The 72,089-nt window shown below is 40.3% G+C and overlaps 2 protein-coding genes across 2 annotated transcripts; one reads left to right on the forward strand and one right to left on the reverse strand.

The window, feature by feature from the left end:
- The first annotated feature begins 21,640 nt into the window (after positions 1–21,640).
- On the forward strand, positions 21,641–31,682 carry LOC134541528 (uncharacterized). The gene is made up of 3 exons (XM_063385038.1): positions 21,641–22,786; positions 24,308–24,530; positions 31,521–31,682. Exons 1-2 carry the CDS (start codon positions 21,745–21,747, stop codon positions 24,490–24,492), a joined length of 1,227 nt encoding a protein of 408 aa, XP_063241108.1. The 5' UTR covers positions 21,641–21,744; the 3' UTR covers positions 24,493–24,530; positions 31,521–31,682.
- Positions 31,683–32,864: 1,182 nt separating this feature from the next.
- LOC134541526 (proton-coupled folate transporter-like) lies at positions 32,865–41,163 on the reverse strand. Its single transcript, XM_063385036.1, has 6 exons — positions 39,951–41,163; positions 39,686–39,787; positions 39,432–39,569; positions 37,630–37,713; positions 33,371–33,527; positions 32,865–33,034 (listed from the first exon to the last, which is right to left on the reverse strand). Exons 1-6 carry the CDS (start codon positions 40,858–40,860, stop codon positions 32,887–32,889), a joined length of 1,539 nt encoding a protein of 512 aa, XP_063241106.1. The 5' UTR covers positions 40,861–41,163; the 3' UTR covers positions 32,865–32,886.
- Between the last annotated feature and the right edge of the window lie 30,926 nt (positions 41,164–72,089).

A 72,089-nucleotide genomic window follows, 5' to 3' on the forward strand; every position in this document is an offset into this window, starting at 1 on the left:
AGATCAGGTGTGGAAATTTTTTGGTGCTCCAGCCATGATCACGTGTGATAACGCACGTTATTTCCGCTCTGTACTGTTCAAAGACATGTGTTTTCAATGGGCCATTAAGCCTATTTACAGTAGTCCTTATTGTCCCCAGGGAAACCAATCAGAGCGTGTTAATAAAGTGCTTAAGAGCATTCTCACTGCTTTCTACAGGGAAGATCAGTCGCTATGGGACAGCGATCTTGATTTTATAAACGTGGGCCTTAATTCAGCTGTGCATTCCGCTACCCGGTTCCCACCTTCAATTCCGTTTCTAGGTAGGGAGCTTACCCACCCTCTCCTTAACATGTGGGGACTGCCGCCCCTGGAGGCTGCCTCGGATGACGAGTCACTGGAGGCCGTCCTGGATAGTGTGGCATGCAATCTCACGAAGGCTCGTTAAGCTGTTGCAAATTCATATAATGCTTCCCGGAGGCCTCATGGCTTTGTTGTTGGACAGTTGGTCCTAGTAAAGAATTTTGTGCTGCCAAATTTGGCACAAAAGGTTAATGTTAAATTAATCCCACCTTATGTGGGACCATTTATCATAGACAGGTTTCTTAGGGAGAATACTGTGTTGTTGCACAGTGCGTCTGGATCTAAAAAATTTAGAAAGCCCATGTGTGGCAATTGAAAAAGTTTAATACTTAATTAAAGGGTTTGCTGTTGTTTTGGCGTGCGCGTCTGGTTTTGTGTTTCTTTTTTTTCCAGTGTGGTTTGGTTATCGTTCCTCCCCCCTCCTTCCTCGTCGCGGATGCCGTGCCCTCAGGAGGATCTGCACAGCTACGGACCTGAGGCTCCTCAGCCTGCCCGCTCCGTCGTGGTCACTGGTGCCCGCCCGCTATGCGCTGCGTCTAAGAGGCCGCCCGCCTCTTTCACTGTTCGAGTCCGTGGATGCGTCCATGCGACTCCGTCATTCGGAGTTCCGCATCAGCATGCTGCTGTGCGGCTCCGCCCTGGCTCGCCCTGAGACGCCTAATGAAGTCGCCGCGGTTGATGGATGCTGTCCCTCGGTGAGCGAGCGGCCGGCTGCTCTGCCGTGCTGGTGTGCCGGCGTGTTGGCGTGAGACTTGTCCCGCCAGCCTGAAGCCGTGATGCATGCCGCATGCGAGCCTGCATGATGCACGCGATGACACCTGGAAGCCCTCGTCCCCTGTGAGCATGCAACCCGCTCGACAGGGGAGCGAGGTGAAGAGTCTACCCTGCCAGGCGCCATCGGCATCAGCTGTTGCGGGGACGCATGCTTCGGTTACGTCCGGAATTGCGCCTGTCTGTCGACGTACGAGCTTGCTACAAATTGTAAAAATGAACTTTCCTGGGACGTCCCTCGAGATCAAGAAAAGTCTTCAGCGCTGAAGATGCTCCCTTTTGGTCGTTTTACTAGACCTATGTAATCCTTCAAGAATCTTTGGCCATTATATACGGCGTGTAAACTTTGTATGTTTAGACTTAGACTGACAGTTGAAATTGTGTTCGTCATGAAAATAAACATTATAATTACATTACAGTAACATTATGAAGATGGAGAAGATGGAAAAGGGCGGCGGGTACCGTGGTTTAAGGGCAGGGGAGTTGTAGCGATTTGAAATGCGCGCGTCATCGCGGGCCTCCGGCACTTCGCTCCCCTCATCATTCTCCCTCCTTTTCCCCCCCCTCCTAGTGTTTGTTCAATTTGTACTCGTTTCCCCCACCCTTTCAATATGCGCATGCGCGCGCTGCGGCGCGAGTTTATAAAATCTGCTGCAGACATGTTGAGGGTCTTCTTCTACTGGTAGCCTTTGTGAGGCTTGGTTGTCAGCAGTAGCTGACCAGTTGTTAATTTCACTAGCATGTAGTCCGAGAGCTTCGACTTTGTCTTCGTGCGTGTGCGACCTCAGGGGAGAAATGTAAGTTGAATCGAGTCGTCAGTGAGGCGGTGGCCCTCACCCTAATGTAGAATCAGTATTGTTTAAATTTGTTTTGTCTAAATTCCTTTTCGGCCGCCACCATCAAAAATTGTTTGGATTTCTGCTTTAAATTTAAATTTAACTTAACCTTCGCTTCCGTTTTTCTGTTTCTACCTGTCTCCCCCTGAGACGTCGTCGCACGTATTTGTTTGGTACTGCTTTTTAAAGAATAATGTAACTTCTTTCTTTCGTGTACCTGCACTTTGCAGTAGTTTTGTAAATGTAACTTTTTTTGTAATATAACTGCAGACAAGGAAATTATGTCCCTTTTTGACGATCGTTGATTGGATCGTTCACTGTGTAGCCGGCTTACCCATGCAAATTATAATTGTCAACTAACTCGTTTTGTCAGAAATGTTAACGTAATATGTTATTTTGAATTAATATTGAAATTGAATAAAATGTCTGTGTACCTGAAACCTTTTACCTTGATTACCCAACTGCTCCAATCACGTAATCCGCAGTCCTAGCCAGGCTCTGGTCTTCCTTCAATCCCTAATAGGCCCTCACCTATTTCAATACATACATACATACATACATATACATACCTGGTGGTCCACTATCTATGGCGTCGTAACTTTTATGTTGCTCTGGACGGGGCTAAATCGACTACTCGCGAACTTACAGATGGAGTGCCACAGGGCTCCCCACTCTCTCCTTTCTTATATAATATTCACTCAGAACACATACCGCATGCAAATGCCTATGTACAGATGTATGCGGACGATACAGCCATAATTGAACAATCTGGTAACCTAAAATATGCCATGGTATGCGTCCAATGGCAGCTAACAGCATTAGAGCAATTTTACACTCTGTGGCGAATAAAAATAAATGCAGCAAAATCAACTTGGCTTGTAATATCAAAACGTAGAGCAGACCAGACAGTAAACTAGAAATTTTTCATCAACCTATTCCTAATGTTTCACAGGCAAAATATCTAGGACTCGCGCTAGACAGAACATTACTATGGGGCAAACTCATTGCTCGAGCAACAAACTTTGCAACAGGGCCCCTAAGAAGCCTGTACCCAATGTTAAAAGCGCCTAATTTACCACGCAGGAAAAAACTCCAACTATACACTCAAATTGTACGTCCGCAGTTGCTACATGGTGCGAGGTCTGGGGCTATGCTGCAAACCACCATATAAATCGGCTACAAGTAAAACAGAATAATTCCCTAAGGGCCATAGTAGATTGCACTAGATTTACAAGCAACGAAACTATCCACAACGCACTTAAAATTCCGTACAGCCGCGAAATAATATCAAAGAATAATAATAAAATGTAACTAGATTTCCGAACACCTCGTGCGAGGGCCTGCGGGAGACCGACCAATCACGGGCCTAGGAGCGCGCTGATTGGCCGGGCCACCGAGGGTCACCAAACAAAACTATATTTCTGTCTCCCTAGGACAGTCACACTCCAGCTCCGCGCGTGTCCACACCGCGTGGAGCCTACAGTTTAAAGTTTACACAGACAATACAATTCAAAATGGTCCGAAGCACGCAGGTGCAGTTTCAGCTCCCGGGAGTTCTCTCCCTGTTGTGTTAGGGCTGACTCCCGATGCCTGAAGGGCGCGACCCGCCTGGCAGGCTTCACCTCCAGTGCCGGCCGTGTTTCGGAAAGGCATGGGATTTTGAAGGCGAGGGACTTGTGGCTGAGATATACGGGTGAATGTTGTACAGCGACTACCGCCAGAGAGGAATGCATAGAGAGGGACTTGTGGTTGAATATACGGGTGTATGTTGTACAGCGACGGGTCCGGTTTTGCGGTCTGGTCACTATTGTCCCCAGAACGTCCTGTGGCGTCTGTTTCCACGGCCTGCTTTATCGCCCGTAAACACGTCTCCCATGGGTCGTCCCCGTCCATGCTGACGTGTGATCTGTCACGCAGTCGCGGCAGACTGATCCGGGCGATGGACCAGGACGTCGATGACAGGGTGCGAGCAGTAGGGAGGACCACCTCCCCTCACCACCGAGTCAGTGTCCCGTGCTCGCACGCCTCCTGTCTCGCGGAAGCCCGGTGAAACCGATCCTCGTGTATCCCGTCGCTATCAACCGGCATCGTTTCCAGTCGCTATCTCGCGGCGCCGTATCCCGTGACCTCCTGGCGCGCCGGCTTCCGCTGCCGCCTTGGCGTAAGACTGTCGTGTTGAAGTTATGAAAATAAAATAAAATTTTGTGAAATACAAATGTTCTTTAGTGAATAGTACCGAATTGTTACAAAAGTCACATAAACTGAATGCCACTTGTCGGCCTTAGAGCTAACTCGTGTTTGATTAATTTTGATGCACTTTGAAGTTTGAAAGATTTTCGAAAGTTCGTTTTTCAAAAGCCACACTAGTTGCGCGCCATTTGACACCACTCCCGCTGCCCGTTTAAGGCTTTTAAGCAATTATTAATCTGCAAAGTGATCTCAGGGGCAATAACGGGGGTTCGGTCTCGTGGCTGCAGGCAAGAGCGCGTCACGGTTCGAAATCTACCCGGGGCTGTTCAGGCAACCCAGGACGCCTTATAAATAAATGGTAAACTGATGGACACGACACTGCACTTTATTAAGAACCGTTATACAAAATGGTCCAAGTACTGACCACGTCTGTTGTCTGACCATCACGGCATGCTAGTCTCTATGCGTAGACGATGCGCGCGACCAGGATAGGTGGCAAAATGGTCTGTGCGAACTTATACTGTGGCCGTTATCAACGTGAAAGATGCGGCGGATAGTCGCGGAGCTACTATGCTGCAATAGCTTATGCAGACATTGACGTTAACATGTAAAACAGCACACAAAAATGAATGTTCTAAAGTTATTTGCAATCTAACCTGTTGCCAAACATTAAAGTCCCAAAAAGTACGTATGCCCGGTTAGATGAAAACATACAAGTCACAGTCACTTATTAAAAAGTTATTATGTTACACGTTTAAATAAGATGATAGTTAGATACATAGATTAACGAGTTAGAACTTGACACACGAGGCTGGCTAGGAGCCTTTGACGATAATGATTACTTGGCTTCGAAGCCTGAAAATTGCATAAGACTCATTTACGCTGTCCTTAAACTCTGGACATGAAAATTACGTAATAAATAGAAAACTCCCTGTTGTGATAAAAATGATTAAGTAATGAGTCGCACGAAATGACGTGCGACTGAGTGGGGTCGGCGCAGAGTTGGTAAAAGGATTTGAAGAACTTACACTATTGCTGAGACTTGGATGTGGCACGAAATCTGAAGGCTCTGCATTCGCAGAGCGACCGACCCCTGCGAGCTCCCGACGGTAACTGAGCGCGAGGGCGCCCTGCGACCTCGCGCCGAGACACATGAAGCGCGGGAAAACAGCTCCGACCAGTTTTGGACTGAAATGACATATTTCACATTATATGATTATTGAACAATTGGATATAATTTCCCTTGAATAATTATCTTTTAATTGTTATTAATTTGGTTGTTTTTGATTTAAAAGAATAATTACTTATTTAGTTTAGCGCATTGCCACACCCGGCCGGGCGCTGTAATCTACTTGGTGTTCGTCGAGGTGCACTTTCACTCACTCGGCGGTCATCAAGCTTGGGGCGTGTTCGATGCACTTAAGAGTAAGTGTTGTTGTGACATAACTGCCTTTGCGGACCAGAGGGAGCACCGGCGGTTGATGTCAAATGCCCCCCCCCCCCCCAAGAGGTCTTTATGCTCAACAACACTACTCCTCACACGCATGGAAGTGGTGCACTGGTTCGTCGCACTAAGGGGGTTAGAGCGAGGTGGGGCCCCTGGGCGTGGCATACCTAGTAAATGTGTTTCTATAATTGAATTAATGGTGGTTCTGGCATGACCCATCTGGAGGGCGCAATTAGTGAGTTTTGTGGAATTTGATTTGTACTCGACTGTGAGCCTATTAATGGATCGAAAAATGGGTGTGGGTCCTCCTTTGCCAGATTTGGAGATAGCCCCGTCAACCTTCGGGACTCCGCCGTCGTGATTTGACCCAGAAAGTAGTCCCTTAAATGTGTTGGTACCTGTGGAAGGTGGTGTGATACTCTAATAGGATGCAATATTGGTACTGCCTGCTCATGTAGCCCTCCCTGGTGTGCACTGGTCACCCCCTGGATGCTCGCATTCCCCTGATTCTGTATGTTTTCGGTGACATAATCCTGCAGATGGACCGGAGGTCATCGTGCCCGCCTGGAAGGGATGGTGTTTGCACTAGCATTGATATCTAGAATGGCTTGGTTCTCCCCCTCATCACTGTCCCCGGCATTATCAGCCGCGCGCCCTTCTCAGGGCTTGTCGAGCCGTTAGCTTGCGGCTGTTGCTGCGAGCAGCACGTGCGGGTCATCAGCCGCCGCCTCCTCTGCGGATACCGCCTCTGCGCAACTTCCTCCTCCCCCTCCGACTTAGGTTCGTCAACAGACATTGTGAAAGTGGACTTGCTCAAGCTAACGTCCAATGGTTACCAGGGCTCGTCGACATCGTCCTCTACGCTGATCGAGTCCCCATCGTCCGGCTGCCAGACAAGGTGAGCCGCCTCCTCCTCTGCCTGAGAGGTCGGTGCTAGGTCGGTAATCGGCAAGCTAGTATCCGCTGCAAGAGGAAGGATGCTGGGTAAGGGGCAGTCGGGAACTGGGGAGTCCATGATATTTGTGGACTCGGGTGAAGCCCCTGGTACGGAACAAACAGTATCTGACATTTGGGTAGGTTATGGGGCAGTTGCGTGGCCACCGTGGTGTCCATTCAGGCCAGCCGCGTCCGGTTAGGGCGATCCCGGAGTCGGGCTAGGAGACATGCCTGGTGGCCTATCACCCGGGGGTCCCGCCCCTGTTGAGGTCAGGTCATTGACTGCGAGGCGCAAGTCGTCTCGGTGTATCTTAGCCGTCCGCCCGCTGGGGGTGCGAACGGTGTACGTGGATGGACAGGTTCGCCAAAAAATTTGGCGTGGTTCAGACCACTTAGGGGCCAGCCCCGTGCTGAAGTTATGTTTTCCAGAAGATAAGTGGTGCTGCCGCACATACATCCACTGGCCGGGTTGAAGCTGTGCAGGAGGGCGGGTAGACTGTGGTGTTTAATGTGCCAGGAATTGTTCTTGTTGAACGTGTGCCTGCTCCCTCATGGCTACGATTTCCTTCCTCCATAGGTCCTCGATAGCCGCCGTGTCTTACACTATTGCTGAGACTTGGATGTGGCGCGAAATCTGAAGGTTCTGCGTTCGCAGAGCAACCGACCCCTGCGAGCTCCCGATGGTAACTGAGCGCAAGGGCGCCCTGCGACCTCGCGCCGGGACACGTGAAGCGCGAGAAAACAGCTCCGACCAGTTTTGGACTTAAATGACATATTTCACATTATATGATTATTGAAAAATTGGACATAATTTCCCTTCAATTAATGATCTTTTAATTGTAATTAATTTGGTTGTTTTTGATTTAAAAGAATATTTACTTGTTTAGTTTAGCGCATTGCCACACCCGGCCGGGCGCTGTAATCGACTTGGTGTTCGTCGCGGTGTACTTTCACTCACTCGGCGGTCATCACGTTTGGGGCGTGTTCGATGCACTTAAGAGTAAGTGTTGTTGTGACATAATGGCCTTTGCGGATCAGAGGGAGCACCAGTGGTTGGCGTCAAGGTGTACGAGAATCGCTCACACAATATTGTAAGACAAGATTTAGAAACTCTTAAGTGTTCCAATTGTGACAATAAGAATCTGTGTTTGTTGTGTTGACGAAGCTGCTAAATCCATTGTTGAGCAACATTGTGATGATATGTACAGACAAATACTATCGCGCGAAACAGTTCAACAGTAAACCTTTATGCAGAAAGTTATTGAAACTGTGAATAGTATAGGTAACTATATTTCTCGGGTCTATGAATATTTTTTGTCGGGTAATTGTTGTAATGGTTTAAACTGCAAGAAGGAATTTTCATGGTATTCGTCACATCAACAAGAAAAAAATTGGTGAGCAGAATTTGTAATTTATTATTACGATGCTTATTTTATTATATAGTTTATATGTAATTGTAAAAGTACATACACATTTTTTTAAATGTAAACAGCCAACTAATTTCCGCGCTACTTTGATTTTTATGTTAAAATTTACAAATTTTGAAGATAACTTCCACATACAACAGCGTAAATCTACAGCGTAAAACCCTGCCATATTGCGGCATTTTTGGAACTACAGTTGTATCGATACATTTACATGCGAAAACCGCAGCGATGCGAAGGCCTTCCCAATCTCGTAGGCAACTCGGTAATCTAGAATGGTAATCTCACAAATGAGCATAAAACAACGCACAATTACTTACATGCTAAAGTTCAGCTGCCTAAAAAAAGAGGTTAATTTAATACGGTACTTAAAACTTATGTAAATTTAAAGAGAACTATAATACAATGATATATTACTGTATGTTTGGATTAGCCAAATTGACCGGCCATGTTTACGTTACGAACGCAGAATTAATTACATGCTAAAATTCAACTGCGTAAGAGAGTTTCAGCTGCGCTTCGGTGGAGGACGGACGTGTCACGGAGCTGCTCTACCAGAACTTCCAGATCTACACATCAGCTGTGGCTAGCACCTAGTGCTGCCCAGCGCTCACCACCCAAGCTGCGGATAGCACTTCTTAGTGCTACCCAGCGACAAAGAAAGGTGCCTGTGTGCTAAATGCGCACAGGCGATAAAGGTTGACAATGTAAGTGAAAGTTGACGACCGACGACCTTGGCAACACCCGGGGAGTTAGATCCCCTGTAGCCTAGAATGAACCCGGATAACTAGCCCCGGGGGACGGTCAGTGGGTGGAACCAAGCGGCAGGCGACAAAGAACAAAGAACAGAGAACAATGACCAGTGAAACTGTCGAGATGGCAGTGAGCGAGGCCCCTTCAGGGCCGAGCTCTGACGATACCAGTGGCTGGACAATGGCCACTGGCAAGCGCGTCAAACGCCTGCACACGGAGGTGTCTGGTGCAGGCAGCGATGACGAGGCGGGCCCCTCTCCCCACCCTCAGCAGCCAACCACGACCGAGGCCGCCAAGAGGGCGATGCCCATAAAGCCCCTGTTCGTGTTCCTGGATCAGGGGCACCAGTACCCACGGGTATACACCGCCCTGAAACAGGCCGTGCAAGAAAAGTTCACGTGCCAAAACCGCGGCCGTGACGAGATCCAAGTGAATCTCGCGTCCGTCCCTGACTACCACAGGGCAGTCAAAGCACTGCAGCCTATCGGTGCTCAACACTCCGTCCTCCTTCAGAGGGACGAAGTGCCGAAGAATTTGTGTTGCGCGGAGTGCACCGCCACACTCCATCTGAGTTCCTCCAGGAGGAATTCAGCGCCCAGAATCTGCCGGTCCAGAACCACTGGTTCTTGGAGAACCGGCAGCGACGTGAGAAGTGCGATGCACTTGTCATCGAGGTGCCTCAGAGCTGCGACTCTGAGCGCATCTATGCACTAAAAGAGTTCGCCGGCATGCTTGTGCGTGTTGACGATTACCGTCACCCCTCAGGCCCCTCTCAATGTAGCGTCTGCCAGCGCTACAACCACGTTGGCAAGGCCTGCCACGCGGCCCCTGTGTGCCGGTGATGCAGCGGGCCACACCGAGCACCCGACTGCCGCAATGGGGGCAACCTAGATTTTAAGAAGTGCGCGCACTGCAAGGAGGCACACTGCGCGAACTACAAGGGCTGCCAGGCCTATAAAAAAAGAGACCCGCAGGCACCGCCCGCCCCAGGTGCGCAAGCAGCACGAGCAGCAGTCTCGCCGCGACTTGTGCGACAACAGGCGAGCTGCAATGCAGCCCCAGTCGCAACCGTCACATAGGGCCCCACAAGGCTACCTCGGCCCCCCAAAGCACAACCCCTGGGGAACACCGAGGTACCCCCCTCCTCAGAGCTTCGGCGACTACCTGCAGCAGGCAGGTGGCAACCGATTTGCGCCCCTGGAGCAGCACTGCGAGCCCAGCTACAACAAGCTGGACTACCCAGTGCTGGCGAATAACCCCTGGCAGCGGAAGGGGTTCAAAAAGCATCCGACAGGACACAAAAATGGCCAAGGCAAGCCCCCGCGACCCACCTAGGACAGGCCCCCACAGCCTGGGCCGGACAGGCCGCGACAGCCTGCCCAGGAGAAGCTCGTGGCAGCCAAGGCTGCGCCAGCTCAGGCGAGGCCCACGACCGCGCTCACCCGGCCGCAGGTAGCCCCCGCACCTGAGACTAGCATGGCAGTAGACGCAGCTCCAGTGCTGCCAACTGCACCGCTCGCGCCCCAACAGCAGCCAGCCACGAAACCAGGCTTGGCTGACTTCCAGAAAGTGCTCGAGCAGTCGCGCACTTTCAACACAGATGCAAATCTGGCGGCCACAATTGTCCCCATGTGCCAGCTTATGGTTATATGGTGCGACCCATCTTTTGCCCTAACAGAAAAAGTCCATGCGATGATGGGCTTCGTCCAGTCACTGGCTGCCAAGCTCAATGGCAGCCACTAGACAGGCCCCGAGTTGCGTAACAACCCCGGCCGATAGGTTAAGTTTACACTCCCTCCTCTTCTGGAATGCACGTGGCATTAAACATAAAATACCGGAATTCATCCACCACCTGGAAAAATATAAAATCAAAATAGCTGCGATTAACGAAACACACTTGCAGCCAACCGACCGACTGACAATACTAAACTATACAGTTTATAGGCGCGATAGAGAGCAAAATAGATGGGGAGGAGTAGCTCTAGTAGTTCACTGTAGCATTAAACATACTGTATGCCAACTACCCATTTTTCAAAATTTAGAAGCTGTTAGAATAAGCTTAAACATTAACCAACAAAACATTAAACTCATTTCAATGTATGCTCCACCAGGTAGGTTCCTCAGTGTGGCAGACCTGGATGCCCTGTATGGGGCCGCTCCGAACTTCCTCGGTGTAGGTGACATAAATGCGAAACACCTGGAGTGGAATTGCAGGCGCGCGACGGCAAATGGTGGGCTTCTCTATGCGCATCAGCTTGATAAAAACTATCAAGTTCATGCTCCTACTGAGCCCACATTTGATTCAGGCAGACTGAACCAGCTACCAGACATCCTAGACATCGTGCTTAACAAGCGTGTCACCTCGGGATTCGAACTCGAGGTCGTACACGACATGTCCGACCATTTCCCTGTTCACTTACATTTCGACAATGCGAACACGGAAACCAACCCACCACGTAAAATTCGGGACTACAAACACGCCAACTGGGAAGGATTTAAAACTTAAGTCGCGCAAAATTTGTCAGACATCGCTGACATAAATAATAGCGAAAGTTTAGACACCGCAATAACTAAATTTACTGCGGAGATCCAGGATGGTATAAGCCAGTGCATCCCAGAAAAGGAGTTTAAGTTAGTACACGACGAGCTGCCAGCATACATACGCGACTTGATATCGCGCAAAAACAGACTGTGTCGTGAATACACACGACGACGTACTAGCCAAACAAAATAAAGAATAAACGAATTACAAATAATTATTTCAGACGAAATTTCACTGTGGCGAAGCAGCCAGTGGGAAGCAAAAATCACTCGTTTAAAAATTCAGGACGGAAGTGCCTGGTCTATGACGAAGCGATTTTTGAATAAATCTGAAAAAATTCCGCCCCTTGAAACCAATAATGGCCTAGCCAAGCATTCGCAAATATGCTGGAAACAGCCTTTCAACCAAACATGGTGTCTTGCGATAGGCAATAAACAGCGCAAATTTACCACGAATTACGCGAAAAATTGTGCCAGCCCACAATTTCTGAGCCTCTATTAACTCAGGCACAGGAAACCAAGCGAGCAGTGGCGTCTCGTCAGGGCAAGCAAGGCAAGCAGTGCTTGCCTAGGCAGTTTACAGACAATGTATTTTTTAAATAAATATTTTATTCAGAATAGTATTTTACTTTGGCTCGTGCAGTTAGGTGTATGTATTTTTTACACTATCTTCATGGGACCCAATACTGTGCGCTGTGCGCTATAAGAAAAGAACAACGTCGGTCTAATTAGCAAACCTCGTAACTCCACTTTTTGTCAAAAATTGGTTTTTGGTACTACTATATACTCAGATATGTGTTGTATGACCATTCCAAAGATCATAACAATAAACAATCCCTATGGGCTACAATTATATTTTCAGAAAACCTCTTATCTCTAACTGTCGGATTTCCTGCATATTAGCATACCTCGTAACTCCATTTTGTTAGTAAACAAACACAGTGTTATTGTTGGACTGTCTATTAATTGTTTTTAAAATATTATTCTGGTTGTTTCGATATTGTTTGTACGTATGGAACAGGTAAATTTTATTATTAACTCACACTTTAAGGAATTGTCCATTGGTTATTTATGCATACAAAACACTTATTGCAATAAATTATACTTTTCAAACTTTTGTAATACAGGCCATAATATCAAATGTTTCTGGAGGTAATGTCTAAACTATTTTATACGATTTAGCTATCCATTCTTCATTTCAGAATGTCAAGAGCCAAGAATGATTTCGGCATGGATCTCATGAGTACCCCTTGTAGAACATCATACATTCTTTAAGATATTGGCACTTTCATTGTCAATACAGATAGAAGTTTATCAAATATTTGCAACCCATGTTTATCAACTGACGAAACAATGCAGGTATGTAATCAACATGATACGGAAACTAATGATGAATGTGAGGACTTGGTGACTCATAATGCAATGGACTTTGAACTACCATCGGGGTTTGGCAACATTCAGGATGTAGGAATGTTTATAGAAGCTGGATCAGAAGCCACAAACGATCCAAATAATTCCCCAATCTTAACAACAAATGAAAATGAGGACATGCTACCGAATGAAGTAATGCCAGTGTTTCCAGGTGATGAAGCTAATGACAGTAGGTACTGCAAATGTAGTGAAAGAAAACCCACGAAACTTGTACAATGATCATAGCTATTGCTTGGCTTCAGCTATGATCTCTCAAGTCCCACAAGACAATCTGAAAAATATTTCGCCAACAACATCTCGAGCAGAAAATAATGAATCTCTGTCTTCAAATAGTAAAAGAAGGAAGCGGCATCAAGTAGATGGAAGTTTATGAAATGTCAACAAATGGAAAAATGCACGCAAGTTGGGGAAAGAATACAAAGGAAAGAAATTGACAGAAGGTGGAAAATGGAAGTATGATGTACAGAAGAAAGAACGTAAAATGAAACCCCGTTGCAAGTGTGTAAGAAAAGAAAAAAATGCTCTGAAGTGCTGTTCTATTACAGATGCAGTGAGGGAACAAATTTTTAAAGAATTCTGGTCATTGGAATGGGGAGAGAAGAAACTCTTTGTGAACTTTCTTACTGATAATAGTTCAGTTCAGAGAGCTAGAGATAGAAAGGACGAAAGTAAATCCAGGAGTAAATTCTCCTGTAAGTATTACTTGAAGACATTGGATGGCAAACAACGAGTTTGCAAAACCATGTTTTTAAATACTTTGTGTATTGGGGAATGGACTGCACTGAACTGGCAGTTTGAAGGAACAATGAATGATGATGAAGATAACCCTAATAAAGAGATAACACAAACTGTTGGAGAAGCTGCAAATAGAAGAGATTGTAAAGTAATTCCGAGTGAAAATATGGGCAACAATGCTGAACCAAAACTTCGGAAAGCTCAAGAAAAAATATCTTTGGAAGAATTTCTATTCAGTCTTGCAAAAGTCAAGTCCCATTATTGCAGAGCTTCGCCAAAAAAATTATATTTAGAGCCAAAGTGGACATCCAAAATGCAGTTGTACAGAACATCCAAAGATGAGTGGTGCACAAGTAAAGGAGTTCAACCTCTCTCTTCTTGCATATTCACGCAAGTTTTTGAGGACAACAATTAAAGTCTATTTAAGCCCAAGAAATATCAGTGCAGCATATGTGCAGCCTTTAATACAAGCAATCTTAATGAAAAAAGCCACAAACACCATCTACAAAAGAAGATGGAAGCAAGACTGGAGAAAGAATCTGATAAAGCCAAGGAAGAGCATGTGTATACAATGGACTTGCAATCAGTACTTTTGTGCCCAAAATCAAATGTGTCTAGTTTGTACTATAAAACCAAGTTAGCAGTACACAATTTTACTGTTTTCGATTTGAAAACCAAAGATGGCTTCTGTTATCTGTGGAACGAGACTTGAGGGGGGCCTTGGTTCAAATGAGTTTGCTACAATAATTTGCAACTTCATCTTGTCGCAACTACCTTTGAGGAACGATGCCGACAAATTGATACTGTATAGTGATGGTTGCTGCTATCAGAACAGAAATGTGACTCTCACCAATGCACTCTTACAGATATCAGTGACAAAGTGTGTAACGATAGAGCAAAAGTTTCTGGAGGTCGGACACACACAAATGGAGGCAGACTCCATGCACTCGAAGATAGAAAATAAGCTGAAAAACAAGAAGATTAATGTTCCAGCTGACTACATTGCAACTTGCAGGGAAGCACACAGAAATCCACGTCCATATGAAGTTCATTATTTGACTCAGTTTTTTTTTTTTAAATTTGATCATGCTCAAGTGTATAGCTCTATCAGACCAGGCAGAATAACTGGGGATCTATCTGTTACCGACATCAGAGCCTTGAAGTACACTCAAGATGGGGTTATTTTCTACAAGTTGGGTTTCACAGAAGAGTGGAAGAACTTGCCTATTCGCAAAAAGAACATTATTGCTAAGCCATTTGATGGTTTGCCAGCACTGTACACTGAGAGGCTGAAGATAAATAAAACTAAATACGACCATTTGCAGTCCCTGAAAACAACTATGGAGTCAGACTATCACTTATTTTATGATAGCCTTCCTTTTCAAAAATTAAGTGTAAATTTTCTGAGGGGTAAATTTTTTTTCTAATTTGTTGGAGTAATTTTGCCTGATTTATCATTATTAACAGCTAGTTTTATCTTGATGTTATTTCAAACGAATTCATAGTCAATGTTGATTTTATGTACTATACAATATTGCTGTTGTGTATTGTATACTGTCCTTACTGTTCAATATCGGAAATAACCCTTGGATTATTAGAGATAAATTTTATAATACACGAATAAATTTTATGCTATAACTATTCATCTCAAAATTGTTCTAATATTAATATTAAGTTTACGCCAATAAGAAGATTTATTTCTTATCAAACCTCGTATCTCCATATTTAGTTTGAATTTATGATTGTAAAACCTCGTAACACCATTAAAAAAGTTTTAATAATTAAAAACTTACACAGAGTTTATTGACACACGTCAGGGGGTGTTTTAACTTTTATGTGATGATTTAAACACATATTAAGTACAAACAAAAAATTATTCAGTTTTTTGCTTCTCTTGTAAAATTTGTCTTCAGGGAGTTACGAGGTTTGCTAATTAGACCGACGACATGCTGTTTTAGAAGCGTTGCTAGGTTTAGAAGCGTTGGTAGGACCGCTTTCTACAGGAAGGCTGCCGCAGTAGTTTCCTTTCGGAAGGGGGGTGGCATGGTACAATGGTTCAGGGAGGGGATTGGCTGTAAAAACACGTGGTAGAAGCTACGAAAGTAGCGCTTTCTTGCCGAACTGAAGCGAACATGGCCGAAGCAGACGGTGGAATTCTTCCGCCGACTGCTTCGGCTATGTCCGCTACAGTTCGGCAGGGCAGGTGGCGAGGTCGCGTTTCAGTCGGCGGTCGTCTCTCGGGGCGCGCGCATCTCTCTCGCGGGCTTTGGCTGGCAGTGCGTGGGGGATTTGTGGGCGTACGGGAGGCGGCCTAGCAGTGCCAACTGCTACCGACCGCGTCCCGCAGGTGGCGGATACGGGATCCTAGCTCGAGAGTTGCAATCACGCTGGGGTGACTGAATAGCCAATAGCAGTCCGCGGACCAATGGCCGGCCTGTGGAGTCGTTATTACGGCTATCGGGGTGAAAGGTAGTCTGAATGAAGTTCGGCGCGTGGCAGGAAGCAGCTTCGTCGGCGAAGGCACCACAGGGGAGCTCGATGTGCCCTAGATGCGAAGTGTAGACGAACTGCGGGCTGGAAATTGCGGAGCTGTGAACTGCTGCGCGCGCAACGGAACTGAACAGCATCGTAACTCTGAAGGAAGAGATGGCGGCGCCTTTAAGTTGGGGCCCTGTTGGAGCCAGTGGTAGCCTGGGCGGCGCGACCTTCAACCATCCCGGGATTTTGGAGGACAAGAGGGTCCGACTCGCAAGATACTTAATTCACCTGAACGACTTACCCCCACCCTGGCTTGAAAGGTTGTTGGCTGTTGACTGGAAGAAGGAAGATGAAGATGGCGCAATGTCAGGCTGCCTTTCGCCCCATGCGCCCACAGTTCGAGCCGGTTTACTGGCTCGTCTGCCCACATCTGGTTTAACTGTGGCTGCCTGGGCAGCTGGGCGGGGCTGACGAGTGAAGTCGCCCGCCCCTGGTTAATAATAACCCAGGAGTACCCAACATTTAAATGCGGGCCGCAAGGCCCAAGCACCCAACTCCAGCATGGTTGATTTTTCAGCCCCTCCAACTCTTCTTACCTGGACCCTTCTTCCCTCTTGTCCAGTAGTTAACTGCTTGATTAATGCATGTTAATTGTTCCCCGTATGACCCGGCCCAGGGTTTTCCCTGTGTCTATGCAGGTTTTACCTGGGTCACATTAACTAACTTTTAAGCTAGACGACCAATGGGGCGTCAGTCATGGCGCCAATCGCAGCCATGGCTGGCCAGTAAACCCCAATAGCACACAATGCACGCGCCCCTGTCCCGCATGGTTAAAAATCCGCATGGTAGAGTGTATAGGCTTCGGCCTGAGACACACTTAGGTCCTCCCCTAACCTGGATTCTCCCCTTACACACTTAGAATAATTTAGACTAGGAAAAAAAATCGTGGCGTTTCAGGAATGATTGACGTGCCAGTTTCCTGGTACACATACCAGTTAACAGAGTTTCTGATCACGTATGAAGATAATTTCTTTTGTGTTGGTACGAAAAATACCAAGATTTAATTTTTACTATTCTAGTACTTTTCATGAGGTTATTCTCTTTATTTTAAGTACTTACTTTGCCATGTGTTGTCTGTTTATATTTTTGTACCAGATATCGATGATACTACACTCCCACTTAGTATATAAGTAATGTAGAGTAGGTATTTTACTATCAGAATAATGTAAGTCAAACATTATTTTTCAAAAATAATTTATTTAAAAAAAAAGTCAATTTTTCTACCTGTGGAATAGTCAATGTTCAGTTAAGAACACTACTTAAACAGCACCATTTTGTACCTTGAAATCCATATTTTCCCGGGGGAGGACCCCCGGACCCCACCCCCCCCCCCCTTTCAAACATGTTTTGATGTGAACGGAGTTATTGCTTCCCCTCATGTTAACCTCACGCCTCGCCACTGCAAGCGAGCTATTAGGAAAATGAAGCCGCGAAAAGCACCTGGGAATGACGGCATACAAGCTATCGTTCTCAAACAGCTCCCAGATGATGCCCTGGAATATTTAGCTGAATGCATTAATGCAATGCTCAGACTTAGTATTTTCCCCTTCCAGTGGAAGAAAGCTAACGTAATAGCTTTCCACAAGCCAGGCAAAGATAAAAAACTGCCCCAGAATTACAGACCAATAAGTCTGCTTAGTACTGTGTCAAAAATAGCCGAAAGCATAATATTGCATAGACTAAATTGTCACATACACGAAAACAACTTACTGCGAAATGAGCAATTCAGCTTTCGCGGTGCTCATTCGACTGTTCACCAGCTAGTGCGTCTCACTGAAGAGATTACTAGTGCATTTAACGTACAAGACTATGTTGTCGCGACGTTCCTAGACATAGAGAAAGCCTTTGACAGAGTGTTTCATGCAGGGCTTCTCTATAAATTATACCAAGCTGATTTCCCTGACTGATATGTCAAGTTAATCACATCCTACCTAGCAGGCAGAACCTTCAGAGTATCAACTGAAGGAGCCACATCAGACCTAAAACAGATCAGAGCAGGAGTGCCACAGGGCAGCATCATAGGCCCTGTTCTATTCAATGTATACGTGCGTGACATGCCAGGCCCAGCACATAGACTCTTAAATTAGGCTGCTATGCGGACGATACTGTTCTATATAGCAGATCACATAACCTACAGCTGGCCACGACTAGGCTGCAAGTTGCGCTCACTGCAATATAACAGTGGTGCACAACGTGGCGCATTAAAGTGAACACAACGAAGTCAGAAGCTATTGTGTTCACTCGTAAACATCTCCCGCCAATAGACCGTAGGCCGCAACTGAGTTTGTTTGACGAACACATACCGCATAAAGATGTGGTTAAATACTTAGGTGTACACATGGATAGGAAATTAACATGGTGCCATCACATAGACATTAAGCGAGCACAGGCTCAGACTAGACTGTGCTCCTTGTATCCAGTTATTAGTAGACGATGTGGCAGCAGAGTTAAAACCGGCCTACTGCTCTACAAAGCCCTCATACGACCAATAATCATGCAGCTCCAGTATGGGCCACTGCAGCAAAGACACACTTAATAAAACTACAGCGAATTCAGAATAGATGCATTCGAATCGCCACAGACGCCCCAGTGCACTGCCCTGTCGAAGCATTGCATCGTGAAACCAGATCGGACACTTTGCAAGACTTTTACATCCTCACAACTCAGACTTTTTATGATAAATGCGTAAATAGTCTGAATCCACAGATTACTTCTTTAGGGAACTATGATCCGGATGTAGATCAGAAGTATAAACGCCCGAAATCACTCCTGGCGCACCGGCCGCCGTAGTGGCCTGGGATTGGCTGGAGGCTCCGGCCAATCACAGCGCACTAGCGCGCGGCCGAGGCCAGACCCCAACACTGCGGTTGCGGACTGGCGAGAAAATTCTGCCTAAGCTGTAGAACGCAGAGTGATACTGTATGTCTGGTAGCTCGTCCAATTTAATATTAAGATTATTATTATTAAGTTAGAATATTAAGTATTGATCAATAGGATTCTGACCATGTGCCTGACCACGTCTTGCGGCGAAAATGCCCAGGCTGGCAGCATATTGTGTCGGAATTAAGGCCTACCACAACCTCCCAGTACACTCGCCGAGCCGCACGCTGAATCTAGTCGCGTTTATGGCCCAGCGGGGCTCTAATGATACCAGTCGCGTTTTTGGCCCAGCGGGGCTCTAATGAATACATCAACATTACACACATGTATCCTGACATTTATTGACCCTTAGTTTAAGCTATATAATTATTCAGTGAGCAGACTCACTATTGATTAATAGTTGTCTGACCATGTGCCTGACCACGTCCTGCAGTGCAAACAAGCAACATTGGACTAGCCGATGGTTGACATGCCCAGGCTGGCAGCATAATGAGTAGGCATACACGACCGCGGCGACTGGGGCAACCTGGGCGCTGCGGCCGTATAATTATCATATAATTATTTTCTTAAACTATTCGGCTGGCTGGCAGCCTGGCGGGAAACGACTAAAGTCGCCCCCAAAACAACCAGTGCCACCAAATCCAAATGTGGACAAAATGTCCAAGCTCCCACCCATTTGCATAGTAGCCTTTCTACTCTGTCCAACTATTCTTCCAGAACCATCCTTCTGTTTCCTGTAACCAACCTGCTTGTAATTAATGTGACGCCATCCCCGCTACCTCCTATGATTTTTACGTGATTTTTGCTTGGGTTCGAGATCTCAGGGAGGGTTCGGCCTTGCGGCTAGAGGTAGGGGTTAATGCAGTAGGGCCCCTCGAGCTGTTATGGCCACTCGGGACGCCTGAAGAAGAACACAAAGTTTCTAGAGAATAGTTGATGAATTTATTACGGCACAGCCCTTTACATGGTGCTGCCCGTTCTGGCCGTAACGGTTTTACCGACGCGACTAGTCACACGCGCAGCTCACTTCCTCAGTGGAGGCTCACGATTTTAATGCGCGTGAGGGGCGGACTTGTACACGTGATGCGGCGTTACAAAATACACTCTAACATGACCAACGATATCTTGACGAACAAAACACTTCACTAATACCTAACACTTAATATACTGGGCTAGTGGCACGTAGGCCCGTGTCTCCGGCGACTCTACGTGATACCTAGATGTGTCCCAGGTACTGATTCGTTAGTACGTTCGGTGGCACGTGTCGCCTTCTGGCTGCCCCGTGCGGGCCAAAACTAAGTAGCCGGCAAGCTAAGTTGGGGCGTGAAGCGCCGACGTAAAGTCTCGTAGACTCCCCACAGTACTCACGTATTATGTAGAACACTCATCTTGGAGCACTGATTTAATTAAGTGAAATACCTCATGGTAGATTGAGGCCGGCCGCGGAACTGTACGTAAACGATTATGAAAATATTATACTATTGAAATTGCATGTCGGTGAAAGCAAAGGTTGATGGTTCCGCATTGCGCGCAGGATGCCGGCCTGTCGGAGCTCCTGAAGGACACTGCCGGTGTCGCCGCGCGCGACCCCTCTCCCCCGCCAGCCCTCTCGCGGAAACGTGTGAATTTCGCGGGAAACTGAACCGGACAGGTTCGGGACAAAGCGCACAGTGAAACATGATTTTGAAAGGACTGAAATATTAATTGATGAAAAATAATGTTTAATAAAAACCTGTGGAAATATATACATAAATTAATTTGTTGTAGTGCGGCGGAGGGATATGCCACACCCGGCCGGATCCTTCCGCTGGCGTAGCACTCGTTGCCTGACGTTCGCCTCGTCGCACGAACTACACTTTGCTGCGCGCACGAGCGCGTTCGGTGCATACGCCTTTGCGTGACGTTGATGAGGCATAGCGGTCTATGCGACATAGAGGAGCATTGGCGGTCGGCGTCAAATGCATGAAATTTGCATCCCGCATGTCAGTGCCCAGGGTTTTCCCTGTGTCTATGCAGGTTTTACCTGGGCCCAACTTATCTAGTTTTAACTTAGAATAGTCAGTGAGGGGAGTTAGTCATGGCTAAAACTTTGCCATGGCTTGCCAATCCCCTCCTACCACATGATGCATGCTTCCTCTCCTGCATGGTTCATAACCTGCATGCTTAGAGCGTATAGGCTTCGGCCTGAGACGCTCTTAGAGTCTTCCCTACCCAGAACCCTCCCAAATACACTTAGTAATTAGTTAGGTTAGGAAAAAAAACTACGTAAAAAATAAGGTTAGTCTAATACAGTAAGTACTTATAACTTATGTATATTTAAAGAGAATTATAATACAATGAAATATCACTGCATGTTTTGATTAGCCAATTTGACCAGCCATGTTTACATTGCGTCTTTAGAAAAAAATCTGAAGTTGCACGAACGTGGGAAATTCGTGCAGGGTACTGAAACTACGTGAAATGTAGGCTTCCCCAGAGGGTCACGTGGGCCAATCCATCCATATTACTGTTCTGTGGGCCAATCTTTGATCAGTGTCTATGCTCCTTGCGTAGGACTCAGGTTAGGACATTGCTATTGTAGACGGCCCTTTAACAGACGTATTTTTCAGTGAGCCGACCTCCGTAGCGTAGTCGGATGCACACCGGCTTACGGTGCGAGGGGTCCTGGGTTCGAGTCCCGGGTAAGGCATGGGTGTACCATACATATTCTGATATTTGAAAACTAGTTGAAATTGAGATTCACACTGAAAATAATGACCCTTTGGCTGTTGGCGAAAAGCTGTAGGCCACAATAAAAAAAAAAAAAAGTATTTTTCAGTGAGTTCGGAAACAACCCTTCTTGACATGTGTGTGATTGTATTTCAAAATATACAAGCTACACAAAATACTAAGCTTTATTGAATGTATACAAGCTTAAAGTATGAGCGTGTGCACGGTGAATGTGTGTAAAGATATATGTTACCGACTTCTTAATGCGCATGCACACACATTGTGTGTTACGAACTTCAAATTTGTTAACGTTATCTTTTTGACAGAATGCAGTCTGGCACAGAGCAAAAACAAAACATTTTCGTCAGCTGTTTCTGATTCAATTGACGTTTTTGCTGAAAAACTCGTACAAGATAAGGTAAAAAAGTGGCAATACTATAAGTTGCAGCGAAATATACAAATGCCACTGTGCAGAAATACCAATTTAAATTGTGGCACACAAGATCATTTATGCATGAGTGATGAAATGTTAAACGTGGACTCTTTGGTGAATTCCGATCAGGAAACTTGTAAACGCTTTATATTAACAGCACTTAAGGATGGTCGTCATAGAAGTGTTATTGAACTGTTGCAAGTGTTGTGTGACAGAAAACGGGCCCTTCCCTCTGAGTGTCTACTTGAAGCGGTTAGTTCGTTTTCTAGACTAGGTCTTATTGAGGGTGTAAAAGCAGTACAAATGCTGTGTAAGGAAACAAATGTTTATGAGTATACTATTCAAGGTGGGTATAATCACTATGCAGCAGAAGCAACCTGGACTTGTGGCAATATCCAAGAAGCTCTTTCCATCTTCATCACTGTGTATGAACATAATTGTAACTTGCGCAAGAAAATAAGGTCAATGGCTAAGTTTTTAGTGAAAGATGTGCTGTCAAAACAAGGCGAAGCAGCTCTCGTGCTGGTAACGAGATTCGCCTTGACGCTGGCCAGTGAGCACCAGGACTACCATGTCCTGATGGTCCTGTGGCAGTGCTGCTTCCTCAGTAACTGGTTTGCAGACCAGCGGTTGGCAGCCACGCTGTTGAACAAGCACCCAGAACTTCAAAGCAAAGTGGAAGAAGGTGCTTTGGAAATGGCATTTATATCGTTGAAAAGAAATCACGTTGAAGTTGTTCATCGTTTATTGGAGGTGCTCTTGCTGCATGAAATGAGAACAGCCTACAGTCAGGTTTTGAAAGCCTTGTTCGATTATAAATGTAAGTTTACAATTCCACTATGTGAGGAAAATAGCTACAAGGTTGTATTTATTGAGCTTCCACAGATTGCATTAAGCTCTGATGGTACTGGCTAGTAGCAAACCAAACCATTTGAGAGTAATATTTGGACATCGCAGCTTTTTAGATAGGAAAGAAAAAATCTGAAAACATTGTTTTTGTACACTCACACATCCTTAAATTTACCCTGAAGGGATGGTTTTTTAATTCCTACTGGTTCGTGAAAAATAACAGTTCAAAACTTGCATTATAATACTTGTGTTATCACACTGCTACCACCATTCTTGTTTACCCACGATAATGCATCTCTTTGTTTAACAAAACTATAGCCAACTACGGAGAAGAAAAAAATAGGCTAATTATTTTGTTTCACATATAAAAGTTTATCCATGGATCCTGAAGGTTTGATCGCAATGGCATGATTCTGAAGGCTTTATCCTGTGGTTGGTACATGATGCTTGCTGTTTTGATTCATTATATTGAAAGATCCTGTATAAAAAAAATTGTCATATTAGAATTATGATTGTAAGTCAATTAAAAAGTATTTTTTTTTAACCTACAATCATCATTCTTTCTTATTTCACAAGTTTTTCTATGTGCAGGATCTTCCAACGTACTGAACTAAAACAGCAAGCATGTAATACAGGATCAAACCAACAGGATCATGCCATCAGGATCTTTCGAAATACCTACTGAATTAAAACAGCAAGCATATGTAATAGAGGATAAAACCAACAGGATACCTGAAACACCAGCCATATCAAACACAGAATTTATGCTGGCTGTCAAAGAGTTCCTTGGAAAGACTGCAAAATTAAATGTATCAGCTACTTAAGTGCACAGCACGTATTCCTCATAGAAAATGAACGATGTTAACAATTGTGTCCAAATTTTTGCTTCCCATTAGACTTGGCCGTTACATCATGACTCAAAATAGTAGGTACTTTAAATGCTATGTAACAAAACAAACATTTCATAATACAATTACGTATTCTAATAAAACAACAAACATAAAATATATAAGCCTTAAAAGTTCTTTACTATCGCAATACAGTCATTATTTAAATGAATTTCATTATTACGACACCACCTACATTGACTTAAGTTCTCGAAAAAATAAAAATCATAAAGATTTTTTCCATAATTATATTCTCTAGCTTAAAATCATTCCTTCAAGGAAGAAATTTCCTTGTATAGGATATAACTAATGTTTTATCTTTATTAAGAGAACCAAATTAGTGTTACACCAATTAGAAAATGTTTGTACAGTTTTTCCCTAAAATGAATACTTTTCATATATTTATCACACTCTGCATTATTTCTAAGAATTGTACATTAAATATGGTGTCAGAGTTTTGTTTTATAAGTTTATTACAACAGGAGAACACATGAATTTGCTCGTTACCGAGATTAGATGTTAAACATCACTAGGGAGTACTGAGAGACTAGCTCAAGTTAATAACGCACTGTAGTGGAGTGCTCTGGACTGCGTGTGTTTCCCAGATGACCAGCGTGACGTGCGGGCGTGCAGAGACATCGTGCGGTGCTGCATGCACCTGGGCGTGCCCCTCACGCCAGGCCAGCAGCACAAGTTCATCCTCTTGGTCGTTGACACACCCCACGCCCCTGCGAGGAAGCAGCCTGACGAGACGCGGCAGAGACCTCCGGAGTTCACGCTCAAGTTCTAGTCGGCGGGAGCCTTCTGGAGCGATGTCATAGCCAAGAGGTTTGTTTCAGTATTCCTCCTGTGTTACCTTTGTGAAGTCATTTGATACCTGCACGATGTGCTGGAAGCATTTGTTTTTTTCTTGTGGTTGGTTCAATTGATAATCATGTTTTCTCCCAATGCACTACTTACAAATTTCCTAACCTAGATTCCTAAACTGTTTACTTGGTTTTCAACCACTTCCCTTATATCATTAATCAGTCAATCAATAAAGAATATTCTTTTCATTTTTGTACACACTACAAATTTCTATTAGTCAAAACCAACCAGTGTCCTGAACCAAGATGGATTAAAACAGCAAAAGGGAGTAAGGAAGTGGTACTTGTGTTCCAGCATTTAAATACCAAGGAGCAAAAGGGGAACATATTTACTTTTCCTGAAAAATTTAATTTTTGGACTGTGGTTGATTTTGCCTAGAGACCTTCAGATGTAAGAATTTATTTGCAGCATATTTCACTTTGTTACACTCCAAAGACCACCGGACTAGCTCAGATATTTTACGTTTTGGTCTTCGAAGGGTAACTCACAAGGTACACTTGCATGGATTCTGAAAAAGTGAGGTTATGTTTCCCTCAGAATATTAGTTATGGGTGATGTTGAATTTAAATGATGTCTCTCGTACACAAAATGTTTTTCACTGATAATTTATTTATACCTTACGAATCCACGAGATATTTGCCGCCATCTTGCGACAACATTTACAAGTTGAAACAGTATTTTCCTTACTCACAAACAAGCTTCATTAATTTGAGTCACACGCTGACTGGCCGAAAATTGAATATTAAAACAGTTCAAAGTTAAGTCCCGCAGTTGCACTCAACTTTCGGTACAATGCCGAAGGACAATGTCCTCGGAAACAGTGACAAACTTTGGTCAGTCCTGTTTTGGCGATTACCGACGACTGTAGTCAAAAAATTCTAATTGTGTCCAAAAAACGAAAATAAGGTAGATTATAAATCGGTGACGCCCGGACCACAGCCACGAAATTTACTCGTTACATCTTCATAATTAAGTTGTGAGCCACCTACTCAACTAACCACCTCCTCAGTCGCTGTTCAGTAGATGACTAAAGAACCAAAACGATACACTGGTCTCAGGAGAGACCAAGGATTGCACCGTGACGTAACTTTCGGCCAATCGCAGCACAGATTACAACACATGAAAAAACCCTGTACACATATAACTCGGGGCTTCCCTTGATCTGTCTCTTTTCAATTTCACATCAAAATCGGGGACTCCCAGAATATTTTCTCACGCTAGTTGCTCTGTCTCTCTCTTACACAGGATGCATCAATATCGTTTTATCGCCTCGGCGTCACTGTGTCGACGCACGCCTTTCTTTCTCACTCTAACTGGCACGCAACTGGCTCACATGATTTCATCATCCCACGGACAAAATTACACAAGAAAAATACGTTACAGTGCATTTGCACATATAATTAAAATATTTAAATCTTAAAAAACCATTTTAAAACACATAAAAATGTAATTATTTAAGTAGAATTCAGTAAATTTACAGTTACTTGGCTGTTTCATAATCAAGCAAATAGGCTTAAACAATACACAAATATTAGAAACGGGTATTAATTGAGAGAGTACATTAATAAAACATAAGCAAACACAAATATTAACATGGAAAACAATTATAAACTGTAAAATATCATGAAAGTTATTTGAAAAGATTCATTGTAAGTTTCAATAATTTACCACATGTACCATAGTTAGGTTATGCCTGAAAATTATTTAAACAACTTATACTATACTGTATTACTGTTAAAACATATTATTCATAAAAACTTAAAGAAAAATTGGGGAAGGCACTGTCCTGCAATGCTACAACTTCTACAATTTATTGCTTCTTTAATTCAGTTATGTGAGACTGTTATCATTCCAATTTTGATTCAAGTTCATAATAATTAAAAAAATTAATTCTCATTTTCATAAGTCCCCTGTTCCATTTTTTTTTAGCCAATATATAATAAAAAAGAGTTTCCATGTCTTGTCTCTATGAGTCGTGGAAGAGTGTTATGCTTGTAGACTTTCATAGTGAATCATGGATACATCATCAAATATCTTACACTTGGTAACATCTACATATCACCTCAAACACCCAAAATATATATGCTATGTATTTTAAGGCACTTGAAGACAAATTTTATAATTATCAAGATGATATTTTAATAGTGGTGACTTTAATGTGCTTGGGTGTGGATTGGCTCAATAACCATACTATGAACATATTCCATTGCTATATCAAGTCCAAGGCTCAATCTCTACTTAATTTTGCCATCAGCATGAACCTAAATCAGTGTAATAATAATAATTAGAGACACGGAAATTTCGCGAATCGCGATATCGCGAAATAACACCGCAATTTACCTTAATTCACGACAAAACACCGAAATCGCACAGCATCGAGAAATAAAACTGATAATAATGAATTAGACCACCTATGCAAGACATCGCGAAAAACAAGTAAACACGACGTTGACGGCACATCGCCATTTTTCTAAGTTTCAACATGGCCGCTTTGTAGTAATGAAAGTAAATAATGATTTACAGTATTCCCGTCACGTAATCATTACAATTTGAAACGAAAGCAGTAATTGCAATCATAAACTAATTAAAAAGAGAAAAATGTACCTGAGCATCAACACAAAGTTAATAAAAAATACCGGCGATGTTTTCAACACAATATAGCTGCCATGATTTTCAACCCGCTGTATTTACACATTAATCTTGTAGAGAAATATAAAATTTTAATTCTTCCTTTCATGTTGAACAGTTAACAACCTCATGCTTTCAACTACGTTTGACTGGCTTGGCAACCTACTCGTTAGAGCTGTAGGTGTAGCAAACCGCATGTATTCGGTACTGACTAGAGCTGTAGCAAACCGTATGTATTCGTTACTGAGTAACGGGTGCGGCATCTAGTAACGAGTAACGAAACGTTACACACGAATGCATTTCGTTACTCGCATCTTTCGTATGTTTCACGCATGCGCGCGTGTATTCGTTACAAAGAACGATGTTTGTTTATTAATAAAAGTATAATTTGGAAATTCGTCGTCCAAGTTTTTTACTGTTTATTAAAGGTATTGTGTGTGTAGACAAAGTTTTAGATTCGAACAGAAACAACGTAAGAAAGTATTTTTTTACAAATTATAAATATGTATGTTTTTGTTTTTTATAATCGCGTATTTTCACGTTTTATGTTCTTATCTTAAAAGATATATTATCATAAAGCCGCTCTAATGAGAGTTAATTGTTTCTTGGTTAACAAAAGCGGTTAATTATCAAATATTTTTAATTGTTTATATTCGATTTATTTTTATTTACGCGACGCCATACTGTACGCGTACGAAATACGACTCGTTTCGATGCTGTTACATAACAAAGCATGTGCCATGTCATGCGGTATCAGAAGTAACGAGTAACGATACGAAAGTAACGAGTACTAATTGTTATAGTAACGAATACATACGGGTACACATTTTTTCGTTACTTTTACACCTCTAGTACTGACTGAGTAACGGGTGCGCCATCTAGTATCGAGTAACGAAACGTTACACACGGCTGGATTTCGTTACTCGCATTTTTCGTATGTTTCACGCATGCGCGCGCGTATTCGTTACAAATAACGATGTTTGTTTATTAATAAAAGTATGATTTGGAAATTCGTCGTCCAAGTTTTTTTACTGTTTATTAAAGGTATTGTGTGTGTAGACAAAGTTTTAGATTCGAACAGAAACAACGTAAGAAAGTATTTTTTACAAATTATAAATATGTATGTCTTTGTTTTTTATAATCGCGTATTTTCACGGTTTATGTTCTTATCTTAAAAGATATATTATAATAAAGCCGCTCTAATGAGAGTTAATTGTTTCTTGGTTAACAAAAGCTGTTAATTATCAAATATTTTTAATTGTTTATATTCGATTTATTTTTATTTACGCGACGTCATACTGTACGCGTACGAAATACGACTCGATTCGATGCTATGTACCATGTCATGCGGTATCAGAAGTAACGAGTAACGATACGAAAGTAACGAGTACTAATTGTTATAGTAACGAATACATACGGGTACACATTTTTTCGTTACTTTTACACCTCTAGTTGAGACATGCCGTGCCGAGGCAGCGCGCTAGGCGACACCGGGCCGTGCCGAGGCAGCGCGCTAGGCGACACCGGGCCGTGCCGAGGCAGCACGCTAGGCGGCACCGGGCCGTGCCGAGCTGTTTCAAGCCTACAATTTTTATTTGCCAATAGTGTTGACTTTAGAGTGCAGTATACGAGTATACGCCGTGCCACTATTATTTAGCCAAGCAAAACTTGTTGGTCATAAAACCATTCTCAAAAGTTAAAGTAAACATGAAAAACCAAAACAGCGAAATAAAACCGAAATTTGATTTTTTCAAAACGAAATTTAAGGAAAAATAAAACCATTTTTACGGGACTCTAGTAATAATATACAACCTTTCAATTCTGTACTCGACTTGTGTTACACTAATCTATCTGAATGTGTGGTCTTAAAAGCAGAAGATGCATTAGTTAAGATCTGCCACATCTGACTCTTGATATTAAAATTACCATGGAAATTTATTCAACCACAAATGACCCTTCCACTTATACAAATTATAAAAATGAATGGTAATTATTTAGGTTTACATAATGCCATAAAAGATAATGACGGGTCTGATTTCTGTATGTGTACATTCTACATGTATAAACCTCTGGGCTGATGAATTAACCAAGTGTTTATGTGACAATTCAAATACTTTTATCCCAGTTTCGACTGCCCGTGCTTCCACATTCCCCCCTGGTTCTGCAAGGGCCTATTCAAGCTTTGAAATTAAAAAAAAAACTCATAAATTATTTAAAAGAAATAATGGTATGTTGTATTACACACATTTTTCTTATTACTGCTAAAAAGTAAAAATAAATAAATCAAAAGAGACAAAATAATTTGGTCACGTAAGATAAACAATAGCATCAAGAAAACTCCAAAAAAGTTTTGGCCAAATGTCAAAATAATGATGAATGGTTATCAACAAAATTCATCTTTAAATGTTGATAGGTTGTCTCAGAAGATCCCATTTTTAATTTCAAATTGTTATGCTAACAATTTTTTAGTATATATGTATCACTGAATGTCATGCCTCCCAGTGCTACTGTGAATACCACCCTAAATTCAACTCCAATGTCTTTCATTTCTGAGAGGCTAGTACTATGGGACATTAAATCCCAGAAACCTACCAAATCTACAGGACCTGAGGGTATACCCAATTTTATACTAAAAGAATGTTCTCTGCATATCATGCCTCTGTTACAGCATGTATTTAATAGTAGCTTGAGTACAGAAGTCTCCCTTTATAAAGGAAAAATAGCTAACGTTATCCCGATTCATATGAAAGGCAGTAAACTACAAGTTAGCAATTATAGGCCCATATCTCACCTTAATGGTTTTGCAAAAAATGTTTGAAAAAAAAATAGTGTTTAGACATCTGTATTTCCACCTTAAAAATAGATTATCTAAACATCGACATGGTTTTGGATTTGGGATGTCAACTACCACAAATTTACTTACTTTTATAAACCCTAGATGCTGAAGTAACTAATAGGGGTCAATTTGATGCTTGCTACTGTGACCTTGCCAAGGCATTTGATACTGTGAACCACTCAGTATTTATTCAGAAGCTTACAAGATTTGATGTGTGTTATAAATATTTAGGTTGGCTTTCTAATTATCTTACAGATTTTTTGTTTCAATTAATAACCTTGAACTTCTCTTTACACCAAGTTCCCTCTGGTGTCCCTCAAGGAGGTACTCTATCAACTATCACCTTTATTATTTAACATCTCTATTCATGACATTACTCAGGTTCTAAATTACTAAATTTGCTGATGATTTAAAAATCTTTAGAAAGATAACTTCTGAAAATGATTGTCAGCTACTTCAGCATGACATTTCTGAAATCTCTAAATGGTGTTAACACTAATTTGGTTACTCTTAATAAAGATAAAACATTAGTTATATCATATCCTATACAAGGAAATTTCTTCCTTGAGGGAAGGATTTTAAGCTAGAGAATATAATTATAGAAAAAATCTTTATGTATTAAAGATCTAGGCATTACACTTGACTCTAAATTATATTTCCATAAACATATGGTATCTAGCTCTCACAGAACCCTAGCTTTGATCAAATACATTACGTACCTTGCATCATTACTTACACTTTACTTTTCGTTAATTAGAACCAAACTAGAATATGTTCCGTAATTTGGAATAACATCAACTCTTCCAACAGTGACTAAGTTCAAAATATACAAACTATAATTCTTAAAATTATAAATAAAAGCATCTTTTAAAACCTTTCCTACCACCGTTAATCAAACGCAGATAACTATTTTTTTTCCGCAGCTGCTATAGTTCCAAAATATGCTGTAATTATTTACTTAATAACACTGGGCTCAGAATGACTAAATATAAGTCGATCACAGGCATTGCTCTGTTCTCTTAGCAATATTAATGATATAATATACATATTGGTTAACAATTTCAATGATGTAGATAAATATGCTAATCTTTTTGACAGCTAAATAGACATTAAAGGTTATGTGCTAGTGTACAATAATTTCAATTCTCCAATAAATCTTTGTCTAAATTGAAATATATACATATTTTTGTATAAATGTTTACAACTTACCTCCATGTGGTATTAAATATTAAGCTAGTTGTCTTGTAATTTTCTTTTGTTATTTTGTTATAATTCTTGTTCATATTTCCGATTATTGTTCATATTCAATTTCTGATGGTATATTATTTGTTGATATTTGTAACTGTAATTGTTTGTTCTTGTCTTCAAATGTGTTGTACTTTGTGCCTTTTTTTGTATTTGCTGTTAGTCTCTGCATGTATGCAGTGACTGCTAGTGTCAGTTGGCTATCTGCTGGTGGTGCCTACCTGTTAGTTTTCTCCTTGCAGGTGGTGCCTACCTAGGATCAGCATTTTACATGCCTTTTGGGTCTACACTGCCTGTGTACCGTGGTTTTTGTATGTCATGCCCACCTAAAAAGTTTCTAACGGTTGTTATGTATGATACAAATTTAAATACGTAAATCAATAAAAGTCACCTAGTTCAGAACATAACGTGAGTGTAATTTAGTTTAATCTTAATATGATAAAATAGCAAAACAATCATCAAAATTGAAGTTACAGATTTGCTTAAAAATGTTTTCTTTGGGAGATTCTGTACCCAAGCTCCCAGTATGGCTTCTTTCCCAAATATGTATTGGAGTCGCCACTGATGTTCACCCTCTGAGATAGTGATTTGTGACAATTTATTTGATTCTGTGTACTTCACTTCTTCCTGTGCTCTGCTCAGTATTCTTTCTACTAAACATGTCTTAAGATGTGCCTGCTGTCCATTGAGTTGCTGTGGTGTTGACGTAAAGTGGGTGGCTTTTGATTACTGTAGTTCCTAGAGAAATTGTGTGGTTAAAACTATTTGTTTAGTAGCAGAGTGGAATAGTTTTATATTTAATTTCTGCCGTGTGGTACTAACACCAGAGGTGTAACTCTCGCATTGGCAAACAGGTGGGATTTGTTGCATCATCTGAAAAATACATATCCTATGCATTTAAATCAGAATTCCAAGAGTAAACGCAATATAGAAATGAAATGTGTTCTCGAAAATTTTACAAAGCATTAGTTGTACAGCAAATCATAAATAAAATCTAATGACAATCTTCTTGAGTTGAATTACTTACACAAAGTGAAATTAAATGTAGTTCATAGTTTTGGAAATTTGCACATTTGTTCAGCCACTAACAGGGTTGGCACCAGTGAATTATTTTGCATTTAACGGTTCAATTACCATTGTTTTTTCTCTGTCTATAACCTTCAGCATTTTGCAGATGCTGTTCTGAAGGTGTGCCCTATATAAATTGTATTAAAACACATTTCTTCTTTTAGATGGACACTATTTGGCAAACACGTTAGTAATTGGGTAAGGTATCAAGGGATACACATTGCTGCCAGTAGCATGAACAGAATCTCCTCTGCAATATCAATATCAGTATGCAACTAGAGCCATAAAAGGGTTATATTATGGGTTTCAACATAAGTATGAGATAGCCTCCACCCAAACGCTCAGTTGCTCATCAGAACTGACAAGTCGGGAACTGCACCTGACGAAACGACAGGGCACCAGTCTGACGTGATGGACTGTCCGACCAGACGGACCGAGTGTCGGGTGCCGGCCATGTACTTGCTCAGTGTAAGAGAAGCCTACGTGAAGGTAGGGCAGTCAATAAAAATATCGGTTGATAAACAATAATTAATGCATTTCTCAACCAATTTTGTTTTTCTGTACATCGTTATGATGGTCGTCTTGGAAAGCCTCATTGATGCACGCCGAGGTCTTGGACGGTCCAGGGGTCTCTGTGACTGCGAGTTCCATGTCCTCTGTCCCCCTCTTGGTCAGCCAGTACATGGCCCTGGAAGCACAACACGACAGCCAGCTGTTGCAGCTCTTCATTACAGAAAGCAGAAAAAAAAAAGAAACAAGAGACAGAAGATTCTCATCCTTTGAATGAGTGAATAATTTCATAGACATTATCATTGGAGACATGGGTGATGAGATGAGAATGGAGCACTGACAGAATGCATGGGTGAAGGGGCTACCTGCTCACTGCACTATAGTAATCGAACTCTGATTGGCTTGGGGGAGTGGCCCTGCCTCATTCTTTGAGGTCTACTTTAACTATTCAGATGGAACTATTTTGAATGGTTATCTGAAACACGCGGCAGGGTGAGGGTCTCGCGGTACTCACAGGAACATAAGTGCCGCAGGGACGACGAGTGCTGCGCCCAGCAGGTAGACGGCCCCTGGCATGACCTTGAGCGTGGATGCGTACACCAGACTGTACATTGGACTGTAGATGAGAGGTGCAGTCATCTCGCACACTCCGAACAGCGAGTTCACCTTCCCTGCAACACCCGTCCTTCATCCAGTCGTGTCCCCACACTACACACCACGCGCGACAGGCCCGGGAACACTGTGTATCATGACTGTGTGTGTATGACAACAGATACGTATCACATTCACACACACACATTCGTGGCATTAATCATCCCAGATTTGGGCTTAATAAACTGGGATGTGACCATGAGGAGTTTTGAGAAACTAATGAAACATTTTCTTTATACAGGTGAAGAATGAAAAATATTATATTACCAACACAGGCAAAAATAAATATTGTTACAAAATTAGAAAGGGAACACAAGATTCAAAAAGAATAGCCCAATTAAAATTTTTTCCATATGTTGACTGCACAAAATTTTCAATCATCTCTTAATTTTTAAACACACTAATATCCATCTACCAAATGTCATAACATAATTAATTGAGTAAATTCAGATGCCTCTAATCTTGTATGTCTGCACACCATTGTTCCCACTACACCTATCCCTCACTTAGCACAACTAATTTGTTCCTAAAAATGTTCATGTTATTCAAAATCACGTATTCTGAAGCATTAGTTTCCATAAATAGCAAGGCTAATTTATTTAATGTGTTCCAAAATTGAGTAGGAAAATATACTTTATGTAATATAAATGTGTTGAATAACACTCAACTATAAAAATGTCACACCATTTATCTTTATATGCCCCCATCGCACCTTGTATGACAAATACGACACAGCATAACGGGATATAGGTAGTTTTTGACTTTGTCAGTCGGCTGGCTGACTTGCCCGCCCGGGCGTGATCTTTAACTCACGTCACGCACCTTTCCAAACCATCCTTTACTGACAGTGAAAATAATATTAATGTCCGGATAATTGCATTTTAATTTATCAAAAATTAAAGTGCTTATTCGAGTATCACCACCTGGTTCACACCAATCCTGTCAGGCCAATGATTATTTTTTTTTCATTGCAACATTCATTTAACAACCTTTAGCATGTGAATCATCTGTTTATTTCTGTTCCGGTATCTAATGTCAACTATATTTCCGCTAGTACAACCAACAGCATCAGAATTATGTATATAAACATTTGGTAAGAGTCCTTATTTCGTACGATTATGCGCACAGTTGACTTGCTTAAAACTAAAGTGTGACCAAAATAAGTGTGGCCTTCATGACAACCTGCGTGCCGTAATACTTCTAGTTTTGTCTCAAATACTGGAACACAATGCATTATGAGTGATCAAGCACGTACAGTTACAGACAGCTGAATGGACAGATGTTGCTTTTGTAGGAGTGAATTCCCTGCCACTGGCTAGACTGAGTTCATGGCCCGGTTTGTGGCCAGGCGACAACGGTACAGCACGGCGGCATACGCGCGGACGTTAAAACATTTGGTCCTTTATACACTCCATAGCCGTAATTTAACTTGCCATAGCTGATGTTTGGCTAACTGTATCCCACGGAACATCTGTTGTTTACTGAGTTGAAACAGACTTCGTGGCGTCGTGCTCTACTATTTTTTTTTTTGTCTGCCGAGATTTTGTGCTAACTGAAATTTACAGATGTGCTATTCAAGACTGGGGTAGTAAAATTCACATTGCGTTAAATGACTATGCGCAATCTGAAAACGTGCTAAGTGAGGTATAGGTGTACTCACTCACACTGCAACACTTCCTTGCCTCGTCTGTATCACCTCGGGTCCTCAAAGTCGCTCGTCACCAGAACTCGCCCGCTTGCTGCAGAAGAGCTCTCGAGACTCCCTCGCTGGTATCGCTACCTAACAGACTCTTCCTCGCTCGCAGAGGCTCCCTACTCGCTTGGACTCTCCCACCATGCCGACGATCCTTGCTCAGACGGAGCTCTCCTCACCCCGAATCCAGCGTGTCTCGCGTGTGCACGTCATTCACCTCGCCCGCACACTTCACTCCTCAATTCCTCGGCCATTGTCGGCCAGGCCTTACATACCCACTGCAAGAGCCTGCCAAAATCTCTGGTAGGCCCCGTTGCACAACGAGGGCGACGGCTGGCACTTTCAGACCCCTGGGCAGCAGACTTACACACGTGCCAGGTAAAGGGGGGGTTAGCAGGCCGCACCTCCCAGCTGTCACCCTTCCAGACGACTTGGCGCTCCATCATCTGCACGTGCAGGGCTAAGTTTCCCAGAACTTGGCGACCGTCTCCTCTTGCCTCGCAAAAATATGTTAACAGCAATGAAATATTGCAATTATGCTTTAGAAAAATTTAAGCGATCACATGGTCTGCTACGGCTGTTGGGTATGAAAGTGCTGTTGAACTTTTCAGTGTCTACTGGCTGAGATGTTGGGATGTGCCTCTCTTTTTCCTACACAAGAGGAAAGACACATGTGCCACATCCCCTCTGCTGCCTGCAGCTTGAGACCTTTCATTCAGTAGCATGTGGCGTGTTAGTGACCTTTTCACCCTGAAAATGTCTCCTCGCGTGGAGAACAAAGTAGATTAGAAGAGATGGAAAATAAGTCTTGTTTCTTGCTGGCAATTGCACACACAAGTAATTATTAATAAATAAATATTAAGAGCTCATAAATCATAAGTGTTGGTTTTAATTTCAAAATAAACATCTATTTTGAACAGTAGTTAATTGGGTACTTTATTGTCGTATTCTTTATGTGATTTCTGACAAATCTTTCTATGATGTATGGAGAAATTCTTTATCTGTGTAAATCTTGTGACCCACCAATTACTTGCTTGAAACTGGATTTGTGGGATGTTCTGCAAGCACGCAGTTTCATGTGCCCTGCACTGGACACTTCGTAAGAAACACTGCACACATTTGTCTTAGTTCATGAATAAACTCTACCACTATTCCAGTTCTGAAAACTTTCCATGCTTGGGGCAATGAAAAGCACCCTTAATGAATTTGTGTTTTGCAGTTATTCTTTCTTTTTTTCTTTTCAGTCTTGCACATTTTTTTTTTTTTTTTTGAAGAATACTCTTATTCAGTAGCCTGATTCCCATGTTTTGTGTACGCAACCACACACAACTTGAAATATTCTGTGTATTAATTGTACTTTCCCATTTTCACTCACAGAAATTCAAAACTCAGCCAAACACACACAACTACACTTTCAAATCTCACAACTGAGGAATAAACAAGGGTGTGTGGGCACTCGCCATAACAGTTCTTTCAGCGCGCTTCTTCCCCCACGGTGCAGTCAGTAAATAACTCATGGCTCAAGGCCACGGGAATTCCAAGCTGGTCCTTGTTCCTAGCCTGTAAGTTATTTCTTAATGTTCCACTCGCCAGGCTTTGAACAGAACATCAGTTGGACATTTCATTGACAGGGAAAACTCAATTAAAATTATTTATGCTAAACCATGGGTACGTCCATCATGCAAAGGTGAAAATATGATGGTGAATACAGTATGTTTTGTGTGTACGTGCGAAAACAATTCCAGCTTCCCACTGTGCTAATTTAAAAATAAATAACACATAAAAATTACCAGTAAAATGTTTGTCTGTAACTAATGCACTACATACATACCACAGAAGACAGCTTGCTGTTAGGTTCACCCAATCCTTGCATAAACAAGCCAAAAGTTAACAAGAACCCACATGATTGGCTGTAGATGTCATTCTGGGTTAGTGGTGGATCTAAGATTCAATATATTTATATGTTTAAACGGTTAGCAGTCGGGCATCTATGTAGTGTGGTGGCACAGTGATGAGACAATGGGTTCTAACTTAGTCCAACCACCCTGATTCTGGTTTCCTGAAATCACTCCAGGCAAATGCTGAGACAGTTCTTCAAAGTTCATTCAAATTCTAACTAATGGACCGAGAATAATTAAAAATATAAAGTCGAAATTAGTGGAAACTAGCGGCAACAGAACACTATTAAAGATTATTTTTTTCAAATTCTTGCCAATTAGTTGCCTTCATTTAATCTCCTAAACATATTTTTAATATTACTTACAATGTTTTGATGAAGCCTATCAAATAAGAATTTCTTGGGTCTTTTTTCTAAATAATATAATGGGGTTCCATTGAATAGGAAATAAAATATAATGTGTACCATAGTTAACAACGACCAGAACTTTGGAGTTGCGCCACACAAGTTTGTAGAGTTGTTTTAAACGCACCGAGTTCATCCGCAGGCACCAATTTGGAAGCGGATGCTCGCATGGCTATCACTCCGGCTCCGCTCAGCATTTCCACCACTTGTCCTGCACAAACGTACAAGGCTAAGGCTGGGTGCAAGACCTGTGGGAAGTTGGTGCACAACTTGTGAAATCTTACTGTTGGTTTCAGCCAATGAAATTTCACAATGTGTCTGACATCTGTTGGCAGTGTAAGTAACTATATTTACTACCAAATGATTATCCCGTAACATCTTGACCAGCTATTTGTGAACACAGTTTTTCAACATATAAGTAAATAAGGGTTTTATAAAATTTTAGTTAACTATTCTAACCATGAAGTTTTTTTATTTACTATTTTTGAAGGTGACTCATAGGTAATAGCATTAATTAAGTTTTTAAAGCAGGAATTACACCTGAGAATTGTAATTCTCGACAATTTCTTGTCACAATATGATTGATAAATATTAACAGTTCTCTAGTCCCGCCAAAATGGCTTTCTACTGTACTAATTGGTAGTTGCGTCAGGTGTCCGTTAACAGACATTAAATATATTCCATTCCCTTCTATGCTCACGACAGTCCTATGCGCTATTGTGAATCAGTAGGTTGAAAAACATGGCGGTCAAATCTTGTGCGCACGACTTTCTGTTACTGTGAATTTTTCAATTGTGCACGTAGCTTAATTATCATAAGTAAATAAGCTGTATATAACTTTCTGTGTGTGTTGTTTGAAAAGAAAAGACAAGTTGAAGCTGTTTATAAATCACATTACTATAGCCCTATCCAAATGGTTGTATTTTAGCAGCCATTTGACTGTTGTGCATGAGTGCTGTGAAGCTGTAGCTGTCTCGGAAGCTGACCAGATGACAGCAGTGCCTGATACACCATGCTTCAGCGCTCCGGCACTGGGGCCCTGAACTGTCGCCACCTGTGGTCTGGCGGGCTCTGTCCCTGCCTCTACAGCCTCTTACAACCGTAGTTTTGTTTCTTGTTATTGGAAGTGGCTACTGGAACATCATGAAGCAAGGAACAGCAGATCTCAATGAAAGCCTCCAATCACGGATAGAAAACTAGCAATGGTTTGTAAATAACAAAAATGTAGCATTCCTGGACATTGTTTTAAGAATAACCTCTCACAATTCAACTTTGCTTGACCAGTCGCTAATTTTTGTCATGCCTTAAGAGTGTGCTCATATTTATTTTGCTCGAAATCCACAGTTTTTTTTTTTATCCAAGCAATCTGATGCAAACAAGTCTGTTGCCTTATTGACAGACACAATTTATAAATGTTGAAAAAAGACTGTGGAATTTTTGGACTCTAGAAATATCATGTAATTACCATAAGAGAAAAAATAATTTGGGTCTCAATTTCCAGTTAGAAAACCGTACCTTATGGCCAGTGGTAAATTATAAGGAAATTAAACAACAATAATTAATCCTATTGCACCTTAATTATAAATACACCAAAATTTTGGAAGTAATAGAATTATTATTTTAAGTATTTGATTGAGCTTTGCACTGTAAGCTTCATATGGGAATTCTTTGTTTGTGAATCTCATTTTAAATTTATGTTTGAAATATTCCAATGTAGAACAAATGCTTGAAGTAAAGTAAAAAGTATTTTTTGAAAAAAGTTATTTTCCAAACCATTTTTGGTTATCTCTTTAAAAAATGTTCACACAAATTTATTTATTGCTCAAGAATCATAATTCACACAAAATATCACTTACCTTTTATTAGAATTTATCAACACTACATAAATGTTTTTTTCTGTTTCGCACTGTGCACAGCAGGTTGTCTCACCTGCATATAGCATCCAAGGGGCGTAGCTGAAGGCAAACAAAAAGCTCGCTGCAATTTTGCTGATGCATCCAATGAAGCCCACTAGTCCATCGTCCATTTTGAGAACTTTACAGAAAACTGTCATTGCAATCATGGTACCTGACAAAGAAATATGATAGCTCATTAGCACTTTCAACCTTATTACCTTATTACCTTCAGTATAATCTCAAGATTAACATTATGCAATAAAAGTTGTTGTGTGAGTGTATTCTTACCAATTAAGTGAACAACAACGGTGTATGTTGAATACATACTGAAGTCAAACTCATCCCAGTTGAAACGATACCGGGTAAAGAGGTAATTTACAGATGTCTCACCTGTATACGGTATAAAAAAAAAACACACATTACCATTATGCACTATAATACTTTGCATAATAATAATGCATAATATTTTGTAATGAAATTTATATAATGTAAATAAGTATGTTGAAATACATAGAAATAAAGAAGCATCAATATTCATGACTAGAATACTCACCAAACATAGGACCTACTAGAACAATGGACAGAATCATGATCATCAACACTCTCTGTCTTCTGTTCCCATGTCTCTTCTTAAATGCAACCTCGAAGGTTTCCTTGACGTGCTCGATGTTGAAGAAGTCCTGGAGGAAGCCAACGTCCGGAGGCCTGGGTATCGGAGGTTTTGGCTCGCGGACTCGCATCATGCCGTACGTGAAGCCCAGCACGTACAGCACGGAGGAGAGAGAGAACATGCCGTAGAAGCCGATCAGGCGGAAGAGGATCCCGCTGAGCGCCATCCCGAAGGGCATGCCCAGCGACACGAACACGTGCACGACGCCCATGCGGAACGTGCGCATGTGGACGGTGGTGACGTCGCCGATGTAGCTGAACACACCCACGAACATGGTGGTCCAGCCGCCCGTGAGCGCGGGGAACAAGGCCTCCACCACGCCCGCCACCTCCATGGGCAGCTCGTAGAAGAAGTACGTGCAGACGATGAGCCCCACGCTGGTGAGGAACTCCCCCAGGATGGGCAGCATGAGGCACGGCTTCCTGCGCGCACGCCGGTCGCTCCACGACCCGAAGAACAGGATCAGGAGCATGGGGAAGGAGCTGGACAGAGCCATCTTCCACACGGACATCCAGGCCACCAGCTGCTGCACGTGAGTCTCTTCCTCGGAGTAGTTGGCCGTGTGGCGGGCGGTCAGCTCCGAGCACACGTGCTCCCCGTACCCCAGGTTCACCCGGCACGCCTTCTCCAAGTTGAGGTTCTGTGTCGCCAGGCCGGCCAACACGCTCGGCATCACGTAGCACGCGAGGATGGGTTCCACCGTGATGTTGCTCTTCAGGTAGGCGCACTTCTCCCGCACACTCATGAGCTTCCAGTCCGCGGTGCTCTTGGTCTCACCCACGCCCGTCCCCATCGCGTCTGGCACTAGCACGGCACCCGCACACAGTGTGACTGGCAGCCCGTGTTTCCTGGGAATCCCCGGGACAATACTGCGCGTCCAGCTATTCTTGTTTTCCACTCGACCGTGAGCTCATCACACCGACTTGCTAAATGACTTAGCTGACTTAGCTGGAACTGCTTCGTTCTTCCAGTCAGTATTTACTCAACAATTCACTCTCTTCCTCTTATTGCTGTTGCGGTGGTTTAACGTGCCACGTGCTCATCCGTGCGACCGTGCGGAGATTCACGGCCGGTTACGTGTGTGTTTGAGTGAGAGGAAGGGAGATGGGAAAACCTGTTTGGACACATGAAGGTCATGAGCCACTCATCCTCTTACGGGCTGTAATTTCCCAGAGAACGTCCTGTGTGACCTTCACGGGTTGTTAGCCCCCTACAGGCTGCCAGAGAAGCTCTCAACCAGTCTGGGATGCCCAAGGATTCCACATGACATTAACATCCTTTAACACCTTGCGTGATCTAGGTCGGTAACGGTCCGGTACAGGACGTACAGAAAGTAATACAACCATCGCCTAGGTAGTGAGTAATATAGTTTTATATTAGGAAGATGGTCTGTATTTTTGTAGCAAGTAATGGGTTTGTCAATACAGTGGTTTTTGTTGCCTTTTGTTTCATAAATATAATTTAATACAAAGTTTATATTTCAATGATGCCGGCTTATACATGTGGTAAACATTACAACAGTTGCCTGAACAACCTCATTACAATGTGTGGAGCAGGAATGCATATAATTAATCACAAATTCTGGATGAGGCTGTATTTGAGTTCCATGCCAAGGTCACAGGTGACCTACAGTTTACAAATAAAACATTTATCTTTACATATTTTCTTGTATTTTAATACACTGTACAGTATAGACTTAATTTTCAAAACTCCGAATCAGCTGCTTGTAATTGAATTTAAGTGTACTAAATCTAAAATTAAAAGTAGGTACTAATTTGGATGTCTAGAATCAAATAATAGCATTATTTGAATGATAATAGCAGATTTTTTTAAGTATTGGCAATTCATTGTACCTTCATTGATTGCCACATTCATGAAATCTGAAACACAACTTTATAAGCAAAGGAAATGCAAACCATTATTTAAATGAACAAAAATTGGAACGTGAACTGTACAATTTTTTTGCACTGTAATGCACAGCTGGCTGGGTCCGGAGAACAGGGTGGGAGTGTGATGTTCTGCCAGTTAGCTGCGGACAAGGAGTGACAAGTTAGCCAGTCCATTGTATGATGCAACATCCAATTCTGTTTCCCCACAATTCAGGCCTTTTCCTGTGCACAGCATCCCTCAAACGCACTAGTAGGTTTCGTTGTTTACCATCTGACCATGTGGTTCAAATTCCTAATGGACAATGCCTTTGCAGTAAAAAAAAAAACCAATATCACCTTGATCTTTGATCAACTCATGCTTGCCTTTTTTAGACGAGGAGACTCTTCGCCCACCCATTTTGACAACTGCACGTTCGTTTCAACATCATAGCCATAAACCGTCTCATCACTGTCATGATGTTCTTAAGGAAGTTTTCATTGGCATTGGCAGTGACAAGCAGTTCCTGTTTCTGATCCGTCAGTTACCAAACACAGCACGAATTTTGCACTGACACGACACATTTTAAGTTTATCACTCAAAATTTGATAGTATGATCCTACGCTGATGCCCACCTCGTCCGTAACTTCTCGAACAGATAAATGACGATTTCCATGAATCGCAGCACAAACACTCTCTACGTGGTCATCATCTGTTGATGTGGAAAATTGTCCAGGCGATAGTCACCGACTGACATTCTGCCGTGTTAATTCTTAAACCACTCATAGCACTGAATGTGATTCATAGAGTCCTTCCCCTATGCTTAGCTGAGCAATTGAAATGTCTCTGTAATTTTTAGCCAAGTTTATAGCGAAATGTCACACACACATGTTCTTCAAACTCTTTCTTTGTCACTTTGGCACTAATCCGACGAACGAATTGTACACATGCTCACTTCAGCGGCTGTAACCGCCGACTAATGGTCACAGGGAAACGCGGCAAACAGCAGTTTGTGTCTAAACCTACTAATAGGTGCGCTCAGTAGACGCAGTTCAGTTTCTTTTCGAACACACTTCGTATTCAATAATAAAAAAAATGTTAGGCATAGGAAAAGAGAATTTTAAGGAGTTTATTCATTTATTTATTCATGCAAAACCTACATTATGTTGTAATTTTTTTACATGTATATAATTATATATAATTCTGCATGACTGCCTTCTCTACTTGTGTACTTTCTTTATTTTATGAATCAGTTAGTACTTACAATCGCTAATTATATTATTGTTTGTTAATACCTATTATTAACAATGTTGATTATGTGAAAATAAAGTGAATGAATTGCATAAAAAATGTATGTTTGGGCACCAGAATTTACATAACCCAAGAATGCAAATTCAGTATACTGATAAATGTGTGTGATCAGCTACCACTAATTCAATATTTTGAGACATTTAATCAAAATGAATATACATGTTACGATTATTATTGTTATATATCACATTCATGGTTATCTAAGAATTCAAAGTCCAATAACCAAGATTAACTTGTGACTGAATGGCATAGCTCAGGCACAAAATGAATAGGTAATGCTTATCTGATAGTCAGGCCTGCATTGTCCCTACAGTCAGGGTTACCTACAATGTTATCAAAATCAGTTTTAACTGATTGCAGGGAAGCTCTACCTGTATTATTAATGTACAGCATTATTTAAATTTTGGCATGGCACACTCATTCAAGCTTTCTATTCCAACAACATGGTGCTGGAAAAAAGGTCTCTAAGCAACTAAACTGTTGTCCATGGTTACACAATTTTGAAAAGGCTGTCAAAGATCAAAACTTAAAACTATACATTAACTCAACACAATACATATAACGACCAAGAGAAAACATCTTACTTATGAAATAAGTATAAATTAAACTGATCCTTTGCACTGACAAAATAATTTCAATACTCTGTAAGAACTGTATTCTTACAACGTAGAGCCTTTTACTATAGTAGAAGCCATTAGGCTATGGAAGAATTCCATTTTACATGGAATTATTGCATAATTTTCAAGTTACATAGCAAATAAATAATTCCATTATCAAAATTATGACATTAAAAACTAAAATAAAATTATATTTATAGCCTTAATGCATTCAGGTTCAGCAATTTTTATATTAGGTTTGTAGAGCTCTTTTAAATCAAGTATTTTAGAATTAGTACTCTATTTAAAAAAATTTCTGAGTCCAACAGTTAATTTCATAATTCACACACCCATTGTTGTTGAATATGTTCATGCTGACAGCTCTGTGCAACTTGTACATGGTGCTTCGCAGTTAACAATTTACAGAATTTTTTCCCCCCAACTTCAATGTACCAGTTGCATGTATCATCCAATCCGGACATGACAGAAGTTCAGAGTACATAATTTCTTTCCTCCATCTGATTAATTCTTCTAGACATTTAAGATTTCTGAAGTCTCAATTGTTTCTTCTTTTGCTGTCTTTTAAATATTTAAAAAAAAGTTGATTTTGTTCCTTAAACAACCTGTTTGACATTACACTCTGAAAAACCATTCAAGCCTAATAATTCCATCACTTTCATAGATTCTAAACAGGAGCAGACATGACTGAGATCTGGAAATTGTCTACTAGTTCCAACACCTGCCACAAACATTTAGTCGAACAGAAAAAACAACAGTGCAATGAAAGTACATGGTGGAGTGGTAAATAATCTCCAAAGATAATGGCTCTAACTACATATTATTTTGCAAGCAATTCCTATTTTGTGGAGGTTGTTTGCAGAAGCCAAATGAATGTGGGATATCAAAGATCACCAACTGTCGTTAATCTCAACATTTAACATCACGCAAAAAACATGCACAAAAATTAAATGCTCAACAAATTTCCAATTCTTTCATAACATTGACCAATCCCCTAAAATATAATGTAACAGGTCTACTCAAAGAGTGCACTGCAAAGATTGTGGTTGCTACAAGAGATTGGCACCATAGACTGTACTATAGTAAAGACTTTCAAAAGCCAATAACGCAATAACTAAATTAAGAAGTTTTTACTTTTTCCCATTTACTTTTTTTAAGCATATTTTAAAAAGTTAAACGCTAAAGCAGAAAGAATGCCTTAGGCAAAAGTATCCTTGAAAGAGATCTTCCACACCTGGAGTCTTACAAGTTGCATTAATTACTGTAGTAAATGGTTTCAGAAAAGAAAAAGAAAAAGAAAAAAATCAAGAGTTTTTTTATGGGACATTAAGTTTTCTAGTTTCTTTTATTTTCAAATGTTCACAATTTTTATTCATGCATGACCTCTAGTCTTTTTCCCGACATGGCGGGCAGTTTTCAGAGGTGTTCAAAGGAACACAGAAGTGCAGGCGAGTGTTTTACAGCCAGTGAGTCTTCATTTGTTCAAACATGTATGATGCTTCAGCTGCAGAATGATAAACATGCTAAAAAGGAAAGTGTGCAGATTTTATAACTGGCTAGTCCGCCCCTGGTCAGCAAGTGACCACAGAACAGCTGGGGAGCACTGTCGGACAGACAGCCATGCCCAGAGCGGGCACTGGCTGGACATTCACAGATGCCCGGTACGGCAGCGAATCACCAAAGTAGTGATGCTCTTGATTTCTTCATCTTTCACTATTCTAGCATATTGTTTTAACCAATTATGTTTCCATACAACGACCGTTGTTTTTAGAATAGCTACAGTAGAACCTCATTTTTACGTACCTGCGATATACAAATTCCCGCGATTAACGTATTTTTTTACATGCACTGTCAATTTCCCTATACTAATAATGCATTCTTTTCCCGCCTTGTGCAAAAGCATTTCCCACTGTTTATGTAGAATTAGTGCTGTATTTCGTGGCAAACCATCGGAAAATTTAGAGAAAACAATACATTCTCAAAATGAATAGCGTGAAGTTTAATTATTTAGTGTTACTGCATGAGTGTATGGTCACCACAGCTTTGTTCGCCATTGTAAACAACTTACTTTTTTTTTGTGCCACGTGCTATTGTACACCATACGGCCATGAACCAAACGTATGGTGACATAAACATGAAAATTAATAAGTACTTTTCTTAGCGTTCCCCTTTAATCTTAAATGTATTATGCATGAAAATAACGGTGAAAACTCACATTTTAAATACACAAAAGAGCGGATTACATCCATTATTAAAATACATTTTAAGCAACGTACGAGTTTGCTATAAATATGGCATCTTCGTGCATATTCGGCAATGTTCATTTTAACATATTAGAAACATTCTGAAAAGTCAAATGGCTGCAATGAATATCCAAACAATGCAATGGCAATTTAACTTCTATTCCTCAACGTAAACAATTAAATTGATGGTGGTAGCTATTATTTTATAGTATTATTTCTCAAAAAATCTGAAATTAATAAAACTTTAACACGTAATTAAATACAAAGTTCAAAAATCAATTGTGTTACAAAATTTCAGCACCAAGTGGCTATATCAAGATGTTTCAACATTCTCATCTCTTACACAAGAACACCAAATTTCATGTTTAACTTTCGGCAATAATGAAGAACGGGGATATTGGTTATATTTATAATTTTAATTATGTGAGATAGTGAATTTCTAGTTAATATATAAAAATGTAACCGTCTCTGACATGTTATTCAGTGTGGTATATATTTTCTTATTGTTTTCCATATAGTGAGATGATAAAAAATATTTGAACAGTTCCCTCATTTTGCATTTTCCCGGTTTTTACATATTTTTTTCCTGGTCCCTTGAAATATGTAAAAATGAGGTTCTACTCTATACAGTAGAACCCTGTTATAATGTTCCTGCATATAATGTTTTCCTGCTTATAATGTCATATTTTTAAAGTCCCAATATTTCCCCCATAAGGACAATGTATTTATTTCCTGCATATAACGTTCATAAATAGTGTAATTTCCTGCTTATAATGTTTGCTTTCTAACATTCAATAAATGGGGAAAAAATGTTTTAAAACCAAATTATTCCAACACTTACGATAAAAAGTTTCCTTTATGTATGTTTATGTTTACAATCACTGCCATACAATACATGAAGTTTGTTAAAATACAATTTTATGCAATATACTGAAGGTACACAATGTTCATAGTTACGTGTCAGTTGGCACCCTTAGTCAACTCTTCTCTTCCTTGCCATTACAGTGGGTATTCAGATGCACATACATAGTCCTACGATATTTAAGTTGCCAACCATTGAGCGAGGGCATAACTAAAAGTATTTTCTATTGCTTACAAATAATTTTTTTTTTCATTCATACGTAGGAATCCCAAAATTAAACATTTTCAGGTGGCGAAGGAGTAGACGTTCTCACTCTTAATGTTGTCATCATGAATCGTGAGACAATTTTACAAAAAATGTGGCAGTGTATCTTTAAAGACAAACAAAATTTAACCAGGGAACAAGACGAAGTTGAAAAATTGTTGGCTTGTTTCAGAAAATTTATGTATCAAGTATACTATCTTTTGTTTTAACACTAAAGTTGTTTACATAGCTTGGTGAGTCCATTGGTACAAAGCTCGAACATTGTTAAGTGCTAAATTGAGATTTCCTGCTTATAACGTTTTCCTGCTTATAATGTTTTTTTCTTGTGCTCCCTTGAAAAACATTATAACAGGGTTCTACTGTAATTTATACTTCGACACAGCCCGAGTGTCCAATGCCCGGGATTACTACCTTCGCAAGTTCACTGAGTGCTGCATTTGTGTGTGTGCCAGGGTGATATTTGTCACCCAATAAGGGAATAATGTTTCTGTGAATAAATTTGTGCTCTCTCAACAAAACGTACATAGGAAAGAGAAAACTTTCCAGAAATATCACTTTGATACATGATTGTAATCTACTGCACAGCAACATCATTTCATTATCATATTCAATCTATTTATGTAACAGAACTCTTGCTCTCATTAAATATATTACTTTTAACGCATCTAATTTGGACTCTATTCTTCGTCTTTATATAGTCTTAGGGATATCTAAGCTAGAATTTGAACAGTTTGGAATAACTTTAACAAAACTTACAGTGACTTACAAATTTAAATAATCAAAAGTATACATCACAATATAAATTTTAATAACAGTCTAGATTCACATTCCCTTCTTGGGTCTTTTTCATCGAGAAGAAAGAAACTCCTATGAATATTAAATAATTTTAGTTATCTTCTAGAAAATGCTGGAATTAAAAGTCCATCTTTCAACAGTCATTATCTCATTATCAACCACTGTTATGTTATTTAAACAGAACAAATCATATATTAGGTATATAGTTTCAATAAAAACTTCAATAAATACAATACCTTAATTCCCTTATTTAGCAATAAACTCAATGTAAAGAAAATAGCAGATCACCTTAATTCTTTACGCTAGATCAATTATATATAATCCATGACTGAATCAATGTGTGTTTAGCTTTATGTATTATCCAGTTATGTATTTATAGTTTTTTCTAATTTTATGTATTTTTGTTTTCATTTCATGTCTGTTTCTGTGTGTTTTTGTTCTTAAGTAGTTTTGTGTATTTGTTTTGTGCCTATAATCTAAGGCATTTTTGCTTTAGGTAGGCATTTTTCAACTACAATAAATAAATAAGGTAGGCATTTTACAACTACAATAAATAAATAAACAAGAAAATATAAATTGCAGCCTAAAGTTTGTTGGTTGATTTCTGACTCATAATAATGCTTTGACTGTTCTGCTACATTCAAAACATTCCTTGCCTCCTAGCAAGCAGTCGTTTTAGCAGGTAATTACTTGTACATACAGTGCAATCAGTAAATGGTGATGTTTAGGTGGAATCAAGTTTTAAATCAACACATTTTTCCTGAAACCTATGCATTATTAAAACATATACTAAGTAGAATTAATTCTGAGGTTTGGTTATAGTTACGTTTGCACACAGATTGCACTGCACAAGATTTTCTGTTAAATGGGAAAACATGTTAAATTTTTGGGCTTAGTGGTTTAATTTTTGAGTAAATAAGCCTACATCACAGCTGTTTAGATAGTTTAACAGAATGAGCCTGGTAGCCGTCATCCTCGTCACTCTGGAAGCCAGCGTTGGCATTGCCCCGACCGGGCTCGCGAGAGGCAGCGGGCGACAGTTCCATGGCACGCTCCGGCTCTGTCTCGACCGGGGTCATGAAGTGCATCAGCCTGCGACAACACCGCACGCTCAGCGCCTGACAGCACTCGACATCTTCTCTTGTTTACACTCGTCACTCAATAACAGTGTATTTACTATTTACAATACACGATGTCCTTAAAACAATGTCCCAGGTTCACTGGTATATTATATCAGTTTAATTAGATTATTCACAACAAATCATACATCAAATTGAAGGTAAACTAACCTAGTAGGGTTTACAAATGTTCAAAATGTGCACTTTTGGTTATATGGCACACATCCAACCTAAAGTCCAATTCTTCCCACACAATGGATGCAACCAATTCTGTGTCTCAACTCTGGCAACTCATTAGGTAGTGGGCGAACGTAGACACAATCTTTTATAAAGCCCAAAAGGAAAAAAATCGCAAGGCGCTATGTCAGGTGAACGTGGAGGCCAGGGAAAAAGAGCTCTGTTGTTTAGGCCATTACAACTAATACAACGGTCAGGGGTTCCATCATGTTGCCATATAAATTGGGCATTCAATTCTTTTGCGCTGCAAGCGAGAAAACAACAAAGCAGTATTCGCGCATGCACTTATCTAAAACTGTTTGAGTTACTCTTTAATTGTGACCTTGAGCCAACACACTACAATGTGTACAGTTGATACAATTAAATTTTATAACTGGGAGATTCTTTTATGCACATAATGGTATTTAAATTACAAAAATAATGATCACAATGACTTCACAAGTGGTGTTGACTTAACTGGATCAGTTGTTGGATGGCAAGCAAACAGAAATGGCGGTAAACTGAAAGATCTTTAATCCTGCATTTAGTCATCCAACGCCAATCAACGCTCGCATGCACAGTCCTTTATAGGGAGGGATTCCAGCTGTCGACCTTGGCTGTCTGGTCGCATCACTGCGCTGCCTGCATATTTAGTTCGCTCAGCATTGTTATCATTTGTTTAGAATTCAGTACCGTGTTCCCCGTTTGCTGTTGGGTTACACATAACATTTTCACATTTGGTAGTATGGTTAAAACAAAACTACAGTGATATTCAATAATCCAACAGAATTGCTTGTCTGACATTGCCGCGGTCTTAAATGTGCCGGGTTAAACACCATTCAACATATTGTGTCAAGTTGTGCTTGTTCAGAGAGAAAAAAAAAAAAAGAGTCTGTGAGGAATATTCTTCCTTTATTTATTAGACTATGTTATAAATATGGTTTTATTATTTGCTAAATTACTCTTTGCAAATTTGATTTCTATATTTGATTTTATTCAAATAAACCATGTTTAAATTCTTGGCATAAAAGTATATCTGTGATTTAACAGTTTTGTTGACAAGCTAAGTAAAGTAAGTAATTAAAATGTCTTTTTATTTATATTTTATTTTAGTGGATGTGATTTAGTACTAAAAAGAAGGTCTAAGATTTCTCACAAAAGATTCAAGTAATTTTTTTTAATGCATTTATTTCAATATAGAGCCCAAAATTATAATTTTTAACATAAATTAAGCAGAATGTCTTTTGTTATTTTTTTTTTTTTGTGATTGGTGACTGTCTATCATTCACTAAACATTCCAAACTGTCTAACATGGTATCATGATACATGAACTATCAGCTTTTCCTCAATCTTAAAGGACAAACCTGTTTTGATATTGCTCCAGCATATTAGAACTTTTTGATTGGAAAAGAAGATAAAATATTGATCACAAAATAATTTTTATCATCAAGTTTATTCAGCTTATGAATTATATGTTTAAAAGGTCAAAGAACCTTTGTAATAGTTGTCAAAGAATAATTTCCATTTGAAATTTGTCTACAAAGGACAAATATTTCTTAAGAATTCTGTGGAATAGACACGTTTTGTGCTACTATGATGTGTTATGGAGGAACTTCAGTAGAACAATGGAATTGGAACTCGAGCGAGTTTACAAGACCTCAACAGTCAATTGTCATCGTTGGATGGTAAATTAGTTCCACAACGGTCTACGGAATTTGCATACATTGTGTCGAAAGAACTACACATGATGAGAACCATTCATGGAAAGTTCTGAGACATTGGTGACAGCAATTCATCAGCATACTTTGACAACGTACAACGTAACTGGCAGTCATTGTGGCCATCTAACCACGTGTGAGCTACGATGAGAATTTATACCAAATCTCGAGAATAGAGCGAAGACTTGGTATCAATGCCTTATCGGCATTTGTAAGTAGAATTTAAAAAAATTTACAAAAATTGTGTGAATGTGCAAATGTTATTTTTCATAAATAGAAATTATTTTAGTTTCACATTTTAATTATTCTGCTTTTGTGTTGTTTGGTTAAATTCTTACCCAGTGATTCTTGTAGTTTTGATTCTCTTACGAATGCTCAGACTGAGTTAAGCTATTTGATATTTGAGAGTGAAAGAATATTTTTAGTTCAATTAATATCATATTTCAAGCTACTAGTTTAAAACTGAAAATGTTTTATTTGATTTTTATGTGAATCAATAATTTTTATTACAATTTTATTATTAGCTTGATGAAACATAAACTATTATGTGTTTACAACCAATTGAATTCTAACAAGTAAAAGAGTAGTTGTAAAAATTGAATTCTTGTTGAACTAGGTTACACAACAGATGGAATTGATCTACTGTATCATGTTTTGTGCCCCGACAACTATTTTGATTAGTTCAATGTACCATTAAACGTTCGTGGTTTTAAACTATCAAAAGATTTTGTTCTTTGGTGTAAAGAAAATTTATGTTGGTTGATAATTGGAAAATATTATTGAAATTTTAAATGAATTGTATATTGTAAAATTTATTCCAACATTTTTGAAATAGGGTTGATTTTAAAGGCAAAACAATGAGGCGTTTACCACGCCTCCATTAACTTCACTTTTATTATTTGTTTGTTTTAACGTCCTTTTGTAACAGTAACATCGTTTTAAATTGATTTGGTATTAATTATGATAGATTGTTTGGCACTTGGTTCATTCTCGCCCTGAAGCTTGATTAAAACAAAAGCATTACGGACATTCGCGGCGCTGCGCGTGTGTGTGTTTCCGCGAGCCAACACCGCGCGGCGCGCTGAGCCTTATAACGTCATGGTGAGGCGTTAACCTGCGACGGTCTGCGGCTGGCGAGCGGTGAGACGGTGGTGGCGGCTGGTGGAGTCGGACTTCGCCTCACGGGTGCAGGCGTGTTGCGCCGCTGCTAAAATGGAAAGGCTGTTCCATTCACCTACGCATCGACCAGTGGCCAGCCCGGGTTATCGTCCAACATGCTGCGCGACTACAAGTAAGCCTCGACGCAACCGTTATTAACAACCAGAGACCGGGTTGGTTTTTTAAGGAAACAATAAGCAGAGAGACTTGAGTGATCATAAACTCAAATTCATATCTTGCTAGCATCTTTAATCGTAATGTGGCGAATTTAACTCTACTCCTTTTTTCTTTTACGCTACGTGAGAAATTACGTAAACTGCAAGCCAGACTTAACACGTTGCTGTGGTGCGGGATGTTAGACTCGCATAATAACGTCATAACTAGAGACTGGTTTGACCAAAATATTGGGAATGTGCCTAAACAACTTTTATAGACAATTAAGTCATCCAAGATTGTAATCAACGGACCTGTTAGGGAAAACTAATGCTTACTTAATGTTTGTAAAATTACCCGTAATATGGTGGTTGTAATGAGTGATTACTTTAGATGTATTTTTTTTTAATGCGAGATCTAGATCTGCAGATGTGTGTAAATGGTTCTGTATTCAATGTACCAAGCCAATGCCAAGCGGGAAAATTAAATAGTAAACAGGCAGTGATGCTTTCAATTATTATTCAGTTCATTTGTTTTTGCCTAGGGACCGTACTTCTCACTGCATTTAGTTGGTACTCCCTTCTGCGATCTCCGACTTCAAACTCGAGCGCCTTAAGTAAGGCCTTAAAACTGCGCAACTCTGCTGGTCAGAGTCGCAGACGCGGTAGTTTTCGGTGTTTAAGATACTTATTGATTTTTTATATCACCAGTATGGCATTGGCTTGGATATATAAATTACATAAAGAGGAGATAATGACTAATTTAAGGGCTGCGTCAGTCGAGCACAGTGCGGACGAAAGCATAGATGTTTTAAGACAGAAGTTTGTGGCGCATTTGAAAGGAGAAAGAGTTTCGTGGCAAACGGAACAGGCAGAAGCGAGTGGGTCGGGCTCGTTTAGTACAAATTTCCTAAAAGATAAGTTTGCTTTGCGATCACTAGAAAATGTTCCGAAACTGCAGTCAGCAAATGTAGAGGATATATTAGAGTTTTGCATGGCCGGGGACAAGCTAGCTAACGCAAATTATTTTTCCAATGAGAGTGATTTAATTTTGGCTGTTGCTTCGCGTTGCACAGGCTTAGCTTACGATATAGTCATTGCGGGTTATAAGAGTCATATGTCCTGGGTTGATTGCAAGGAGGCGTTATGGGAAAATTTATGTCCTTGTAGAGTTAGAGAGGAACTTATAATAGAGAAAACCCGTCGCTTCCAAAGAAAAGGGGAAAAAACTTTGAGTTATGTGCATGACATTTTGGACCATGGTTCGGCCCTTAATGTCCAAATGAGGGAAATGGAGTGGATACGGTTAGTCTTAGAAAACTTGCATCCCCACATTAGGAGGGAGTGTAGCTTTGTGGAGAGGCCCACCAGCTTGTTCGATATTAGTAATTGGGCGGTGGAGGTGGATAATGTGTGTTGGGTTTCCGATTTATGCGAAGAGGAGGAAAAATCAAACATTTTAAAAGAGGGTGAAAGTAGCGTTGGGATAAATGGGGAGGCGGAGTTGAATGTCACGAGAGTGGATAGGTGCAGTGAAGTTGATAAGGTGGGTGTAAAGTCCGAAATTTCAGCATATGATCAAAGTAATAAACATAAAATTAGAAAGAAGTGCTATGCATGTGGCAGTGAGAGGCATCTCATTGCTAAATGCGCAGAGAAGAAGCAGAGTAAAGGTCAGGGGAATAACGTTAGACGAGTGTGTGGGTTTTGTGGCAAGTGGGGGCATTTGTCTCGCAATTGTTTACAAAAAAAAAAGGGTTAGCTGGTTTCGTTTTGAAAATAAGCATCGTCTGGCGGTATTGAAAACTAGAAGTAATATGTGTGTCAGGGTAAGGTTTTATGAGGAGAGAGTCTCGGGTTTAATTGATACCGGGGCTAGCAATTCATTTGTACAGCAGGCGTTTTTGAGTAGGTTAATAACGAGACATCCCGAACTAAGAAAAAATTTAAAAAAGGAGCCAGGGTTTGAGGTACATTTGGCTGATGGGAAAAGCCGGAAAATATCCTTGAAAGTACGTTTGCACTTTAAAATAGAAAATTTTGCCTGGACACGTGATTTTTGGGTAATGCCTGGACTACTCAAAGAATTGATTTTAGGATGGGATTTTTTAAAGGGCACGGGAGCTATAGTGGATTGTAAGAATAGGAGGTTATGTTTCGCGTTTGATAAAAAAGTCAAAATTAGTCTTGAGGCACCCAAGAATAAAATTGAAGTTTGTTGCGGAGGTTTACAGGGGGTGGAGGAACACTTAACAGAAAAACAGAAGGACGAAATCAGGGATATTTGTTTTCGTTATCCCGATGTAATTACGGAAAAGGTGGGTAAATGTGAATTGATGCCGTACCGGATTGAATTAATTGATCAACGTCCGGTGAGGTGTGTGCCATATCAATGTGCACCTCCCAAAATGCTAGTTTTTCGGGAAATCATAGATGATTTACTTAAGCAAAATGTTATTGAAGAAGCGAGTTCAGAGTACGCTTCACCCGCCTTTTTAGTAAAAAAAAAAACACCGGGGAAGTATCGCTTAGTGTTGGACTACCGGATCTTGAATGATCGCATAAAACTAGACGGTTTCCCGCTGCCCAAGGTGGAAACTGTGCTGCAATATTTGGGGCAAGCGAAATATTTTACGGTGTTAGATCTTAATGCTGCTTTTCACCAATGCATGTTGGAGGAGAGTAGCAAGAAGTTCACGGCTTTTGTTACCCCGTGGGGACAGTACCAATGGAAAAGAGTGCCTTTCGGGGTAAATTTTGGCTCACAATGCTTATCGCGTATCTTATCTTACATCCTGAAAGAATATCAATTTAAAAATGTCATTAGTTTTCTGGATGACATCTGTATATTTTCTAATTCTTTCGAGGAACACATGGAACATGTGGAAGGGGTTTTGCAAAAATTACGAGGTGCAGGGTTAACTGTCAATCCTGAAAAAGTTTGTTGGGCCAGAAAGAAAATTCGGTTCCTGGGTTTCATTGTTGGGGAAGGAAAAATTGTAATGGACCCTGACAAAATTGAGGCCATTGTAAATTTCGCGAGACCTCGTAATGTTAAAGGCATCATGAGATTTTTGGGCATGATGGGCTATTTTAGCCGCTTTATTGAGAACTATGCGGATTTGTGCCACCCTTTAAATAATTTAAGAAAAAAAGGGGTTAATTTTAATTGGGGTGAGGTAGAGGAGGCCGCTTTTCTCGGTTTGAAAAAAGCCATTTCCCACCCACCGGTGTTAGCGTTACCTGATTTCCAGAGGCGATTTGTAGTGCAGGTTGACGCTTCGAGTGTCGCGTTAGGCGCGGTTCTCTTGCAGGATTTTGGCAAGGGTCTACAACCCATTATGTTTGCTGGAAGAACACTTAATAGACATGAAAAAGGTTATAGCACATATGAAAAGGAAGCCCTTGCTTGCGTGTATGCTTTGGAACGCTTTGACACTTATCTGGAGCATGACGAATTTGACCTTTACACGGACAATCAGGCTTTGACCTGGTTGTTTTCGCATCCGAGACAACTAGGGAAAATAGGGCGGTGGGTAATGACAATGAGGCTCACTAGGTTTCGGTTCAAAATAATTCATGTAAAGGGAAAGGACAATGTGGTCGCGCATGCCCCTTCGCGGATGTTTGAGGAGGAAGGGGGTGAACAGGATTTGGAAGACGAGAGTGAAGTAATCAGGTGTGGGCGTTTTACTGTGGAGCCAGAACTATTCAACAAAGTAGAGGAGGTGTTAGAACAAGATTTGGAAGGGCAAAATATAATGCGGGATTTACTGCAGGGCAAAAATAAGAATTTCGTGTTAGTGAAGCATAGATTATATTATCAACAAAGGGGGAAAGAGAAAAGACTTTATATTCCTAAGCTCTTACGGCCTATGGTGCTTAAATATTATCACGATAGTGCGTTTGGGGCTCATGGAGGAGTGGACAAGACATATCATAAATTGAGAGATGAAGTCTATTGGGCGGATATGAAAAGAGATGTGCAAAATCATGTTAACACGTGTGAAAGTTGCCTGCTAAGTAAACAAACCGTAAATTCGAAATTGGGTAAATATTCCGTTTCTCTGCCCACGCGTCCCTGGGAGAAGGTTTTCATAGATATTTTTGGTCCTTTGCCTCGATCTCGAGAGAGAAATAATTGTCTTTTGATTATTGTGGATGGTTTCACTAAATTTAATTTTTTTTTACCCTTATCTGACATGAAAGCGGCGAGAATTGTCAAGGCTCTTACGCAAAGAATATGGCAAATTTTTGGAGCACCTGAGAATGTGGTTTCTGACAATGCGGCCTATTTCAATAGTCAAATATTTGGGAACATGTGTTTTCGTTGGGGAATTTGCCACATTAACACCAGCCCGCATTATCCTTGCCCAAACCTGGTAGAAAGAGTGAATAAAAATATTAAGATTGCACTTACTATTTATCATCATCAAGACCATCGCCAGTGGGATGAAAATTTGGACATGCTGAGTTTAGGTTTTAACATGGCTAAGCATGACACCACTCATTTTACTCCCGCCGAATTATTTCTGGGGCGGAAAATACCACACCCTCTTTTAAATGTTTGGGGTATAGGAGATGAATTATGGGCGATCAGTAGTCCACGTTTATTAGAAGGTAAATGGGTAGAAGCTATAAAAAATCTCCAGAACGCTCAGAATAAGGTTGCGAAACAATATACCGTATTTACTCGTGTATAGCGCGCCCTCGTGTATAGCGCGCACCACGATTTTTGCAACAAATTCCAAAGAAAAAATTTTTTTTCCCCATAAATAAATTTTACTAACATTTTGTGGTACCTGTACGTGTGAAACAAATGATAATTTAAATTGATGTGTGGTGATGCGTCAGGAAAATACTTAAACTCTGCTGTGTAGACGGAAGATAATGAAGCGCTGTATCGTCACAACTGGTACTTGGGCGGAGGGAGGGAGGGAGGCAGGCAGTAACAGAGACGCGCGGAGGATTAGATGACTCACCGGTAGCAGCTGGGACGAGGAAGCGAAGGAAGTGGGAGGGGGAATGGCGACAACATTCTTTCTCTCTTTTATTTTACTAGCTGCGTTGGCTTTGTGTAGAGGGGGAGGTCTAAAAATAAACAAGAGACGTGCGAGCTTGCGCACGCACGTGTGTGTGTGCGCGTGCGCGCGCGCGCGAGAGAGACCAGGTTGCGTGTGTGTGTGTGAAAGAGAGGCCTTGTTGCTTGTGCGTATGTGTGGGGGGCTGGCCAGAAACGTCAACAATCACCTGGCAGTTAACGACTTCCACTCCTCCCTTCCCCACCCCCTTTTTTTTTTCCGTGTATAGCGCGCATCCTTATTTTTTTCCCTTACTTGAGGGGAAAAAAGGGCGCGCTATACACGAGTATATACGGTAATAAGGGCCGCTTGGAAAATCCTTTTAAAGTGGGAGACTGGGTGCTTTGCAAAAGTTTTCCCATCAGTAACAAAGCGCTGCACAAAACCGCTTAATTAGAGTTTTCTTACCAGGGGCCTTACAAGGTGATAAGGTATTTAGGGGGAGTAACCGTTCTTTTGCAGCGTGTGGACAAAAGTTTTGAGACACGTAAGGCGCATATTAGTCATCTTAAGAGGTTCACACCCGATCAAAGTAAATGATTGTTTTCGCTCCTTTTAGCCTTATGAATAGAGACTTTTTTTTGAAGTATGTTGCTGTTTGTTAACGAGTAAACGGGAAAGTGGCACAAAGCATTGTTTGGTCTTAATTTTTGTTTTTCTTTGTCTCTCTCAAGTGTTTTTCTTCGCGTGTTTTTTCCCTCTGTGTGCTTTTCTTTGAGGTTAGTTGTTTGAATGGCGTGTTTTGAGTGCTTCCCCGTTTTCTCGCCTTATTGTGGTTCGAAGCTACCTAAATTTTTTTTTTGGTTTTTGGTGTTAAATTATTTTTTTTAAGGGGGGGATATTGAGGCGTTTACCACGCCTCCATTAACTTCACTTTTATTATTTGTTTGTTTTAACGTCCTTTTGTAACAGTAACGTCGTTTTAAATTGATTTGGTATTAATTATGATAGATTGTTTGGCACTTGGTTCATTCTCGCCCTGAAGCTTGATTAAAACAAAAGCATTACGGACATTCGCGGCGCTGCGCGTGTGTGTGTTTCCGCGAGCCAACACCGCGCGGCGCGCTGAGCCTTATGACGTCATGGTGAGGCGTTAACCTGCGACGGTCTGCGGCTGGCGAGCGGGGAGACGGTGGTGGCGGCTGGTGGAGTCGGACTTCGCCTCACGGGTGCAGGCGTGTTGCGCCGCTGCTAAAATGGAAAGGCTGTTCCATTCACCTACGCATCGACCAGTGGCCAGCCCGGGTTATCGTCCAACATGCTGCGCGACTACAAGTAAGCCTCGACGCAACCGTTATTAACAACCAGAGACCGGGTTGGTTTTTTAAGGAAACAATAAGCAGAGAGACTTGAGTGATCATAAACTCAAATTCATATCTTGCTAGCATCTTTAATCGTAATGTGGCGAATTAAACTCTACTCCTTTTTTCTTTTACGCTACGTGAGAAATTACGTAAACTGCAAGCCAGACTTAACACGTTGCTGTGGTGCGGGATGTTAGACTCGCATAATAACGTCATAACTAGAGACCGGTTTGACCAAAATATTGGGAATGTGCCTAAACAACTTTTATAGACAATTAAGTCATCCAAGATTGTAATCAACGGACCTGTTAGGGAAAACTAATGCTTACTTAATGTTTGTAAAATTACCCGTAATATGGTGGTTGTAATGAGTGATTACTTTAGATGTATTTTTTTTTAATGCGAGATCTAAGATCTGCAGATGTGTGTAAATGGTTCTGTATTCAATGTACCAAGCCAATGCCAAGCGGGAAAATTAAATAGTAAACAGGCAGTGATGCTTTCAATTATTATTCAGTTCATTTGTTTTTGCCTAGGGACCGTACTTCTCACTGCATTTAGTTGGTACTCCCTTCTGCGATCTCCGACTTCAAACTCGAGCGCCTTAAGTAAGGCCTCAACAATATTAATTATATGTCTGAAACTTGATATTCGCGATACCAGTAATGTATCAAAAGTACCCATTACCTACTTAATTAAAATTTTATCATACAGATAGTAATTTGTATAAGTCTTTTATTTCAGTGGCTTGAAGTCTGAAAAGAAATGTTATTTAACTAAAGAAAGCTTATTGTGGGGATCAATCTGTTAAAATTGTTGATTTAACTGACTACAAATTTCAGTACACATGAATATGCTCTAATGAATTTTTGTCAAGTGAGTGGTGGATTACACGAAGAGAGATCTTTCCACCATATCAAACTTTAACTCCCTCACTTAGATCTTGTTGCAATACTCCTTACATCCGTTCCAACCCTCTGTCATCTAGCTCGACCCGTTTACAACAAGAATCAATGGTGACGTAACATCATACCTTCACACCATTCAAATGGTTCGTTAGACCTGTTTACTACGATTTTAGTTACAATATTAAAATTTTGTCTTTCTTAATAGTTTCAAGAAACACCTGGTAATATTTACTTTCACTACACAATTTTTTGTACCAAATAATGATTTTACATTTACAGTCTTGCCAATGTTTTTTTGGTAAATAAGTTTTACATCAACTAAATGTACATACTTAAACTCAGTGTAAATAAACACCTAATCAGCTCTTTTTTACTGATTTAAAAACTTCCATTTGCTTCACTTGTAGATGATTGGTGGTGCAAGGTGGCAAAAGAGCAGTGGCACTTACATGAACACCACGGCAATAGGAACAGCAAAGAGCGCGCTCATGAAGTACACTGCCCCGGGAAAAGTTTCGTTGGTGACGGCGTACACAGAGTTGTACAGCGTGCTGTACGCCAGCGGAGCCAGCGACTCGAACACGCCAAACAGTGAGTTCAGTTTGCCTGCAACCAAGTACAGTCCGTGTAGCATTAAACCCCCAACTCCTGTCCTGGCTCATCATCTAGTCAAGACTTATGGCCAGCACCCATCAAGACTTCAACTTTGTGTTTCCTAGCCACAAATGCAATACAGCACTGATCCATGTATTTTCTTTGTACCAACTGGTGACTAAAAATAAATATAGCTGCATTTGATCACATCCCATTGCCTTTTAAAGCATTAAAACACAAATGTGGGATTTAACAAGGGAGACGAGAGGTTAAGTCAGGGCCCCAGCACAGCTGTCCCAACTGGCACGGGCCAAGGTCATGCTGGAGTGTCCACTCTGACACAGTCTGGAGAGCAGGCGAGGTGGAGATTAGTTCATCTTCACCCTGTCTCAACACAACCAACCCTACCCCACAGTACAAAATAATAACCACACAGCCCAACATATATTCTCCGTTCACTCTTAGCTGAGTTCTGAAATAAACAAACACCGTCATATCACTGCGCCGTGTCAGCAAGTGATAGGCTGAAATCATCTTGCGCGCCAAGCACTAGTTGCAACACACACACTTCAGTACAGTCGGTGCTAATAAAATAACGGAGAAGTAATATGACAGGAAGCACCGTAGCACTTTGTTCAGCGTAGGTGGTTCATTTGCGAAGAAAAAAATATGCACTTTACGACTAATAGCAGTCTTCACAAAATCATCACAAGTTTTGATAACAGGATACTCACGTTTCCTTTTCTTCCCGGGAGATGTTAATGTCCCAGTGTCCTGTAATTCTTTCCTCGCACGAAGCACACTGCTCTTCGAAACACCCGTAAATTCCGCAGCTAAACTCGCGATATCGTTCACACGATTTGTCTGAAAATGTTTTAAAAACATTCAACACAATAGTTTTCTGTACACTTTTCAAAGGCTTCCCGTTCTGTGTTATACTAAACTCGGTCCGGCATCAGCAATAACAAACCGTGCGCGCGCGAATCCGAAATACAACTGTTGCGCCGGGCATAAACTGTACACAGTACACACAGCGTCTGCTAACATAATTGTAAGTAAATACTTGCAGACACATTAAACTGTATTGGATATTAATGGTGAAACACTATAATGCTATATAACAACAATTGTTACAAAAAAGGCAGTGTAAAAATACTTACAAATGGTGCGTAACCAAGGGACTATTTCTTGCGCATGAATAATGTGCGCGGCGGCCGGCAGCCAATGAAAATGTTTGTTTACAAGAGGCTTTGTTTATTCCAAAACTCAGGTTAGAGTTGAACGGAGAATAGCAGTATACACATTCACTCCCATTCTGGTATGGCTGTCAACACACAATTATTTTTTTTTTTTTTATTTTTAATTTTGCATGTAAGGAAATATTATTAATTAATCAACTAAACTTTGTTTAAACATTTTAAACAAATACAGTACACAATCGTAACATTAGGTAGAATATTTAAATAAAACAATAAACTAAGATTTTTTTCCTAATAATGCTTGGAAAGATTTAATTAAGTACACGTTGAAAACAGAATGTAACTTTTCTTATAATTAACTGTTTTGCACTTTTAAATACACTGTGTTTAATATATTTACTATAGTATTTTGAAGAGTAAATTGAATATATATTTATTTAACTGGTTCTCCACACATTAGAAGTTTTTGTGTATGAACTGACTTACTCGCAAGGGCGCCCATACCCGGGGGCAGGGGGGGGCCGTAGCCCTCCCCTAGCTTTCAGGGATGGAAAAAAAAATATAGTGTAGTCAGGTGTTTTACTTTAAAGAAAATTATTTAAATTCGGTATTATGTAGAAGTGGTTCAACACGAAGATATTATTGTATATCGTTTTTTACATGTCTACTTCATTTTTTATGTTAGTTCAAGCATTAGTTTCTGCTGCTGCGATATAAGGTGTTGTGTACAGGGAGAAAACGCTGTTCAAGCGCAACGCCCGTGGCGAGTCATTCCCCTTCGTAATCCTGCCCAAGCTCACGCGATAACACAACACAACAGATTTAGACCAGTCAGAGTTAGACGACGCGACAGTTGACATGTGCTTGCAGACGGCGAAATGTTTTGCTACTTTTACGTCATAATAATGTGTATGTTCACAAATAACATCTCAAAACAGAGATTTTTCAATAGTCTTTAGGTCTACAGTTTTATGCATCTAGTCTAGATTTAGTTTTGTGTATTCAGTCAGTATAAATAACTTAAGTGTAAATAAATCAGTGAAAAGTGTAAAGATAAAAACCATTGTTATTATGTAGTGTTTCTTAGTTTTCCTCATCCGTCACATCCGCTCAGAATATTCACAATTTTTAAGGTAAGCTAACACCTTTAAAGTTACTCAAATAATAATTATTGTTCAGAAAAGTCTACAACTTAAAATTTATGTTGGAATTTTGAATTTTGAGGAAAACAACTTTTTCCCTTCAAAAGTGTTTAAGGGATAAGGATTCCGCTACCTTAATTAGACTCTGAAGCAATTTACAATGGAATCTCGATTTTACGTACGCTCACGGTCGCTTGGATTGCATTCCTAAAATCGCTATCGTCATAAAATTTTAAACACCCCACCCCGTGAAAATACATGTTATAATTTATTGAACGGAATATATATATAATATTAAATAGTAAAAACAAAGACTGCCGTCTGCCTTCTGCCCTCCCCTGCGTTTCCCTTATTTTTTTTAACATTCCACAACTTGCCTCATTGCACGAGTGATATAAAAGTGACATCACAGCGAATAAACACAGTTGCACCACGCATTGCATCATGTTAACTTTTGTGTGGTGACAGTAGGTTGTCCGACATGCCTTTCTTGGATATCTTTCCTTTTCGTAAGACGCGTGCTACTAAAATAAATTTATGTTTGAGTTTGCAAACTTGTCCACTCCTTGCCAGAGACGACTGAACACAGACGAGACTATCCAGGGTAGGGTTGATGAGCTGGAAGAATTCCCTGCCTTGCATTTTTATGGACTTCACCTTTATCATATTTATCAGTTAATCTTTAACAGATCGGCTTGAAAAATATTAATGAACGCACTTTTAGTAACATAATCGAGGAGAACAAGCACACAGTTCAGTGTACACCTGTACTGTTTCATAAAAGTGATCATAGGTAGGTATTGGAAAAATTCGCGGTTTCAATGACCACTAGGATAGACTCCACGATTCTCTATGTACTCGGGCAAATATCACCTGGCTATTGGCTACCGACTCGGGACACCTGTTTATTGCGATTCTTATGATTCGATACTTCTTTTGTTGAGTGTTTGCCATTGGCTCAGAGTCCTTCAGGTAAATTGCGGTCCAATCACTGACACAGCATTAAGCTAAACGAGTTTGGATTCCAGCCTGTCTCGAAAGGAATCCGCGAATTTTTACGGTCTCTAATCATAGGCTTATTTAGTGAAGAAAAACGCTGCTCTGTAACGACAGACATTCATTAAAAACACAGTACATTTTAGTGCGAGAAGCCCTTGAATTTGTGATAGCCATAGGAAATTATTTGTTTGTATAGTAAGTTAAAAAAAGCTTAGTTAAAAATCCGCTCGTCACGTCTACTTGCTGCGCCACTTATACCATTTTTGAGCGTTTTTTTACTGGGAAACCGATGCAGCGAAGGTAATGAATGCACCACATGTCAAGAAAATGCCTAATGACATGGGTTGCTGGATATTAGCGGAAAGGAGAGGAAGTAGCTACTCAATATAGTTTCTTTCTCTCACGCTTCACAAGGTTTCAAGCTCAGTTGCTATGCTCACGAGCTGGAAATGTTGGAATGGGTAAGGAATGTTGAGTATAGTTCATTTGCGGTAAAATAAATATTTTTATGGCATTGACATAATTTTTCAATTGAAGAAATTTCGAACTTTGCGACAAATAGTGTACCTAGTCCATTTTTTCTTTTCGATTTTGAGTTTGATGCCGCAATAACTTATACAATATTCACTAACGGTAAATGGCTGTTGTATTAGCTTAAAAATATGAATACGCTGTGCATTAAAATTAATATTTTTATATGTTTTCATAGTGTGTTTTTTTTTTTAAATTTTTATTAAATATATTTTGGTGTCAAATTTTCCGAATTTTAGATGGTTCCTGAAAAATGTATTCGTAAAATTGCGGCTTCGTTGAGTCCGGGCTACGTAAAATCGAGGTTCTAATGTACTCTTAATTCTGAAGTTAAGTAATGAACATGTTATTTAAGGGTTTATCAGGGCCGTATTTACGCGCAGGCTATCTAGGCTATAGCCTATGGGCCCGCACCACACGACACGAAAAAAAAATTATACTGCGACGTGGATCTTCTTATATTCTTAAAATACGCGTCGACATAGTGTCCAGTTGTTTTGTGTGGATTAATTGCGCCGAACTAAACTCTTCTGTGGAAAGCTGATGTATGAGTTATGTCAGTATTTAGAAATTTTTGATTATTTTCATTGGTTTTGGTGTCACTTAATTCCTTAAACTCTAAATACTGTTTGGTTAAATTGTCTAGTTTTAAACAAACTAATTTTTTCTGCGCTTTTCTATCACTAAATAAACTTATAGTCCTCGACTACTGAAACCATCTGTGCTAATTCTAAATGATAAGCAATTATGATTTATATCGAAACATAGTAATATTCGTTTAGTTGTGAAACAAATTTGACTATAATTATAAGCGTAGTTCAGGTGTTACATTTAAAAACAACTGTTTTCTGACTGTGATAACATATTTAAATCGTTTCTCTCCCAAAGTTGAATCTTTTGACCAACACGTTTTAAACTTTATAATTATTTTAATTTAATTTGTACGCGACATTTATTTATGGGTAAAGAGAGCAATTAGTTGAAGGACTGTATTCTTGATATCCGTGTACCCGAGACGCTGCAAAAGTATAAGGACTGTATTCCTGCATTTTTGTTGCTAAAAATTCATTTGTTTCAATAAAATAGTTAATGATTAATTAATAAAGTAGCCAATATAGATTTTTTTATGGCGAATGAGTACTGTGGTCTAGTATTTTAGTAACAGGACAAAAAATTTTAATAGGGTCAGAACTGGAACTATTTTATGGCTAGTAACAAGCCGCAGTTAAGTCTTCCAATTTTTAAAAATACTTCATACCCCTAAGACTGCCCCCCCCCCCCCTACAAATTATCATATGGGCGCCCTTGCTTACTCGTTATTAATAAACACACCACATTGGCACCGTAATCATAGATTTATAAATTATTGAGTCTTCTTAACTTTCCAGCTGGTTTTCAACGTTTTATGGCTAGAAATAAAATTGCATTTCTTATGGGTAAGTTTTGCATGGAAATTTTTTATTGTTGGGTGCACCAAGTGCTTTGTCTGTGGTATATTCGCTGTACATAAATGGAAGAATAATTAATCATGTGATAAATTGGTGGCCTTATTTGTGTTTGATCAAAGAACTAACTTTCCAAATGTTTTATTTTTGCAAAACAATCATTTTATTTTCCTGGCAAGTCATTGAGAGTAATAATTTGGAACTAAAAGTATATATTTTTCAACATCCAGTAAATATTTCAAGTGTTTACTACGTACTTGTATCTAACGGATCGTTTTCTTAGCCAGGCACAGTCTGGAATGTTACAAAACAATAGGCTCTGTTACCATTTATCTCCAAAACGGTTTGACCGATTTAGTTACAGTTTTCAGTAAAATGTTTATGATTCATTGGCGGTGGTTCTTAGATAGGTGTTATGGTGTTAACTTGCCAGAAGGCGTTGTAATAAACATTTTTGAAGTGAAAACTTATTTTGGTGCACCGCACACACATTCTTTTTCATCTGTAGTAAATTAGGCTGATCCGTTACGCTCTGAGGTGAAAGGCTCGATCGGGTGAACTCGGGACCGCCGAGTGTACCCGAGCGAGAAAGATAACCTCACTTTTATTATTTGTTAGCTTTTACTTTCCCATCTTCAAAAATAAATATTCTTCGTTGTGTTTAGTATACTCAGTTAATACGTAATAATTCTCATTATTAATTTAATAATTATTGATACGTAATAATAATAATTTTAACAATTATTTACTATTGTAACGTTGCAAGACCCTGCCCTCCTAGCTAAATATTTTTCTTTTAAACTATTTTTATGCATTTAAATATTTCTTAAAAAGTCTTTCTAATGATATTTTACCGTTTGTTATATATTTTAGGGTTGATATTTTTCGCTTGCTATGTGTTTTAAGAAAGTATTTTGTATTTTATTAGACATTTTTAATCATTACTATTTTTTATGTAATTATTCACAAATGAGCCGTAATACTAGATTTTTGCCTGTTTAGGCCTACTTTTTCAGGTTTTTCTCAATAAGTTGAATTTTGTCAAGTAATTAGTATTATGATTGCTGTTCTTAATTTTAATTAACGTGTTGCAATATAATTATAGATCACGGGACTGTGTCTGGGCTGGGGTGATGTGTAGGGAGAGAGAGGCATGAGAGGCCTTTAAGTGTGAGTGAGAAAGAAACAGTGCTTCCCCGCCAACCGAGATAAAGACGGTAATTCCCCCACTGCGTGGGAACTGAGTGATAACTGCTGTCTCACGGTGTGGAAGAGAGAACGAGAATGGGAGTCCCCGATTTTGATGTGAAATTGAAAAGAGACAGATCAAGGGAAGCCCCGAGTTGTGTGTGTACAGGGTTTTTTCATGTATTGTAACTTGTTCTGTGATTGGCTTGTATCTGTAAGCGTGAATGAAGAGTGCGTGTGATTGGTCGGTGAGGTCATGTGACGTCTACTCCCTGCGTGGAGGAGATGTGTCATGAGTTCATCAGTAGTCGTCGGGCGATCGCTGCCAGGCGAGGCCGCGTTTCGGCGGCTCGCGGTTTTTCGCTAGGTGCGGCCGTGTTTGAGGTTATTGAAAGACTTAATCGCCGTTATTTCTTTTTATTAATTTTCATCGCCCGAGCTGCGAGCATTCTCGACAGGCGAACGTACGAATGAAACGAGTGAATGAAACATTGAGTGTGTTTGGATTCGTCTGTGCATTCTATATGAAAAAATAAAACAACAAAATTTGCAATCGGCGTTGAACATCTGTTTATTTTTGTATGTAACGAACCGTTATACTATATATAAATTGATTGCGATTGCCAATGAAGTTTTCACTTCTGCCGTGCGGTCTTAAGCACACACGCTATTTTTTTCTTCTTGATTCTGTATATGAACTGCTTAGGGTCTGATGATAGAGCAGAAGAACATCATCCGAAACTATGTGGAGGCACGTAGCTAGTAAACCATGTTTGAGCTCTTCTTTTTTCATTAAAATCAAATAATAAATAAAATCAATAAAAATTATACTTTAAAGTATGAGCAACTCAGCGCCCGACAGCTCAGTCACAAGCAGTAGCCACGGACCATGGTGTGGCTCGCCACGCGGCAGTTAGCTAAACTACCAGAGCTGCGCTAACTGCACTACACCATGCCACCCCAGGTGAACCAACTTCGGGACACGAAACCAGAATATGGCGAACACCACATGTTCGTCACACTTGCTGTTTCTATGAATATATTTATATTTACTGTTCTGGTTGCAACTGTCTTATCAGCTTACTGTGTTCATCTGTGTTGTAACTTTTTTCTGACTAAATTTCACATAATTCTCTGTGTAACATTTGACATCAGACAATATTGGCTTGCTTCTCATGTGTTAATGCATTTATTTTTGCTGTCCATTCCTGAGATTATTTTATGACAAACAGCATAAACAATCAATGGTGTATGCCAAACATATTGTGTTAAATAAATCTTCCCCATTGAAAAAAATCATAAAAAAAATCAAAATGGCTATGGTTAATAACATCATGGGATATGCTCAATAACTTTTGAAATATCTAGTAGTAACTTATATAGTACTCACTTTTACTGAATTTGGATCTAAATATGACCTCTGAAATATGATTACTAAAAACTAAGATGAATAAATAAATACCTAATTGTGAATAATATGAATTGCAGCTAGATTATATTTACTTTATTTTTTATACACAATTATATCATGGGAATATGTTTGGACACTAACTGAAATCAGTTTGTTCTATAAATATTGGTGCACAACATTTTATTCCTTTTTATTTTTATTTTTTAACTTGCTACTGTTATAGGAAAGCACAAGCAGTGTAGTACATTAACAGCATAAAGGCACTATGTAGTTACAAAACCATGACCTCTCACCTTGTTCATTGCAGGGAACTATTTTTGAGCCAATTGCCCGCAAGGCAACAAGCGTCATGCCTCCAAAAAAATCCAAAGCAAGTCCTGAAAAATAAATCAGTTTTACTTTCAAATCTGTAATTAAGAATCAAACGTGTTTATAAACGTAGTGTTGTTTCCAGTACCAAGCATTTGTGAATTCTAGGTTATCTGCTCCTTCCTTATTCACCCACACAAGCACTGCAGGATGTGGCAGCTTACCTGGGCTTTGCTTTAAGCACTAAGCACCAGCCATGTCACATGTTACGCTATGTTATTGCAGTAGCAGCTATGGGCTTGTTCATCCAGTGCAGTATCTCTACAGAGACCATGTAGAATTGACTCAGTGGTCATCCACTGGTGGGCTTGGTGCCTCAGCAGTGACAGGCGCAGGTTGGTGGTCAGAGAAGCAAAACCACTAAAGCAGACCAAGCATGCTTGAAAAAGGGCCTACCAGGCCATATCAGCCTAGCATTCGTGCAACCCGCACTGCTGAAACCTCCTGGCATCGAGAAGCAGCACGGGCATGTCCTGCAGATGTCGCAAGGAGAGATACCACACCTCCAGTGCTTCGTGGGCACCTGGCTGCACTGTACAGATTCAGACCAGGACAGAAGGAATGCCCTGGTGAGTCAGTGCTTCCCAGACAGACGTGCAAGCTTAGGCTGCTAAGAAGTAGCTAGCCTGCCCAGGGTTGTACGAGTAACTGCAGGAGCCTGCAAGAAGTATTGTGGCGCCCAGCGACAAGTCAGGCAATCATCGCCCAGGCTGGGGGAACCGGGTTAGGATGGGTTGCCTCAGCCTCTCTAACCACATTCACAATCACAATGAAACAGCGTATCCATTTCCTGCATCAATGAGGGGGTCGCAGGGCGGCAGGGGCTAACAAACAAGAGGGAGATGACTTGCGTTTGTAGTTCCCCAGACACTCTGTCCCAGGAGTCAGCAAGCTCCTCACATTGTACCTGCCAGCCCAATCCTGGGGTTCAACACCCGAGTACAGGTATCAACCTATCTCTTCCTCTAGCCAGGACAACAGATTGCTGACAAGATCACTAGCAACAGATATCCACTTGGAGAGAACCACAAGATGATCACACCAGGAAAATAAATCCAAAGCTGTATACTTTACTGAATCGCAAAGTGAATAAGCTAACATGGAAAAAATTTAACAGTGCTACGAATATGTTTACAGTAGTTCGAGTGCACATAGCTCTATATGTTTACTATAGTTTGCTATTCCACAATGAAGCTAGGCTGGTCTGCAGTCACATCTCCAGCGATCTTAGCAAGCAGATCTTGGTCTTAAGATACCTTTCACAGAGCATGTCTTGTTAATGATTGCATATGAGTAACTTTAGCTGTGTTTATGGCATATGGGAATGTATCTGAAGAGCCAGTGCTGAAAACATTACCATGATCTTGGCATTGATTAATTCAGGTCTCAAATGATAGCCATTTTTCTCAAAGTGAATGCTGTGACTTTGTGACATTGGGGAGCAGCATTTGGATTTTTCACGAGGAAAATGAAAGAGCTTTAAAGTTTCAAAATACAACAAAACTTATATTTATGCAAAATAATGTTTTCACAAATTTAAGATTAGTATCTCACCCAAGTAAAGCATCCATGATTGTGAGGCGAAACAGACAGTCAGGGATGTGAGTATTTTGCCAGCACAGCCTATAACTCCCAGAAGCCCATCACTTAGCTTCAGTATCTTCACAAACAGAGCGATGCCAATAGTCGTCCCTGCAGATAAAAACATACATATTATTATCACTCATTATTGAAACATTTTTATTACAAAAGTTCTCATATCTGAAATTACGTGTGATAATGTTACAGATATTAGAAGAGACATGACCAAATAAACCAGACCAAAAACAACAGAACAGCAAGAATCATTAAAATTTTTGACACTTTACAGCAAGAAAATACTATGTATAAAAATTGCACTCCTTCATCTGGTATAATTGTTTCACTATTCGAGGCTTTGTATGCTTCTACAATTATGTATTATATTCTACTTTTTCTTCAGTTACTAACTAAACCTGGATGCCTGAAATATGCCCAATATGTTCATCTCTTTTTTTTATTATCATTTTTGTTGTTGTCTAGTTTACCCAATATCTACCCTATATTTTCAGTTACAATGCAACTAACCTTGAACCAAGTTTTTGAAGTGCCTATTAGGAAAGCTGACAGTATTATTTAATACATATTTCAATATAAAAGAAAATAATTTTAAAATTTGTGTTATGTCTAAATAAAATGTACATTTGAATGAAACCATAATCTAATACTGCAGAATCACTCATAATATAGAACTTAGTAAACACTTATGTAAAAGCTCAATGGCCAAAAACCATAACATTATTTCATCTTGCAGTCTTGACTCGAGGTAAAGGAAACTGATTACTCTGCACAGTTTTTGATAAGATATTCCTTGCATGCTGGTAAGCTGGCCTTATCTTGATGAAGTCAAACACTTTTACAATTACTTTATTCTTTCCATTGTTAAACAGATATAATGATGACAAAAGTAACTGCATAGTATTTTAAGGCACAAACTTACAAAAAAAAGTGTGTTTAAGGACAATTTTATTACTATGGAAAATGTTCTGAGACCACAATCAAACAAATAAAAAATACAGTACAATATTCATACTTTGCAATTTTCTTCGTCAATACTTCTAGAAGTGCTTCGCTTGAATAATTTACAATCAATGCATATATGAATAAATAATTAAAAAAAAAAATACATTTGTAGCAAAATTTGTTCCAGGCATGAAATGTTTCAATAGAACAGATAAAACTGTTGTACTAAAAGCTCATATGTATTTGTTAATACAGTTACTCTGCCCTATAACCCTTGAAGGACTCTCCTACAACTCACGGACATGGCATTGAGATCTTCTTTGCTCACTAGTTGCACTGAATGTACGTAGGAGGGCATTCATTAATTACAAGAGGTGTTTTTCTTTTCATTTAGACCCCTCCCTTCCCCTTGGTGAGATTTTGTGAGATGTGGTGGGAACCTCCCCTCCACCTCACGTGAGCTTTACCCTATAATTTTTAAATAACCTTATTTTTAAATAACCGGCACAGCAGAGAGTTTTCTGAATGGAATCTCCACTTGTCTCAAATCTGAGAATCCCAGGCATAGAGAATATTTACTAATACTTTCTGTACCTGAGATTACTTTTGTAATACAAAATCAATCTCTTTGAGCTCAAACTCTATTAGTTTTTTTTAGAAACTTTAAACTGTTTTTTTATTTATTCTTAAAAAAAAAAAAAAAAAATTAGCCATGAAAATTTTATCCATGGGCAAAATGGGAAAAAAAAATAATAAATCTAATTATTTTTTTATTATCTTTAATAATAATGGATAGTTTTTTTAACTGAAAAGTAGAAGTGGATATCCAGATACCCCCACCCCCTCACCATTTAAATGAGATTAATGAGATTTTGCTGGAAACTCCCCCCTCCCCCCCTTCTGAGCTCATGTAATTAATGGATGACACCTAGCATGCTAACACCACTTGTCTTTCACACTCCACGGTTATAAACTCAAGTGATTAATAAACAT

The sequence above is a fragment of the Bacillus rossius genome, assembly GCF_032445375.1.
Source record: "Bacillus rossius redtenbacheri isolate Brsri chromosome 4 unlocalized genomic scaffold, Brsri_v3 Brsri_v3_scf4_1, whole genome shotgun sequence".
In the NCBI taxonomy this organism is placed as follows: Eukaryota; Metazoa; Arthropoda; class Insecta; order Phasmatodea; family Bacillidae; genus Bacillus; species Bacillus rossius.

What these genes read in the sequence shown, in the direction of transcription:
- LOC134541528 (XM_063385038.1), top strand. Translation starts at nt 21,745, where the DNA reads ATGAGCGTGTGCACGGTGAATGTGTGTAAAGATATATGTTACCGACTT. An exon ending in AGCCTTGTTCGATTATAAAT is followed by an intron (nt 22,787 to 24,307) that starts GTAAGTTTACAA and finishes TGTGTTTCCCAG; the next exon opens with ATGACCAGCGTGACGTGCGG.
- LOC134541526 (XM_063385036.1), bottom strand. Translation starts at nt 40,860, where the DNA reads ATGGGGACGGGCGTGGGTGAGACCAAGAGCACCGCGGACTGGAAGCTC. An exon ending in GGTGCCTGCGGATGAACTCG is followed by an intron (nt 33,528 to 37,629) that starts GTGCGTTTAAAA and finishes CGGGTGTTGCAG; the next exon opens with GGAAGGTGAACTCGCTGTTC. An exon ending in CCTGCGGCACTTATGTTCCT is followed by an intron (nt 33,035 to 33,370) that starts GTGAGTACCGCG and finishes TTGTGCTTCCAG; the next exon opens with GGCCATGTACTGGCTGACCA.